The following is a 67,973-nucleotide window of genomic DNA, read 5'->3' as shown; positions in this document are numbered from 1 at the left end:
AGAAAGAAAGAAAGAAAGAAAGAAAGAAAGAAAGAAAGAAAGAAAGAAAGAAAGAAAGAAAAAATAAGAGAAAGAAAGAAAGAAAGAGAAAAATAAGAGAAAATAAGAGAAAGAAAGAGAAAATAAGAAAGAAACCAAATTTGATTTTTCTGGTGGTTCCTTTGCTCTGGAACTCCTCTGAGCTCTTTGAGAGGCTGCACGAAGCCTCAAGCTCTGCCTTAAACCCCAAGGGCAGAAATTAGGGACACAAAACCCGCTTAGAGGGCCCTGAGCCCACAGGAAATCTCCTCTTGGAAGGGTTTAACGGGGCCAAGCTGATTTAGGAGCCCTGATGAACACAGATGTGCTCAGGAATAAATGGGAATTTGGGGAATGGTGCCACCACTTCCCCCATCCTGGGGGGACCAGGGGAACCTGCCCGGTGGGGCTGGCTCATCCTCATCATCCTCATCATCATCAGTGCCTAATGAGCACAGTTAGCCCCTAATGGTTAATTAATAGCCCTGGTTATTAGAGCTGTTCTGGGCTAGGCTGCAGCAGAGCTCCTGCTCCAACCCAGTGACTCAGGGCTGGAGGATTCCATCCCAAAATTCCTTAGGCTGAGGGAAACCAGCCCTGATCCCAGCTGGGATGGCCAAGCTCAGCTCAGTGAAATAAATTTTATTTTAATTTTTATTTTTAATTTATTAATTTTTAAATTTTAAAGTAAATATATTTATTAATTTAATTTAATTAATTATCTTTAATTTTTATTTTTAATTTATTAATTTTAAAAAAATTAATAATTCATTTATTCCTTTAACTTTTAATAATTTTTATTTTTATTTATTAGAAATTAATTTTAATTTAAAAACAATTTTATTTCTTAATATATTTTAAAAATTAATGTGTTTTAATTTTTAATTTAGTAAAATTATTTTTTAAATTTAAAAATAATTTTATTTCTTAATTTCATTTAATTTTTAATTAATTATTTTCACATTATTAAATTTGGTTTTTCTGGCCATTTTTGCACATGGGGGATGTTTCCCACCAGGATGGTTTTGCTGGATTCACATTTTTTTGCTTCATTCCCATTTTTTCCTGCTGATCCACGTGCCCAGGTGTTCAGAGCTCTGGATGTTTATCCAGCCTCTTCCAGGGGCCTCTGGAATATCCAAAATATCCAACCCCCTGCCACTGCAGCCTGTGCTGGGCTCTCCCAGGCCTCTCTCATTTGTGGTGCTGACTTCAGGGAAAAAAAAGGAAAAAAATAAATAGGAAAAAAAATAGGAAAAACCCCCAGTCCTCAGACTTTAATCCTTGGGTTTATTTCAAAGCTTACAAAGGCAAATCTGGTTTGTGGTGAGAGATTTGCCTGATTTCTTCTGCTCTGGGCATGAATGGGGCGGCAGATGGGGAGGGGAGGATTTGGGGACCCTTGGCTGTGTCTGCTCTCAAACCTGAGCCTGCCCTGGGCACGAAATGGGGTCAGGAGCTCTGAATTTCCCTTTTCAGTAATTTCCAAATTTCCATTTTCCTTCCCCTTATTCCTGTCTCATTCCCAATTCCTGTTCACAGCCCTGGGTGGGAAATCCCTCGTGCAGAGCAGGAATAAAACCAGAGCAGGAATAAAACCAGCTGCAGGCTGCAAGCAAAAGACCTCAAAAAAAAATCCTATTACAGCCCAGAATCCCGGGAAATACTGGGAATTTTGAGACCTGGAGGTGCTTGAAAACCTCAGGCCATCCCCACTTTTAGGAGTACAAGTGGGTGATGCTGCCCCTTGCTCAGGATAATTTTCCAGAGGGACAGCAAGTCCAGAATAATTTTCCAGAGGGACAGGAAAGGGTCAGCAAGTCCAGGATAATTTTCCAGAGGGACAGGAAAGGGTCAGCAAGTCCAGGATAATTTTCCAGAGGGACAGGACCCCAAGGATCAGTAATCCAGGATAATTTTCTAGTGGGACAGAAAAGGGTCAGCAATTCATGGATAATTTTCCAGAGGGATTCCTCATCCCAGCTGCTCCCAGCACTTCTGTTGAAAATATCTAAAATAAACTTCTGGACACCCATGAAGAGTTTAACAAAATAAAACCAAACCCTTCTGTCACACATAGTAATAAAACCAAAAACACAAATGAAAAATAACAGATTGAGACTGAATGTAAGGAAACCTTTTCCATCTCTAAAACAACCATTCCCCAAAAAAACCCTACAACCTCCAACCTTAAAAATCCACAAAACCCAACCAGGCAAAACCCTAAACAACCTGATCCGGTCTCACAACTCCACCTCAAACAACAAACCCCACTACAAACCTCCCACCCCACCGTGCCAGTTCCCCCCTCCCGTGTTGATCTGGAGATGCCAGGTGAGCACCTGGGGAGCAGAGGGCGTTTTCCTCCCCATCAGAGCAGAGCTGTGGCTTCAGGTCCTCCCCCAGGACCTCAGGGTTGGTTTGGAACCGGGGGAGGTTGGTTTGGAGCCATCCTGGAGCTCTGGTGGGGAATATCCACCCGAGATCCCAGCCCTGCCTCCATAGGAGCTCTCCCATGGATGATCAAAGCCCAGAGCTCACCCTCCCACTGCTCTCTTGCTCGGGGCCAGTTTCAGCAGGAGCTCTCTGGGCTTGTGGTGGCTTCCAGGTGCTCCTGCATCTCCCACAGCATCAGCGTTTCTCCTCTCCCTCCCTCTGGCCTGGCTGGCAGCACCTGGAGGCTCCGTGTGCTGCTCCAGCCCTGCCTGCCCTGTCTTGTCCTGGCCGGTTCCTGGTGTGGGACACGGCCCTGGTGCCACCTCCTCCTGCATCCCGTTCTTCCTCCAGCCTGGAGTGGGGCTGGGAGGTCCCAGGTGTCCCCTGCCACCTCCTCAGGTGGGGTGGGGGTGGCACGGTCACCTCTTGTGTTTTGCAGGGACACCTGGAACCTTCTTCAGAAGGTTCAGGAGGTTCAGGGGGTGGCACTGTCACCCCTCATCTCCTCCAGGGGACACCTGGAACCTTCTCCCTTCTTCAGAAGGTTCAGGAAGTTCAGAAGGTTCAGGGGGTGGCACTGTCACCTCTCATGTCCTCCAAGGGACACCTGGAACATTCTTCAGGAGGTTCAGAACGTTCGGGAGGTTCAGGGGGTGGCACTGTCACCCCTCATCTCCTCCTGTGTCCCTATCCCTGTGTCCCTGTCCCTATCCCGGTCCCGTCCCTCTGTCTCTGTGTCTCTGTCCTGTTGCTCTATCCCTGTCCCTGTATCCTTATATCCCTGTGTCCCTGTCCCGTCCCTCTGTCCCTGTGCCTATTCCTCTGTCACTCTGTCCCTCCGTCCCTGTGTCCCTATCCCTATCCCTCTGTCCCTATCCCTGTGCCCCTCTGTCCCCATCCTGTCCCACTGTCCTTGTGTCCCTGTCCTGTCCCTGTCCCGGTCCTGTCCCTCTGTCCTTGTGTCCCTGTCCTGTCTCTGTGTTCCTGTCCCGCCCCTCTGTCCCTGTCCCTCTGTCCTTGTGTCCCTGTCCTGTCCCTCTGTCCCTGTCCCCCCCCAGGTCCCCCCAATCCTCCCCCGGTAACCGCCCCCCCCTCCACCCCCTCGCGCTGTGACGTCACCGCGCTGAGCTCAGCCGCTATTACCATGCCGCTCATTTGCATTCCCTCATTTGCATGCGGCGCGGCCAATGGAACGCCGCGGCCGCGCCGTGACGTCGCGCGCGAGCCGCCCTATATAAACCGCGCGCGGTGCCAGCGGCCGCCAGTCCGAGCGTCGCGGAGCCGTCGAGGAGAAGGTCGCGGGTGTCGCCGCGTCCCTGCCGGGATGAGCCACCGCCACAGCCAGCGCCGCGGCCCCCGGGCCGACATGGTGCCCGAGATCGCCGCCGCCGTGGGCTTCGTGTCCGGCCTGCTGCGGACGCGGGGCTGCGTCAGCGAGCAGCAGCTACAGGTCTTCAGCGCGGCGCTGCGGGAGGCGCTCACAGGTGAGCTCGGGGCGAGGGCGGTGACAGAGCCCGCTGGAGGCCGGGCTCTTCTGGTGGCCCTCGGGGCCAGGGGCACACTGGAGTGCCCTCTCTGTGCTCCTTTCAGGACCTGGCGGCCCTTCGAGTGCCCCCCAGGGTGCTGCGAGGACCTGGTGTCCCTTTCGAGTGCCCTCTGTGCTCTTTCCAGGAGCTGCTGTCCCTACCGACTGTCCCCCGTTGTTGCTCCGAGGACCTGGTGTCCCTCCCGTCTTGGTCCCGGGACCGGGTGTCCCCTCCCGAATGGCCCCCGTGTTCCTTCCAGGACCTGCTGTCCCTCCTTGGTGCCCCCGGTGTCCCCTCCCGGGACCGGGTGTCCCCTCCCGGGACCGGGTGTCCCCTCCCGAGTGGCCCCCGTGTCCCCTCCAGGACCAGGTGTCCCCTCCGGGGTGCCCTCCGTGCTCCTTCTGAGACCTGATGTCCCCTCTCGTGTCGCTCCCGAGACGTGGTGTCCCCTCCCGAGTGGCCCCCGTGTCCCTTCTACGACCTGGTGTCCCCTCGGGGATGCTCTCCGGGGCGCCCCCGGTGTCCCCTCCGTGTCGCTCCCGGGACCGGGTGTCCCCTCCCGAGTGCCCCCCTTGTCCCCTCCGGGCCCGGGTGTCCCGTCGGGGACTCCCCCCGTGTTCCTTCCAGGACCCAATGTCCCCCTCCTATGTCCTCTCCAGGACCGGGTGTCCCCTCGGGTCGGGCACCCCTCGGGGCTGTCCCGTGCCATTCTCGCTGCCGTCTGTCCCTTTGTGTCCCTTTGTCCCTTTGTGTCCGGCTGTCCCTTGCGGGGCGGTGCAGACCCCACAGCTGCTCCCGGTGATGCCCCCGCTGATTGCCGGTCCCTGCCGTGCCCGTGCCGGTGTCACCGCCCCTGGCACTCCCTGGGCGGTGCGGGGGTCCCTCCCTCCCGGCCAGGGCTGTTATCAGCCCCGGGAGGGGTGGCCGGGCTGTGATAAGGGGCAGCACAGGGCTGAGCTGTGGGATGGGGCAGCTTTGGGGTGCCCTATCTGCCCCCAGCACCCCCCAGCCCCTGGCATTGTCCTGCGGGGCTTTTTGGGATGGAAGAGAAGCATTTGGGGTGGGCAGAGGGCTGGGGGTGCTTCCCTATCCCTGCCCGCCCTTGGAAAAGGGATTTGGGTACCAAACTTTGGGTACAGAACTTTTGGCCCGGTTTAATTCCTGCTCTGCCCGGTTCCTTTTGTGCTCCCAGCGTTCAGGGAGGCTCTGCCCGGGTGTTTGTTGGGATTTGGCTTTTAAACCCTGAATTTAGTGGGAGCTAAAGGCTCTAAACCCCACCTGCCTGTTGGGAAGGAGCACTACAAACAGCGCTGGTTCCCTGAGAAACCCCTCAAAGGATCTTCTTTAGGATTTCACCTTCAAACCCTGAATTTAAGGGTTTAAAGGTGAAATAAGGGCTCTAAACCCCACCTGCCTGATGGGAAGGAGCACTGCAGACACCACTGCAAAACCCTTCAAAGGGCTTTCTTTAGGATTTGGCCTGTAAACCCCAAATTTAGTGGTGGCTAAAGGCTCTAAACCCCACCTGCCTGTGGGACACCCCTGGTCATTTCCCAGAGCACTAAAAACACCACTGAGAAAAAAGGGCTTTTCTTTAGGATTTCACCTTTAAACCCCAAATTTAGTGGTATCCAAGTGCCCTAAACTCCACCTCCTTTCGGGATGTCCTTTCTCACATCTCTTTTTCCCTCTGTAGAGCACTACAAACACCACTGAAAAAAAAGGGTTTTCTTTAGGATTTCACCTTTAAACCCCAAATTTAGTGGTATCCAAGTGCCCTAAACTCCACCTCCTTTCGGGATGTCCTTTCTCACATCTGTTTTTTCCCTCCGTAGAGCACTACAAATGCAATTTTAAAAAAAAGGGTTTTCTTTAGGATTTCACCTTTAAACCCCAAATTCAGTGGCAGCTAAAGGCTCTAAACCCCATCTGCTTTTGGAATATCCCTGCTCACAGCTGTTTTTCTTTTCCCAGATCACCACAGACATCATTGAGTAAAAAGGGTTTTCTTTAGGATTTCACCTTTAAACCCCAAATTCAGTGGCAGCTAAAGGCTCTAAACCCCACCTCCTTTTGGAATATCCCTGCTCACAGCTGTTTTTCCCTCCCCAGAGCACTACAGACACCACTGGTTCCCCGAGAAACCCTCCAAAGGCTCCGGCTACCGCTGCATCCGCATCAACCAGAGGATGGACCCTCTGCTGAGCCGTGCAGCGGGGCAGGGGGGGCTGGCAGTGCCCCAGCTCTTGCAGCTGCTGCCCCGCGAGCTCACGCTCTGGGTGGATCCCTACGAGGTCTCCTACAGGATCGGCGAGGACGGCTCCATCTGTGTCCTCTACCAGGCCGCCAAACCCCCCAGCCCCTACGGAGGGATGCTCACCTGCAAGAACCAGATGATGCTGGGCCGTAGCAGCCCTTCCAAAAACTACATCATGACTGTCTCCAGTTGAAAAAAAGAGAAAAAAAAAATCCCAAAAAAAGAAAAAAAAACAAACAAAAAAAAACAACCCACAAAACACGACAAAAAGAAAAAAAAAATTTTTTTTCTCCTCCTTGTCCTTACACTGCCAAGACACAGGCTACTGTAATGCCTCAAGCTGAGGATCTATTTTTAAGATGAAGAGCTATTTATATTTTTTAAAAAAAACCTCCAGAAAATCCAAAATTAAAATTTCGGGCGCCGCTCTGAGCCGAGGCGACGCCCCAGGTGCCTTTTCTAAAGCTGTTGCAAGCTTGTGAGTTTCTCTTTTTTTTGTATTATTATCGTTGTTATTGTGAAGCTGAAATCTGCCTGATGATGATTTTGGGGCTGGCTTTGTTCACCTTGGGATGAGGGGGTGAGGCCAGTTTGGGCAGTGTGGCTGCATTGTCACCTTGTCACCGCCCTGTTGTCACCTTGGCTGCTGCTGCTGCACCTCCAGGTGGAGATTTGGGGCCTGGATTTGGTGTCACCTCAGGGCTGGGGAGATTGGGATGGCCCTGCTGGACGTGCTGCAGCTCTGCCCTGCCCTATTGGGGACACTGGGGACATTGGGGTCACTCTCCTGGACGTGCTGCAGCTCTGCCCTATTGGGGACATTGGGGTCACCCTCCTGGACGTGCTGCAGCTCTGCTGTGCCCCATTGGGTGACATTGGGGACATTGGGGTCACCCTCCTGGACATGCTGCAGCTCTGCCCTGCCCTCTCCCAGCCCTGGAAGGGCTCACCTGGTACGTGGAGCAAGGCAGAGACACCAGGGAGTGTCCCCAGGGTGACCCTGGTGGCACTGAGGGGACATTCCTGCTGCTGCCACCACCCCAGACCAGGTGCCTTTTCTAAAGCTGTTGCAAGCTTGTGAGTTTCTCTTTTTTTAATTATTATTGTGAAGCTGAAATCTGCCTAATTTAGTGTTGGATGATGATTTTGGGGCTGGCTTTGTTCACCTGGGGCATGAGGGGGTGAAGCCAGTTTTGGGCAGTGTGGCAGCCATGTCACCTTGTCACCACCCTGCTTGTTGTCACCTCTGCTGTTGCTGCTGCATCTCCAGGTGGAGATTTGGGGCCTGGATTTGGTGTCACCTCAGGGCTGGGGACATTGGGGTGGCCCTGCTGGACGTGCTGCAGCTCTGCCCTGCCCTATTGGGGACACTGGGGACATTGGGGTCACCCTCCTGGACGTGCTGCAGCTCTGCCCTGCCCCATTGGGTGACATTGGGGACATTGGGGTCACCCTCCTGCATGTGCTGCAGCTCTGCCCTGCCCCGTTGGGGACATTGGGGTCACCCTCCTGTACGTGCTGCAGCTCTGCCCTATTGGGGACATTGGGGTCACCCTCCTGGACGTGCTGCAGCTCTGCCCTGCCCTGTCCCAACCCCTGGAAGGGCTCACCTGGGACGTGGAGCAAGGCAGAGACACCAGGGGGTGTCCCCAGGGTGACCCTGGTGGCACTGAGGGGACATTCCTGCTGCTGCCACCACCCCAGACCAGGTGCCTTTTCTAAAGCTGTTGCAAGCTTGTGATTTTCTCTTTTTTTAATTATTATTGTGAAGCTGAAATCTGCCTAATTTAGTGTTGGATGATGATTTTGGGGCTGGCTTTGTTCACCTGGGGCATGAGGGGGTGAAGCCAGTTTTGGGCAGTGTGGCAGCCATGTCACCTTGTCACCACCTCTGCTGTTGCTGCTGCATCTCCAGGTGTTGGATTTGGGGCCTGGATTTGGTGTCACCTCAGGGCTGGGGACATTGGGATGGCCCTGCTGGATGTGCTGCAGCTCTGCCCTGCCCTATTGGGGACATTGGGGTCACCCTCCTGGACATGCTGCAGCTCTGCTGTGCCCCATTGGGTGACATTGGGGTCACCCTCCTGGACGTGCTGCAGCTCTGCCCTGTTGGGTGACACTGGGGACATTGGGGTCACCCTCCTGGACGTGCTGCAGCCCTGCCCTGCCCTGTCCCAGCCCTGGAAGGGCTCACCTGGGACGTGGAGCAAGGCAGAGACGCCTGGGGGTGTCCCCAGGGTGACCCTGGTGGCACTGAGGGGACATTCCTGCTGCTGCCACCACCCTGGACCTGTGGATTTTCTGCTCCCAGGGGCCCAGCCCTGCCCTGGTGGCCTCTCTGTGTCCCCTCTGTGTCCTTGTGTCCCCATCCTGACGCTGCCACCTCCTCCTTGTGTCCTTCCTCTCCTCGTCCTGCACGGGTTGATGTGTGGCACCCCCTTTTTGCTGCCTTTTCTCCTCAAATCTGGATTTTTGGGGGCTCTCCCTGCTCTCTGTGGATGTTTTGGGGTCCTGATGTTGCTGTTTGAAGCCACAGCACTTCCCTGCCCCCTTGGAAAAGGGATTTGGGTCCCCTCTCTTTGGTACAAAACTTTTTACACAATTTTGAATTCCTGCTCTGCCCAATCCTTTGGCATTCAGGGAGGCTCTGCCCGGGTGGTTTTTGGGATTTGGCCTTGAAACCCCAAATTTATTGGCAGCTAAAGGCCCTAAACCCCACCTTGATTTTGGAAGGAGCTACAAACACTTCTGAGAACCTTAAAAGGGTTTTCTTTAGGATTTCACCTTTAAACTCTGAATTTAGTGGGAGCTAAAGGCCCTAAACCCCACCTGGATGCTGGGAAGGAACTACCAACACCACTAAGAAACCTTTAAAAGGGTTTTCTTTAGGATTTCGCCTTTAAATCCCAATTTTTTGGTGTTATATTATTTTATATATTTTATAATATATTTTTATTGACACCTAAAGCTCCTAAACCTCATTTGATGCTGGGAATGAGCATCTTAACAAATACCTTAAAAGGGTTTTTTGTTTTAAGGATTTCACTTTAAATCCCAAATTTAGTGGCACCTAAAGATCCTAAACCCCACCTTGCTTTTGGCAAGGAGCCTTTCCTGTGAAATCCCAAATCCTCTCCCCTTTCCCCACCCCCTGGACCTCCCCAAGGGATAAAATCTGGGCCTTGGTTGTTGCAAAACTTCCTGGATTTTTTTCTCTTCCCCTTTTCCCGACGTGGCAAACCCGGAGCTGTTCTCAGCCAGCCCCCGGTGATTCAAATTCTCAGATATTTGTGCAATCCATTTCCAAATCCTGCCTGCTCTGGGAATGCGTTAAATCATCCAGCTCAGCAACCCAGCCCTGCCTTCTAAAATTCAGATTTTTTTATTTTTGCAAGTTCAGAACTGGAAAGTCAACCTCAGTTCTCAACTATTTGTATTTTTATTTAAATGTCAGGTTGGTTGTGCCTGAGATCAGAGCAGAGTCTGGGGTTGCATCACTTCTCTTCCCCCTTCTAAAATTCAGATTTTTGGGTTTTTTCGCAAGTCCAAAATTGGAAAATCAACCTCAATTCTCAACTATTTATATATTTTTTATGGAAATATCAGGTTGTTTGTGCTTGAGATCAGAGCAGAGTCTGGATTCTAAAATTCAGATTTTTTTTTTTTTTTTTTTGCAAGTCCAAAATTTAAAAATCAGCCTGGATTCTCAAATATTTTTATTTAAATATCAGTTTGTTTGTGCCTGAGATCACAGCAGAGTCTGGGGTTGCATCATTGCCTCTTCACTCGATTTTTCTCCCCCTTCTAAAATTCAGATTTTATTTTCTTTTGCAAGTTCAGAACTGGAAAATCAACCTAAACTCTCAACTATTTATATATATTTTTTAATGGAAATATCAGTTTGTTTGTGCCTGAGATCAGAGTCTGGAGTTGCATCACTTCTCTCCCATTTCTAAAATTCAGATTTTTGGATTTTTTTTTTCAAGTCCAAAATTGAAAAATCAACCTGAATTCTCAACTATTTATATATTTTTATGGAAATATCAGGTTGTTTGTGCTCGGGGAGATCACAGCAGAGTCTGGGGTTGCATCACTTCTTTTCCCCCTTCTAAAATTCAGATTTTTGGGTTTTTTTTCAAGTCCAAAATTGAAAAATCAACCTAAACTCTCAAATATTTATATTTTTTATGGGAATATCGGTTTGTTTGTGCTCGGGGAGGCCAGAGCAGCGTCTGGGCTTGCATCACTTCCCTCTTCACTGGAATTTCTCACGTCAGCAGAGCAGGAAGGAAGCCCTGGGGGGGATTTTCGCTTGTGCAAGAGCTGAGTAACCTCACCCACACTCCAAAAACCCAAAAAAACCCAAATTATTTCCCAGTAAAACACATCCCAGTGCTTTGATTCTGGGGGATTCCTCACTTTGAGCTGCCACATGAGGAGCCTCAAAATTTGATTTATTTTCCCTTCCCTCTCCCCAGTGAAATTTTCCATGGGAGAAATTTTTATTTTTTTTTTTTTCCAGAAAATTCTTTTCCAAAGGATTTTTCTTTCCCAGAACAGCCTCGTGCTCCTCACCCTGCCTCATCTCCAAGGCTGATTTTTTTTTTAAATTTCCAATTTAAAATAAGCTTCAAAACCAACCCAATTTGGGGTTTAGAACCCACTCCTGTCTGGTGCTGGTGCCACACAAAGCTGGGAATTGTGAATTCCTGAGCTCTCGGTGCCTTTGGCCTCCAGGCCTGCTGTGGATTTTGACAAAATGACTTTTGAGGGGGTTTCTGTCATTAATTATTATTATTATTATTATTATTATATTTTAATTTGTATTTTTAACTGAGCTGGACTGTTGAACAGGACCTGCTTCTTGTTTCTGTGGGTTATTTTGTTGGGGTTTTTTTTTTGTTTGGTTTTTTGTGGGTTTTTAAAATTTTTCTTTTAATTTTCTTTTTATTTTATTTTTATTTTATTTTTATTTTATTTTTATTTTATTTTTATTTTATTTTTGGGGGGGCGGTTGTGGGGTTTTTTTGGTTTTTTGGGTTTTTTTGGGTTTATTTGCTAGTTTTTTTATTTTTTGTTTAGGGTTTTTTTTTATTTTTTTGCTGCTTTTGAGGGGGTTGTTTTGGGGTTTTTGTTGGTTTTGGGGGTGGGGTTTAAACCTCCCCAGCCCCTTTGGTTGTTCATCTGGGCTGTCACTCCCAGATCCCTCGGAAATTATGGGATTGGGGCTCCCTAAATCCCGTCCTCAACCCCTTTGCTTGTTCCATCTGGACCATTCTCTCGGATCCCTCTGAAATTATGGGATTTGGGCCCCCTAGAACCTCCCCAACCCCTTTCCTTGTTCCATCTGGCCCGTCATTCCCAGATCCCTGTGAAGTTATGGGATTTGGCCTCCCTAAAACCTCCCCAGCCCCTTTGATTGCTCATCTGGGCTGTCATTCCCAGATCCCTCGGAAATTATGGGATTGGGGCTCCCTAGAACCTCTCCAACCCCTTTCCTTGTTCCATCTGGACCATTCTCTCGGATCCCTCTGAAATTGTGGGATTTGGGCTCCTTAAAACCCTTTGGTTGCTCATCTGGACTATTACTCCAAAATCTCCCTGAAATTATGGGATTGGGGCTCCCTAGAACCTCTCCAACCCCTTTCATCGCTCCCTCTGGACTGTTATTCCCACATCCCTCTGAAATTATGGGATTTAGGTTCCCAAGAACTTCCCCAATCCTACAACCCCCCCTGGTGCCCCTGGGAGGGTTTGGATCTCTGGGATGGGGTTTGGGGCGTTGGGATGAGGATGTGATGGGGGTGTGAATGTCCCTGGGATGGGAAAGGGGTATCCCAAAGGATTGGAGTTTGGGATTTGGGGAGTTTGGGATTTGGGGAGTTTGAGATTTGGGATCTTCCTGGCTGGAGCTGGGGGCTGAGCCGAGCCAGGAATTGGGGTATTTTTTGGAATCCCAAATCCTGCATCCCATCCTGGTGCCCCTGGGAGGGTTTGGATCTCTGGGATGGGGTTTGGGGCGTTGGGATGAGGATGTGATGAGGGTGTGAATGTCCCTGTGCCGCCCTGGGATGGAGTTTGGGATTTTGAGATTCGGGATCTTCCTGCTTGGCTTGTCCTTAGCCGGAGCTTTGGGGCTGCCCTGACCAGGAATTTGGGGGGTTTTTTTTGGAATCCCAACTCCTTCATCCCACAGAATCCTGCAGCCTCTGCTTCCCTGGGGAAGGCACTTTCTGTTCCCCTCCGTGTGAAATTCTGTAAAAATTCCTTTTTTTCCCTTATTTTTCAACCATCCCCCAGCCGAGCTCTTGAAAATCCTCACGACCAAAGCCAGGAGGGTCCAGAAAAAAAAAACCCCTAAAAAACCCCGGTGGTGCCTCCGTCCCTCCCCACTCCCGCTGAGCCTTTTCCATGGAGATTTTTCCCGGGGAAAGCTCCGTGCCATGCCCGGAGCAGCCGCTAGACGGCAATTCCAGCCTGGATTCCGGCTGGAAATCCATCCCGGAGAGGAGGAGAAGCGCTGGCTGCAGGCACTGGAAAGGTTTTATTGATGGCTTTGGGGTTTACACTTCATGCTGGTGCAATTATGGGATTCATTTGGGTTTTTTTTTTAATGGGGTTTTTTTAAAAATGATCTTTGCATGCAGGAACGACGCAGAGGGCCGGGGTGACCCCCAAAGCTCAGCTGCCCCTTCAATCCTCAAACTCGACCGCCTGAGCTGGGGAATTTGGGATTTTTAGGGAATTCCAACGTGGCTCTGTGATTGGTTTTGGGGTTTTAATTGGGGTATCTGGGCTCAGGGAGGGGCAGCTGGGGGTGACGACTCCAGGGGTGACAGCACCAGGATTTTCCCCGTCCTGCCCTGATCCAGGGGTTTGGGAGGAAGATTTGGGACCCCTCTGTTGCTCAGGGGGTTTCCCTCTGACCCCCCCAGGGTGGGTTTCTCTCCTTTAGGGTTTTCTCCCTGTTAATTCTGGAGCAGGCTGATGGAAAAGGGGGGAAGAAAGGAACGGGAGGGATGGATTTGCTCCTCATCAGCCCACACTGAGGGATCCTCCAGCCTGGAGATCTTTAACCCTTCACTCCTGCAGCTCCCAACCCCTTGGGTGCTCCTCCCAGGGCGTTCAGACCAGATTTGGGATCGGGATTGGGATTTCCCCATGGAAAAAGGGTCTGATCCCCACGGAAGGATTTCCCCATGGAAAAAGGGTCTGATCCCCATGGGAATTCCCCATGGAAAAAGGGTCTGATCCCCCTTGGATCTCCCCATGGAACAAGGGTCTGGTGCCCATGGAAAGATGCTCCTTCCAGGGGATTCAGATCCAGATTTGGGATTGGGATTTCCCCATGGAAAAAGGGTCTGATCCTCATGGAATTTCCCCATGGAAAAAGGGTCTGATCCTCATGGGGTTTCCCCATGGAAAAAGGGTCTGATCCCCATGGGATTTCCCCATGGAAAAAGGGTCTGATCCCCATGGAAAGATGCTCCTTCCAGGGGATTCAGATCCAGATTTGGGATTGGGCTTTCCCCATGGAAAAAGGGTCTGATCCCTCTGTAAGGAAGCTCCTCCCAGGGGGTTCAGGCCCAGATTTGGGATCGGGATTGGGATTTCCCCCTGTCCAAGGTGGGATGATCCCCACCCCTGCCACGTCCCACCCCAGCCTGGGGCAGGAGGTGCCCATGGCCCCTTTGTGGGGTGCCTGTGGCGGGGTCAGAGCCGGGATCTGAGTGCAAAAAGCGACGATTTTGGGAAAACCGGGAGCGCGCCGCCATTGCGCCGCGAGTCGGGCGGAGAAGCAGGGACAAGGGAATTCCCTGGGTGTGGGTGGGTAGGGGGACACAAGTCCTGAGGGGAAGGGGGGCTCAGCTGTCAGATCTCGATGACGGTGGCGCGGCGCAGGCACAGCGGCGCGTCCGGGGGCACCGCGTTGCGTTTGATGGCGTTGCCGTCCAGCCGCAGCACCTGCAGCCGCGAGTAGTTCACCACGTCCACCACGGAGCAGAAGCTGCTGATGGAGAACTCTGCGGGGGAGAGGAGCTGGTGAGGCCTCAGGGTTTGGGGGTTTTGGGGGTTTTTTTTTGGGGTTCTGCGGTGGTTTAGGGTGTGGGTTTGGGGTTGGTGTTACGGCGGGGTGAGCGCTGTTCACGGAGATAAAATAATTCCTGCTCTAGTGGGGACTGAGGAGAAATGATCCAAATTTCTGGGCCAAGAGCAGAAACAACGTGGGCTGGAGAGGGAAAAACAAGAAGGATGGGACTGCATAACCTAAAGCTGTAGCTGGACAATTGACTGCAATATCCAATATGCAGCAGAACTTATAAAAGTGAGAGACCTCGTGAGCAATCGTGCAATTTGTGCTATTTTGGGTTCATCTTGGATTCATTTTGTGACCATTTTGGGTTCATTTTGTGACCATTTTTGGGTCCATTTTGGGTTCATTTTGTGACCATTTTGGTTCACCTTGTGTGCAGCCCTGGCTGGGCTCTTGTGCTGCCCAAGGTGGATCCATGGAGGAGATCCTTTTAATAAATCCCTGCTTTATTCTTTAGCTCTGTCTGGCCTCTGTTCCAGCTCAGCCTTCTCTGTGGAGCTGAATCCCCCACAACCTTCCCCAAAGTGGATTTTTAGTAGAAAATTCTCTGTTCTGAGGGATCCACCTCTGAGATCTGCTTTGTGTTGAGGCAGGCGGGGGGGGGGGGGGGGAAATGGGAGCAGCCCAAATTCTCTGATTTTTCACGTGAATTTGGACTCAGCCCCTCAAGCTAAAAGAGTTCCTGGTGCTCCTGGCCGCAGCCAGGAGGGTTTGGAATCTTCCCTGCCCAGCCGGGATGGGAGCGCTCGGAGGGTGGAGTCGGACAGGAAACTTTGCTTTCCATCAGCATTTGCTTTTCCAGCCTTTTTTTTTGGCGGCTTCCTGCGCTGCAGCCTCCATGTCCTGACCCCTCTGGCCACTGTGGGACCCCCGAGCAACGTGTCCAGGAGCGGGGATGTCCCTGTCCCCATCCCAGCCACCCCCTCTGCGCTCCTCCGCACAGGGAAATTCCAGCCCAGCCCAGCGCAGGAAGCGGGAGATGGAACAAACTCCCAAATAAATTTTTTTGGGTTTTTTTTTTTTTTTTTCCGCGCAGGATTTGAGCCTAGAGGGCAGCAGAGCTCCAGGCCGGGCTGCTGCTGGAAAAGGCAGCGGGATGCTGGGGGGGAGCGCTGGGATTTGGGGGCTGCACCCATAGAGGGGACCCTGGGTGCGGCGGAGGGGCAGGACCGCGGTCCGGATGCTCCAAAGGGCTTTGAGCAGCATCCCCGATTTTGGGGGGGCTGTGAAGGTCAGCAGGACCCGCAGAGGAGGAGGAGGAGGAGGAGGAGGAGGAGGAGCCGGCGGTGGCTCCGCGGCGTTTGTGGGCAGACGGCGGCAGCTCCGGTTTGGAAAGCAAACATTTGGGAATCTGTTCCCGTGTCTGTGCTGCTGGCAGCTCCCCGCTGCGGGGTTCTGTGTTTTCCCTGCAACAGCTGATGGCTGCACTGGCACCTTCCCATTCCCATTCCATTCCCGTTCCCATCCCCATTTCTCATCCCCATTTCCATTCCATCCCCATCCCATTCCCATTCCTATCCTGTTCCCATTCTATTTCCCATCCCCATTTCCCATCCCAATTCTCATTCCCATCCCCATTTCCCATCCCATCCCAATTCCCATTCCTATCCCCATTTCCCATTCCCAATCCCATCCCCATTCCCATTTCCCATCCCATCCCATCCCATCCCATCCCCGCCCTCAGGTCCTGGCAGGTCAGGGGAGCAGGGTTGGTTTTTCCCGGCAGCTTTTGCTCGGGGTTGGGTTTTTCCCAGCCTGTTTTTTATAAAGAGCAGCCCCAGAACAATCCTGGGTTCCCTTGGTTTGTTTGTGTTGGGAGCGGAGGCGGCGCCGGGGCCGCCGGGGGAAGGACAGAGCCCTCAGCTGGGGCTGGGACACGCAGGGACTCTGGGGACACAGGGGCTGTGCTGGCCCTGGGCAATGTCCCTGTGCTGGCATTCCCCAGGGTGCTCCATGTCCCCAGAGTGGCTTTGGGGACCCCCCCCCCCAGCTCTGCCCACTGCTGTGACCCCTCCTGACCCCACAGACCCCACCCCAGCTGGTTCATGCCCTGCTTTCCACCATCTCCAACCCCAGGGGATGCTCAGGCTCCTGGGAAACCCCAAAATCCAGCGCAGGGATCCCACAGGAACCCTCCAGGCTGGGACAGCACATCTCCCACCCCCTCCGTGCTCAGGAACCCTCAGGAGCCCCAAATTCCTGCTCAAATCACCCTCCAGGTGTTCCTGTAGGTTTCCAGGTGGTTCCTCTGGGTTTCCCACCTTCCCAGGTGGTTCCTGTGGGTTCCCCACCACCCCAGGTGGTTCCTGTGGGTTCCTCACCCCCTTTTCCCCATCCCTGCTCACCGTCGATCTGGTTCCCCTGCAGGTAGAGGTTCTCCAGGTTGGTGTTGACCCGCGGGATCTTCTGCAGCCGGTTGTAGGAGAGGTCCAGCTCCAGGATGCTGCTGCTGTTGAAGGTGTTGCTGGAGAGCCCTTGGTTGGTCAGGCTGTTGTGGGACATCCTCACGTAGAGCAGCCTGGGGGACACCTGGAAATACTCGTCGGGGATGGCGTTGATGTAGTTGTACTCCAGATAGAGCTGCTCCAGCGACGCCGGCAGCCCGTCGGGGACCTTCCTGAGGTTGTTGTAGCTCAGGTCGGCCAGGATCAGCGACTTGAGCCCCTTGAGGGACGCGCCCATCTCGAAGATGAAGTTGTGGCTGAGGTAGAGCGCCGTGAGGTTCTCCAGCCCCTCCAGAGCGTTGGGAGGCACCTTGGAGATCTGGTTGTAGGAGAGGTGGAGCTCCCGCAGCGAGCGCGGCAGCGGGCTGGGCAGCCTGGTCAGGTTGTTGTTGTTCATGTAGAGCCTCTCCAACCTCTGCAGCTTCCCAAAAACCCTTTTCCCCATCTTCTCGCTGCTGATCTGGTTGTTGTGCAGCGCCAGCCACTCCAGCTCGGTGGCGTTGTCGAAGGCGCCCTCCTGGATGGAGGTGATGAGATTGTTCTGGAAATACACGTACTTCATCCGCGAGGGCACGAAGGGCAGGTAGCGCAGGTTGCGCGTGTCGCAGTACATGGCCGACGAGAAGTTGGGGGGACAGTCACACTCTTGGGGACACCGCCAGGGCGCCGCCTGCTGCGGCTCGGGCTCGGGCTCGGGCTCCGTGTCGGTGGCAGAGGGGTAGGAGTAGGCGTACGCGGGGCTCTCCTCCTCGTAGTAGGGAACGTAGTTGTAGGAGGAGGCGCGGGACTGCCGCAGGTAGTACTGGAGCCACGCCAGGTCCTCCTCCTCGTTGTACTGGCCCAGGGAGGACACGCAGAGCCCGGCCAGGATGAGGATGAGGGTGGTGGCCCGAGGCATGGCGCTGGAGGGACCTGAGACGGGGCAAAGAGGTGGGAGGATGAGATGGGGAGGAAGGCAGGGCTGGGGGAGCAGGAGAGGAGGGAATCCTGCCCCAAGATCCCCGGCTGTGGATACTTCCGGGTGGAGTTGTGTGATCATCCCAATTTTCACCTTGGAGAAAATTCCGGCCGTGGTGGGAATTTTGGGAGGAACCGGTGGAGATTTGGGAAGAAAACTCCCTCCCAGTGGAGATTTGGGAGGAACCTTCATTCCTAGTGGAGATTTGGGAAAAACCTCCATCCCAGTGGGGATCTGGGAGGAATCGCTGTTCCTGGTGGAGATTTGGGACAAACCAGAGGAGATTTGGGAGCAATCTCCATCCCAGTGGAGATTTGGGAGAAACCTCCCACCCTGGAGGAGATTTGAGAGAAACGTCCACCCCAGAGGAAGTCTGGGAGAAACCAGTAGAGATTTGAGAGAAACCTCCCACCCTGGAGGAGATTTGGGAGGAATCTCCATCCCAGTGGAGACGTGCTGGTGAGATCCTGATTTCTGGCTAATTCCATTCCAGTTCCTGGGCAGAGAACAGAGCCTGGGGATTTGTGTGGGGTCACACGAGGTGCCCGGGGTTGGCTCTGCATGGGAGGGAGGAGAAGGAATTTGGATCCCCTTGGAGAAGGGGTTTGAATTCTCTGGCTGAGAGTGGAATCTGCCAGATCAGGGTGATTCTGGGAGCCTGAGGAGCCTTTTGAAGGAGCTCGAGGCATCTTTTGAAGGAGCTATTTATGCTCCGCTCGCTGGTGACAGGAATCGCTGTGGGTTTCATCCAGCTCTCCCTTCCCCCACAGAAACGCAGGATGCAGATCCTGGTAAACAAATCCTGCCTGGTTTTGGAGCTGAAACCTCTCCCAAGCTCCCATTTCCCCAGGCACAGAAAGGGGCAGCACCCTCGGTGTGACCAGGGAGAGGGGACAACACCTGGTGATGATCCAGAGGAGAGCAGGGAATGAGGCAAACCCGTCCCTGATCCCCTCGGCCTCCTCCTGCCATGGCCAGGTGGAGCTGCAGCGGGAGGATTCCAGCTCTGGAGCCATCCAGCCTCCTCATCCCGGGATAAATGAGCGCACGGGGCTGCTCCTGCAGCCAGGCAGTTTGAAATCCCTCCAGGAATTTGGCTGCTGGGAGCGGGAGAGGATCCTACGTGGCTGGGAGGGTGTCACTGCCAGCTCTGCTCCAGCAGGGACCAGCAGGGGACAGGAGGGACCAACAGGGACCAACAGGGACCAACAGGGACAAGAGGGACCAACAGGGACCAGCAGGGACATCAGGGACCAGTAAGGACCAGCAGAGACCAGCAGGGACCAACAGGGACAGGAGGGACCAACAGGGACCAGCAGGGACATCAGGAATCAGCAGGGACATCAGGGACCAACAGGGACCAGGAGGGACCAACAGGGACCAGCAGGGACATCAGGAATCAGCAGGGACATCAGGGACCAGCAGGGACCAGTAGGAGCCAGCAGGGACATCAGGGACATCAGGGACCAGCAGGGACCAGCAGAGACCAGCAGGGATGAGCAGGGACATCAGGAACCAGTAGGGACCAGCAGGGACTAACAGGGACAAGAGGGACCAATAGAGACCAGCAGGGACATCAGGAACCATCAGGGACCAGTAGGGACCAGCAGAGACCAGTAGGGACTAACAGGGACCAGTAAGGGCAACAGGGACCAGCAAGGACCAGTAGGAACCAGCAGGGACCAGTAGGAACCAGCAGGGACATCAGGGACCAGTGTCCCCTTTTTTGCGGTGCCAGGGGTGGCCCTGAGGTCACCTGGTGACCCCTGTCCATGTCCCCAGGCTGCAGCAGGGAGGGGACACCCAGCCTGGCACTCACAGAGGGCACAGAGTGCCCTGCCCTGCCAACGGGAAAAGAGAGGGGCTGGGTTTGTCCTTTGTTCCCTGCTCTGTGTGCTCGGGACGGGATCCTGGGGGCGCTGAGTGCCACGGGGAGCTTGGCAGGGGCAGAGGAGCTCCTCCTCCTCCTCCTCCTCTTCCTCCTCCTCCTCCTGCTGCTCCAGGGCTCTGTGCCTGCTCTCATACCAGAGCCTGCAGCTTCTCCACCCTCTTGGCAGCCCCTTCTTGGGGGCCCCTTTGGGGCAAAACCCCATCCCTGGAGGGAAAACCCCATCCCCGGAGGACAAAAAAACATCTCTGGGGGCAAAACCCCATCCCTGGGGGCAAAACCCCCCATACCTGGGGGCAGAACCATAGACATGGGGGCAAAACCCCCATCCCTGGGGGGAAAACCCCATCTCTGGTGTCTCCTCACCTTTCCCAGTGCCCCCCTTCACCCCTCTGGTGACCCCAAAATGTGTCACCAGCACTCCCCGCTGTCCCCTCGTTGTTTGTGGGGTTTTCTCCCCTCCCTGAGGCTTCACCCCCAGGTTTGGGGTGGGACCTGGCCCTGAGGTCCTTGTCCCCTCCTGGTGTCCCTGTCCTGTGCCAGGGGCTGCAACGGGGTCAGCTCCTTGTGCCAAGGGTTTGGGGCCATCCATGGGGCCATGGAACCTGGGATGGGATGGGATCCATGGGGTGGGATGGGATGGAATGGGATCCATAGGATGGGATGGGATCCATGGGATGGGATGGGATGGAATCCAGGGGATCCATGGGATGGGATGGGATGGGATGGGATCCATGGGATGGGATGGGATCCATGGGATGGGATAGAATGGGATGGGATGGGATCCATGGGATAGGATGGGATGGAATCCAGGGGATCGATGGGATGGGATGGGATGGGATTCTTGGGATGGGATGGGATCCATGGGATGGTATCCAGGGGATCCATGGGATGGGATGGGGGGCTCTGCCCAGCCTGGACAGACATCAGGGAAGGTGTCCAGATCCCAGAGAAGTGGGCACGGAGATGGCAGAGGAACGGGAGGGGAGATGGGTGGGATGGGAGAGGAGCAGCAGGAAAAGAGGGAAGGGAGAAGGACATCAGGAAAAGTGATCAGGAGGAGAGATGGGCATCATGAGAAGTGGGCAGGAGAGAGGAGCAGCAGGAGAAGTGGGCAGCAGGAGAGATGGGCAGGAGAGAGAGGGGCAGCACGGAAAGTGAGTGGGAAGGGAGATGGCATCAGGAGAAGTGGGCAGGAGAGAGAAGCAGCAGGAGAATTGGGCAGCAGGAGAGGTGGGCACCGGGAGAAGTGGGTGGGAAGGGAGATGGGCACCAGCAGAAGCGGGCAGGAGGGGAAGTGCCTCTCCATCACCTCCATCTCCCCAGCCGTGCCACCCCTGGCGCTGCCACGCGCAGCCGGGGCGCAGCAACAGAGATCAGGCTTCCAAAATAAATTAAAAAAAAAAACCAAAATAAAAAATTAAAAAAAAATAAAAAAAAAACACCTTAAAAACCTGTCTAAAAAAGGCCGAGCTGGACTCACCGAGCTGCTCCTCTCCTCCTGTGCAAAGGCTGCTGCGGGCTGTGCCGTGGCACCGGCAGCATGGGAGGGGGGGGAGGCTCCCGAGCCGCAGCGCCCGTGCCCGCCCCGGATCCCGAATCTTGCGCTGGCACGGCCCGGGCTCGGCGGGGATTCCGCGATTTTTTGGGGGGATTTTTTTTTTTTTTGGGGGATTTTTTTCAGGGAGTGACCTCCCCGCCGCAGCTTTGCAGGAGAGACTGGCGAGCCCCTGGTGCTGCCTGGCGTTATAAATAACCTGCGATTCCTTTCCTCCCTCTCCCTCCTCTCCCTCCTCTCTCTCTCTCTCTCTCTCTCTCCAGCCTTTTCTCTCAGGAGTGTTGGCACTTTCCAGGCTCCCTCTGCTTAACGATTTAGCGGGGTTGGGATGTTGTTTTTCAGGGCTCTCCTGCGTTTCTCATCAGGGAGCTGCGAGGAGGCCTCTGGCCAGGTTAGGGAATGTCAGGTTTTGGGGATGCTGGGGGGAAAAACGAGGAATTTTTCCCTGAATTTTTTTTTACACTACCAGGAGGGGAATGTCAGGTTAGGGAATGTTGGGTTTCGGGGGTGCTGGGGGGAAAAACGAGGAATTTTCCCTGAATTTTTTTACACTTCCAGGAGGGGAGATGTGGGCCCTGCTCCGAGTGCTCCCCAGGAAGCCTCAGTTTGTGCAGTGCTGCCGTTAAATATTTGGGATAAACATTTCCATGGACGATAAGGCAGCAGCATCCAAAGTAAATAAATTCCCCAGCAAAGGGGCCACTGTGACAGCGGGAATTCGTCTTCGGATTTGGCAGCCTGGGGTTGCCAAGCTGGCATTTCTGCAGGCTGGGAAAATCCACATGGGACTGGGGGGGGTCTCATCCATCCCACCAGGATTTGGGGTCTCATCCATCCCCTGGGATTTGGGATCTCAGCCACCCCTCAAGACTGGGGTCTCATCCATCCCCCAGAGATTTGGGGTCTCTTCCATCTGCTGGGGTTTGGGATCTCATCCATTCCACCAGGAGCTGGGATCTCATCCATTCCCGGGATTTGGGATGTCATCCATTCTCCCAGGATTCAGGATCTCATCCATCCCCTGGGATCTGGGAGTTTCATCCATCCCCCGGGATTCGGGGTCTCATCCATCCCCTGGGATCTGGGGTCTCATTCACCCCGCAGGATTTGGGATTTAATCCATCCCCAGGATTTGGGATCTCATCCATCCCCTCGAGGCTCAGCCAGGGTGGTTATGGGGGGATGATAAGAACAGGGAGCGTGTCCTGAGAGTCATCCACGCTTGGGAAGAGATTTTGGGGCTCATCCCAGCGCTCCTGGGGGGTCCTGCAGAGCTGTCCCAGCCCTGTCCCCATCCTGAGGCTCTTCCCGGCTTCTCCAAGCAGGGAAAGGGAAAAGGAAAGGGAAAGGGGAAGGGGAAGGGGAAGGGGAAGGGAAGGGAAGGGAAGGGAAGGGAAGGGAAGGGAAGGGAAGGGAAGGGAAGGGAAGGGAAGGGAAGGGAAGGGAAGGGAAGGGAAGGGAAGGGAAGGGAAGGGAAGGGAAGGAGGAGCCCGGAGCTCCCGGATCCTCCCGGCAGCCTGGAATTATTTAGCGGAGCTCAGCAGGTGCCAGCTCCCCCCCGGGCTCCGTTCCTCCTTGTTTTCCATAGGAAATTCCCAGCCAAAACATCCTCCCGGGGAGGGGGGAGCCCTGCGGGGATCCTGAGGAGGAGGAGGAGCAGCAGCAGCAGCGATGTGAGCGGAGTTCGGTGGCCGGGCTTGGAGGGACACGCTGTACAGCAGGGACTCGGCCAGAAATCCCTAAAATTTGGGATGGGAAATGTGCCTGGAAAGCACAGCCCGTCTGCAGGCAGGGAGGATGTGGAGAAAGTGGGAAAAGAGGGCAGGGAAAGGGAGGAAAACCCCAGGGAAGGGAAGTGGGGAGGGTTTTTAATCCCCTCTGAGCCTTGTGGTGGCAGCTGGAGCAGGAATCTTCCTCCTCTTCCTCATTTGCCTCCTCTTTCTCTTCTTCATCTTCCTCTTCTTCCTCTCTCCAGGTACTTCTCATTGGTTCATCCATGCAGGGAACCCTCATTTTCTTCATCTTCCTTCTCCTCCTTCTCTTTCTCCTTTTCCTCATTTTCCTCCTCTTCCTCCTCTTCCTTCTCTTCCTCATCTTCCTTCTCTTCCTTCTCTCTCTCCTCTTCCTCTTTTTCCTCTTCCTTCTCTTCCACCTCTTCCTCATTTCCCTTCTCTTTGTCCTCTTCTTCATCTTCCTCTTCTTCCTCTCTCCAGGTACCTCTCATTGCTCCATCCATGCAGGGAGCTCTCATTTTCCTCCTCTTCCTCCTCTTCTTCATCTTCCTCCTCTCCCTCCTCTCCCTCCTCCTCCTCCCGCAGCTCCAGGCACTCCCTGGCGGCAGAGCTCTGCTCTCTGTGGGGCCCCCTGGAATTCCTGGTGCCCGGGGAAGGTCCCGATGGGTTCCCATCACCCCGGGCCTGAGGGAACCCTGAGGGATTCCAGGATCCCTCTGGGGTGGAGGCCCCACATCTGCCCAACAACCGCAGGGACGGGAAGGTCAGCAGGGAGAGCTGATCCAGCCCTGCCCCGACCTCCCCGCTCACCCCGAGCCTCCCTTTTCCCTTTTCCCTTCCCAGCCGCGCATTCTTCAGCCCAAACAACATTCTTGGAGCGAGATTTGAGGGAATCTGGAGGGACTCGGTCACCCGGAGACGGAGCAACAGCCGAGCGAGCTGCTGGAAACTCTGAGCGGGGCTGAGCCGGCCCTGCTGGATGCTCCCGGAGCTCCTGGAGCCACCAGGATTCCATGGGAGCTGCTCCGCAGCTTCCCCGGCATGGGGCGAGCCGAGGGAGGGGCAGCAAATCCCAAATCCTGCATTGTCCCTTCCTGTCCCAGGCTGGGAAAGGCTGGGAGATACTGGGGCAGTGTTTTCTCCCATCCCACCCCAATTCCAGGCTTGGAATCTCACGTGGTTCCTGCCTGGTGTCTCTGGGTCTGTGGGTTGCTGTGGGGTGGGCTCAGTCCTGACAGTTCCCAGCCCCACGGAATCCTCACAGCCCATCCCGAACTCACAGCCCCATGGAATCCTTTCACCCCATCCCAAACTCTGAGCCCTATAAAATGTCCTCACAGCCCATCCCAAACTCCCAGCCCCATGGAATCCTTTCACCCCATCCCAGACCCCCAACCCCATGGAATCCTTGTAGCCCATCTGGATTCCCAGCCCATGGAATCCTTTCCCTCCAGCCCATCCCAAACCCCCAGCCCCACAGAAAATCCTCACAGCCCATCCCAAAATCCCAGCCCCATGGAAACCTTTCACCTCATCCCAAACTCCAGCCCTATAGAGCATCCTCCAGCCCATCCCAAACTCCAGCCCTATGGAATCCTCACACAAATCCCAAACTCCCAGCCCCACAGAATGTCCTTGTAGCCCATCCCAGATTCACAGCCCCACGGAATCCTATCCTCACACCCCATCCCAAACCCCCGGCCCCCCAGAAGTGCCTCTGGGTCCCCTCTGGCCTCAGACTGAGGGCTCCATCCCCTTCCCTACAAACCCCAAGCGCTGAATTCCCAGACCCCTAAATCCCAAATTCCCTAATTGCCTCCGGGAGGGGCTGCCTGGGCACAAGGAGGCTCCGAGCTCCTCACAGCCACTGGAAAAAAAGGGCTTGGAAAAGGTTAAAGGATTCATTCGGAGCAGGGCTGGAAACTCTGAAGCGTTTCCTCATCCCGACGTTCCCTCCTGTCCCTGGACTGCTCTGACACCTCCATGGACACGCGGCCAAACACATCTGGGAGGGCTGGGCTGGCCGGGGATCCACTGGGATCAGCAGCTCTGGGGTATTTGGGGTCAATCCTTCAGCCCCACAGAGCTGGGAGAGGCTGGAGCAGCTCTGGGGTATTTGGGATCATTCCCTGGGCCCCACAGAGCTGGGAGGATGCCTGGGGTGTTCCCATTCTTGAATCCCAAATCCCTGTTTTCCAAGGCCTGCAGAGTTTCCATTTAAATCCCTATAGGACAAATAAATCCCTATGGGAGAAATAAATCCCTATAGGAGAAATAAAATCCCTATAGGACAAATAAAATCCCTCTAGAACAATTAAATCCATCTAGGAAAAATAAATCCCTATAAGACAAATAAAATCCCTGTAGGAGAAATAAAATCCCCATAGGACAAATAAAATCTCTATAAACCAAACATAAATCCCTGTAGGACAAATAAAATCTCTATAGGAGAATTAAAATCCCTATAGAACAAACATAAATCCCTATAGGACAAATGAAATCCCTCTAGAACAATTAAATCCATCTAGGAAAAATAAATCCATATCAGACAAATAAAATCCCTGTAGGACAAATAAAATCCCTGTAAGAGAAATAAATCCACATAAGACAGAAAAAAATCCCTGCAGGACAAATGTAAATCCGTATAGGGCAAACATAAATCCATGCAGGATGAATTAATTCCATATAGAAGTTAATTAATTCTGAGCTGCCCTTCCTGGACCCCTCATGATCCCCCTGGCTCGGGAAGGTCACGGCCCCGAGCTGCCCTCCCTGTTTGTGTCTGCAAAACATCCCAAATATGAACCAAAAAACCCAAACAAAAAAAGCAAAAAAAACATAAAGGGAAAAGAGCAACATCAGCTGCCTGGGAAAGCCATCAGCGTTCCTGCCTGCTCCTGCCACCTGGCATCCCCAAAAAATTCCCCAAAAATTCCCAAAAATTTCCAATCCTGGAGCCGTGCCCAGGCACCTCTGCCCTCCCTGCCCTGCTCCAGCTCCTCCTGAGCTGCTAAACTCCTCAGGGAGAAAGGCAGAGCGTTTGGGGGAGTTTTTTTTTAAGATGGAAAAGAAAAAATAAATTGGGGAAAAAAAAAATAAACGAAACTCGTCGGAGATAAACAGGAGGAAGGAGCGGGGCGTGGGCGGCGCTGCTGCTCTGCAGCTGAACCGAGGAGCTGGGGGGGAATGGGGGGTCCTGGCAGCGATTCTGGGGACAAGAGGAGCCCCTGGGGGGAGGTGGCACAAGGGGGATGTGTCCCCTGGGATTTGGGGTCCCTCTGTGCTCCCCTGTCCCCCTTGGAGGGTGGGAGCTGGCATTTTTAGGATCATTCCCAGGAGCCCATGGAGCTGGGAAAGGCTGGAATTGGGGTCTGTGGGCAACCCCAGCTGGGACAGGGGTGGGCTCTGGGATATTTGGGATCGTTCCCTGGGCCCCACAGAGCTGGGAGAGGCTGGAGCAGGGTCCATGGCAGCCGCAGCTGGGCTGGGATGGGAGCTGGGATATTTGGGATCGTTCCCTGGGCCCCAGGGAGTTGGGGAAGGATGGATCAGGGTCTGTGTCAGCCACAGCTCGGCTGGGGATGGGTATTGGGATATTTGGGATCATTCCCTGGGCTCTGGGGAGTTGGGAGAGGCTGGAGCAGCTCTGGGATATTTGGGATCATTCCCTGGGCCCCATGGGATCATTCCCTGGCTCTATAGAGCTGGGAGAGGCTGGATTTGGGGTCCATGGGCAGCCACAGCTGGGTTTGGGGTGGATATTGGGGTTTGTGGGATCATTCCCTCATTCCCTGAGCCCTGTGGATCTGGGAGAGGCAGGAGCAGGGTCCATGAGCAGCCACAGCTGGGCTGGGGATGGGAGTTGGGATATTTGGGATCATTCCCTGGGTCCATTGAGCTGGGAGAGGCTGGACCAGGGTCCATGGGTGGCCACAGCTGGGTTGGGATGGATATTTGGGATATTTGGGATCATTCCCTGCACCCTGTGGAACTGGGATGGGCTTCAGGGGCTCCATGGTCAGCCACAGCCAGGATGGGGATGGGTACTGGATATTTGGGATCATTCCTTCGTTCCCTGGACCCCAGGGAGTTGGGAGAGGCTGGAGCAGCTCTGGGATGTGTGGGATCATTCCCTGAGCCCCATGGGATCATTCCCTCATTCCCTGGGCCCTGTAGAGGCTGGACTGGGGCTCCCTGGGCAGCCCCAGCCTGGCTGGTGATGGGTATTGGGATATTTGGGGTCATTCCCTGGGCCCCACAGAGCTGGGAGAGGCAGGAGCAGCTCTGGGATATTTGGGGTCATTCCCTGGGCCCCACAGAGCTGGGAGAGGCAGGAGCAGCTCTGGGATATTCGGGATCGTTCCCTGGGCTCCGAGGAGTCGGGGAAGGCTGGGTCGGGGTCCGTGGCAGCCGCTCGGGGCCGGGGGCGGCGCGGGTGCCGCAGATGCCGGGCGGGGCTGGCGGCCCCAGCAATAACGAGCGATGATCAAAGCGGCTCCTTCCCGACAGCCCTGGATGCGATGATCGGAAATCTCCCGGCTGCTGCTGCCGGCGGGGGGGGAAAACAACGCCCGGTGCTCCCGGCAGAGCCTCTGCAGCTCCGGGAGGGGATCTGGGGGCTCGGAGGGGGCGTCAGAGCTCGGGGCCGGGCAGGGCTCACGGGGCATCCCTGCCGAGGTGAAAGAGGGAACTGAGGAGCTGGAGCTGCTCGGGAGATGGAGCGGGAGAGGAGGGGGCGATGGGGCAGCGGCCGGGCCGGGCCAGCCCCTCCTGCACTGCCCGGGGCTGTCCCAGGGCCGGGTCACCTCTGCTTCTGTCACGGGGTGGGGACATTGCGCAGCGCAGCCCGCTGTCCCCTGCCCAATCCCACTGTCCCCTGTCCATCCCCTGCCCCATTTCTTGTCCCCTGACCATCCCGCTGTCCCCTGAATGAGCTGTCCCCTGCTCATTCCCCGTCCCCTCCCCATCCCGCTGTCCCCTGCCCCATTTCTTGTTCCCCGCTCATCCCACCGTCCCCTGCCCATCCTGCAGTCCCCTGCCCCATTCCCTGTCCCATTTCTTGTCCCCTGTCCCATTCCCTGTCAACTGCCCCATTTCTTGTCCCCTGCTCCATCCCTCTGTCCCCACCCCAGCCCCTCTGTCCCTTGCCCCCTCCCTTGTCCCCACCCCATCCTGCTGTCCCCTCCCTATTCCTCTGTCCCCTTCCCCATTCCCTGTCCCCTGTTCATCCCACCATCCCCTGCCCCATTCCTTGTCCCCTGTCCATCCCTCTGTCCCCACCCCGCTGTCCCCATCCCGCTGTCCCCGTCCTGCTGTCCCCATCCCGCTGTCCCCATCCCGCTGTCCCCATCCCGCTGTCCCCTGTCCATCCCTCTGTCCCCACCCCGCTGTCCCCATCCCTCTGTCCCCGTCCTGCTGTCCCCATCCCGCTGTCCCCATCCCTCTGTCCCCATCCCTCTGTCCCCATCCCGCTGTCCCCATCCCGCTGTCCCCTGTCCATCCCTCTGTCCCCACCCCGCTGTCCCCATCCCGCTGTCCCCTGTCCCTCAGCCAGGGGCTGGCCGAGCTCCTCTCCCTCATCCCGGCCCGATTCCCGGGGAGGAGCCGCGCCCCGCTCCCGCTTCCATCAATTCCTTTAATTTCCCCTGGATTTCCTCCTCTCCAGGGCTGCGTGCGCCGGATCGGAGCGGGGACAGCTCCCAGGCGTCCCCAGGCAGTCGCCGCTGCCTCCTGCTGCCCTCGGGGGCTGCGAGAAGCCGCTTTTGGGGCTCAGCTCCCCCTCCTGCCCCGCTCCGAGGGATCACGCAGGAATCCACGGCAAACCCCAGCGCGCAGCCCCATCCTGACAGAAACATCTGGAAAAACCATTCTCTCCCCCAAAACAGCTGCAACAACGCGGCCTCGACCCCTCCACCTGCTCGGGGTTTGCTCCTCGGCTCCATCCCAGCGCCCAGAGCCCCCCCGGGGGTGTCTCCCCCCTTTCCCCCTCTCCATCCCTCCCTCTGGAATTGCACAATGGAACACTTTGTGTCTCCCTGGCTCCCGGGCTCGGTTTTATCTCTCCCTTCAAAGCCGGAGGGAAACCTCGGAGCCAGACACGCGGCCCCAGCTGCGCCGGGAATGCGGGAAGGGCTGAACCGGGGCCGTGGCTCTGGATTTGGGATGCTCTGAGCGCTCCCTTTGCCATCCCAGGAACGTGGGAAGGGCTGATCCTGGATTTGGGACGCTCTGAACGCTCCCTTTGCCATCCCAGGGAATGAAGGAGCGGCTGATCCTGGATTTGGGACGCTGTGATGTGGGAAAGACTGATCCTGGATTTGGGATGCTCTCTGAGCCCTCCCTTTGCTGTCTCTCCTCTGTCACAGCCCCGTGACAACCCCGAGGTGTGAAAAGCCTGGAAATGTTCCTAAAATTCCCGTCCTGGCTGCTTTTCTCCTCCTGGAAAGCCGAGCTAAGGGAAGGGGGTGCCCAAATCGTGGCCAACCCCACCACGGGGCTCAGCTCTGCGGACCCCCAGGAGCAACCACAGGGAAAAGCGCTCATGATCCCGGGATTTCCATCATTCCCGAGGGAATTCGGGAGCTCCCGCTGCTCCCTGCCGGCTCCGCGGGGAGGGATCGGGACCGCTCCCCTGCTGATGTGGAAGCTCTGGGTCTGCTCGGCTCCCCAGGTTCTCCTGCCGGGAGGAGGCAGCGGAGGCCGCTCCTCTTTCTCCTCCCTCTCTTTCTCCCTCTCCAGGCTCCGATATTCCCGATTTTCCAGCCGGGAACGTGCGGCTCCGCGCTGATTCGGGCTGCGAGGAACAGCGCAGCTCGTCCCGAATCCTCCCAATCCCAAAGCGCTTTTTTCCAACAATTCTCCTCTTCCAGCGGCTCTCTGACCTTTTCATCAATAAATCAGCCGCGTTATTGGAGGGATGAATAATTCACCATCACACCCAGCCCCGCGCTCGGCTGCAGGATTTAATTAATCCTCTCACGGAACGCCCCCGAGGGCTGCGCAGGGATGGGGATGGATGGGGATGATTCCAGCGATGCTCCAGGAGCATCCCAGCCCCGCTGACGGCTCCGGGGTATTCCAGAAACTCATCCCGCTCATTCCCTCTGGAGATATTTTATTTTTTTTCCCCCCCCTCCGGGTGCTTTAAAGGAGGGAAAATTCCCCTTTGCTGCGGAGCTGCCTGAGGAGAGCCCCGCGGGATCCTCTCCCCGAGCTTTCCCTCTGGGAAATAACAGCGGATTTTTGATTTTTTCCCGACCTTTTCCAGCCGCGGCTGCTCAATAACGGCAGATCCTGGGTAAATGTCTCCATCCAGGTGTGTTTAGCAGGGAGCCAGGAGCAAACTCCTGCCCTGCTGGTGTGGGACACCCCCAGGTGTCGGATTGGGAATCGCCCCCCAAAATCCTGGCAGGATTTCGGGTCCTCCTCCCGCGGCCACTCGGGAGGGCTGGGAATGGTTTGTCCTTGGGTTTGTTCTCCATAAAAGTTTCACCCCTGGATGGCGCCAGGGATGATCCCGTGGGGCGGGGGGGGGGGGCTCCCCTCACTCTCTGGGGGTTTTCCAGAATTTTCCTCGGCTCTGCCCCCCGAATCCATGAGGAAATGGAAAGGGAAAGCCGCGGAGGCGCGGGGTTAATTAGCGAGCAGCCCAAACGAGGTCTGGTACTAATTACACACCCCCGGGCAGGGGAGCAGCTGCGCAGCGACGTGGCCGCGCATGGGGGGCCCCCCTGTCACCCATGGGTGCGAGGGGACCCCCGGGCACCCCAATCCCAGCTCTGCCAGGGCCCTGCAGGATTTGGGGAGCAGCGGACACCAGGGTGGGGCCCCCCAGCCGTGTCCCCCCTCTCCCAGCAGGGACGTCCCGTGGGATTTTGGGGTGGGAGAAAGAATCCCAGGATGGTTTCTCTTGGAAAACACCCCCGAGGTCGTTAGGAAGGGATGTGGGGCTGATCCCGCTGATCCAGGGGAAGCTTTAAAGCTTTTCCCGCTCCCAGCAGCCCCCGGAGCCGCCCCGGTCGCCGCCTCTCCCCCCTCCCCGAGCGGGGCAGGGAATGTGCTGGAAAATCTCCGCGTTTCCTGCAGCTCCCGAGGCGCGAATGTTGCCCTTGGCCGCGGCTGAAGGGGCTTTTTGTCGGGAAAGCGGCTGCGGGAATGATTTGGAATCTCCTTCCAAAGCTTTCTCCTCCTGCCCCTCCTTCTCCCAGCTTTTCCCAAAAGCGATCCCGGGGGATTTGCGATGCTGGAGCATCACCGGGACAACCCAAAAAACCCAAATCCCCGAGCTCCCAGCTTTTATCCAGCCTTTCCCCCCCATCCCCGAGCTCCATCCTCGCTCCTTCCCAGCCCTCCCAATCAAACACTTCCGAGCGAGGCTGTTCAGGAGCTCCACAGCTCCAGAAATCCCAGCAGGTCGCCTCTGAGGAGAACTTTCAAAGGCTTTCTCCGCTCTCAGAGCTGCTGGAGCTCCCGGGTGGATGCAGGAACGCGGGGATGGGCGCAGGGATGACAAAGGCGCGGCACAGCCCAGGTTTTTAGGGAATTCCAGGCCGAGATTCCAGCTCCCAGCCCCTCCTGTGTGGCTGGAGCCCAGGTGCAGCTCCCAGGGACAGCCAGGACAGGGCTGGACAATGGAAACCTCCCCTGAGTGCATTTCTCACTCCGGCTTTGGGTTCCACAGCTCTGGGAGGAGTTTGATTCCTGCCCCAGCTTTCCCTGCTGGGCTGTGTCCATGCCCATTCCCAATCCCGCAGGAAACCATGGAATCCTGGAGGGGTTTCCAAGAGCTCCAGGCGGGCACGGAATTGCTCCTTCTTGGAAATGTCAGGGCAGCTGGGTGGGGAGCATCAGGGGTTTTCATTGGAGATGGATCTGCTGATGTGGCTCACCCATCTGTCCATCTGTCCGTCCATCCATCCATGGATTCCATCCATGGATTCCATCCATGGATTCCATCCATCCATCCATCCATCCATCCATCCATCCATCCATCCATCCATCCATCCATCCATCCATCCATCCATCCATCTATCCATGGATTCCATCCATCCATCCATGGATCCCTCCCTCCCTCTCCCCCAGCACCCCCTGCCACCCCACAGGGGTGAATCCCTGTGGAGATCTTTGGGATATTCCTGTGGGATCAGGGCATGGCTGATCGTCCCTATGGGATCCCATTGGGATCAGGGCATGGCCAGATCATCCTTATGGGATATTCCTGTGGGATCAAGGCATGGCCGATCACTCCTATGGGATATTCCTGTGGGATCAGGGCATGGAGGATCATTCCTGTGGGATATTCCTGTGGGATCAGGGCATGGCTGATCATTCCTGTGGGATATTCCTGTGGGATCAGGGCATGGCTGAGGGCAGCGTGGCCCTGCAGCCCCTGGCAGTGTTGGGGCTGCTGGCGAGACAGCGCTGGACGGCTCCGCGTTTTTCCAGGCCCGTGTCCCGCTCTGTGTTCCTTCCATGTGTTTTGGTTTCCTATTAAAGCAGTGCTGCCTCGTTTCCTCCCAGAAAAACATGGATTCCTCCAGCCCCAGCAAAGCCCGGGGCTGGAACCCACCCAGGGGGCACCTGCTGCCTTCTGCCCCTGCCCTTCCCTCTCCCAGCCCCTCTGGGGGACTCTGGATCCAGAAGGAGAAGGATGATTTCCATCCACAATTCCATCCCCAGATTTCCATCCATCCGGGCTGCTGGTGCCTCCCCTTCCCTTCCAGAACTTTCCCTGTTCCGGGCCGGCTTGGATGGATTTTTAAGGAACAGGAACCAGCGGCGCTTTTCCAGCTGCTCCATCCCCTCCACCGCTCTGGGGGCTGCAGGAAAGGCTCGGGAGCATCCCCAGGCAGGAGGGATCGGCCCTGGGAGCGTCTGGAAGTGGAGCTGTGGATGCCTCGGGGATGAAAACACTTCCTGCGCCTCCACCTCCACCTGACATTTGGGAACAGCCGAGCCGCGCTCTGGGAGCTCTCCAGATTCCTTTCGCTGGAGCGTCACGGGGACAGGGAGGGAGGAGGAGGAGGAGGGAGGGAGGGAGGAGGAGGTGTCGGGGCAGCAGCAGCTCCAGGACAGCCTGGACAGGAGCCGGGCCCTGCTGTTCTCCTGGGAACCGGGTGTTCATCCCCACAACCGGGTGTGCATCCCCAAAACAGGGCGTTCATCCCCAAAACCAGGTGTTTATCCCCAAAACCGGGTATGCATCCCCAAAACCGGGTATGCATCCCCAAAACCGGGTGTGCATCCCCAGAACAGGGTGTTCATCCCCAAAACCAGGTGTTCATCCCCAAAACCAGGTGTTTATCCCCAAAACCAGGTGTTCATCCCCAGAATTGGATGTTTATCCCCAGAACTGGGTGTTCATCCCCAGAATTGAGTTTTTATCCCCAGAACAGGGTGTTTATCCCCAAGAACCAGGTGTTCACCCCCAGAACCGGGTGTTTATCCCCAAAACCAGAAGTTCATCCCTAGAACAGGGTGCTCACCCCCAGAACTGGGTGTTCAAGCCCAGAATTGGGTGTTTATTCCCAGAAACTTGGTGTTCATCCCCAGAGCTGGGTTTTTATCTTCAGAACCAGTTGTTCATCCCTAGAACGAGGTGTCCGCCCCCAGAACCGGGTGTTTCCCTTGGGAAGGGAAAAAGAAAGGGAAAATGAGGCAGGTGCAGGTGGCTTTGTCACCTTGCCGAGGTTTCCTTGGAGCCTGAGGGCCACCAGAGAGAATCCCCAAGGGATGGGGCTCAGGAATGCAGGGAGCTGGGAAGGGGACATGGCTGAGGCTGGGGACATCCAAGGAAAGGCGCCTCACGCCCCTGACCCCGAGATTCCCAGGGGTGGGATGAGCAGCACCTGAGGGAAATCCATGGGAGAGACCAAACACCCCGAGCTGCTCCAACTCAGCTCCTTTGGGATGGAAATTTCCACCTTCAGCTGAAATTCCTGCCAAATTCCAAGCCTGGGGGAAGTGGTGATGACCCAGGGCAGGTCTTCGCCCTGGGTGGGAGCATTTTTGGGATTTGGGGACACCTGGGACTTCAGGGAGTGGCTCCAGGTGAGATCTGAGTTTTGCCTGAAGGGCATCTTCAGTGTTGTGCTTTCTGTAAGCTACAAGAAGGTAAAATTTGGTGGGTGATTGGTCGATGATTTGTCATCATGGTTTGTATTTTTGTTTGGTTATTTTGGGGGGTTATTTCTGGGGTTAATTCTATGTTTGGGGGTGGTTGTGGAGTGATGATGATGGTTGATTGTTGGTTTTGATATTAGGAAATATAGAGGAAGGTTAATTGAAAGTGTACTGATGACAAGTGATTTGGATAAAGTAGAGATAAATGGTTTCATTATTTGACCAAAAAAAAAAAAGTCAAGATAAAAACAATGGATGCATAAAATGGAATTTAAACACTAGTTCCTAGTAAGTGATAAAATAATTAATATGTCTGGCAACCAATCATTTTAGCCAAGCTGGGGGTCCGTGGGGTGGGATTTGCTGTGGGAATCTCCATGTGAGGATTTTCAGGGCTCTGAAAGCCCAGGAGGATGGAAAGGGCAGGTCTGGGGGTGGCCTGCAGGACCAGCTGTTTACTGGGCTTGGGGAACGAGGGAGGAAATAACACAAAGCCCTGGGAGGATCTGCAAATTCCAGAGAGGACAGCGGGGTGAGACAAATCCACAGGAAGCACAAAAGGTCCAGAAGTTGGGAAAATGAGAACCAAATCCATCTGGAATGAACCCTGGAACAGCCACAGAGCCGACACAGGTGCCCTTTTTTGGGAAGGGGCTCCGTCAGCTCTAATCCCAGCTTCTCCAAGGATTTTGGCAGCTCCTGGGGCTGTTTTGGGACGGCCTCTGCCCAAACCCGGTGCTGGCAGGAGCCCCCTGAGCTGACCCTGGTTCCTGGCCACAGCCTGACTGTCCCGGGGGTGCCAGCTGGGATTGCAATTCCCGGGATAAAAACGTTCCCAGCCCAGCCCCGGGGCCAGGGAGGCACCTCAGGGGTGGAGGGTGGGTGACAGTCCCCTGTCCTCAATGGTTGTTACTGTCCTGGGGTGCAAAGGGGTGGGAAATAGGGGTGAAAACCATGGAATTCAACAGCTGGAATCTGGAGGCTGGAACCTGCTCCCTGCTGGGCAAACCCAAATTAATTTGGTTTTTTTTTGGGATGAGGAGCCTGTCCCCTTCTCCCCTGACCCTTTTCCTGTGCCCCACAAACCCCAGTGGGGTTCAGCACTTCCCTCCCCAGTCCCTGCAGGATCAGATGTGGGAATTCCCTGGAAAAAAAAAAAAAAAAAACAAAAAAAACAAAAAAACCAAAAAACCAACAACATTTCCTTGGCCATCCCAGCCCATCCCCGGGGCCAGGGAGGCACCTCAGGGGTGGAGGGTGGGTCACAGTCCCCTATCCTGGGTTGTTGTCTCTGGGGTGCAAAGGGGTGGGAAATAGGGGTAAAAACCATGGAATTCAACAGCTGCAGCTCTTGGTGGAATTTGGAGGCCAGAATCCTCTCCCTGCTGGGAAAACCTCAATTAATTTGGGGTTTTTTTTGGGATGAGAAACCTTTCCCCTCCTCCCCTGACCCTTTTCCTGCACCCCACAAATCCCAGTGGGGTTCAGCACTTCCCTCCCCAGTCCCTGCAGGATCAGATGTGGGAATTCCCTGGAATTCCCTGAGGAGCTGGGGGTGCTGGGATGCTCCAAAGGGGTCCCTGGAGCACCCCAAACCCTCTGGGCACTTCCAGGGCAGCGTCCCCTGGCGTGGGGTGGCCGAGGGTCAGCAGGGAAGGTTTAAAGGTGGAAATGGGGAAGGTTTAAGTGAACTCCCGAAGATTAAATTTGGGTTAATTGGGCCTTAATGGCTCTGCCACAAATTCCTCCTGGGAGCGCTCCCAGAGCTCCCTTGCTAATTAAACAACCTAATGAAGGGATTTGATTAAAGGCAGCGAAGTCCTCGTGGCTGCCCCGGTGCCTTGTAGGAACCTGGGAATAAAACCTGGGAATAAAACCTGGGAATACAGCCCGGGAATGCTGATTCCTCAGGGGCCAAAGTGCTTTAAACGCTGATTTTGCCGTGATTAATTGCCCTGGTCGCTGTTTGTCACCTGTGGGGACAGCCTGGCCCCTGCCCTGCTCGCCAAGGGCTGGGAATCAGGGACAGGCACGGAGATCAGGGGTTCTGTGGTTTTGTGGGGAATAAATCCAGGTTCTTTTCCTCCAGGAATGCCGCAGTCCCGGGCTGGAGCAGGGAGCAGGGAGAGATGGATGTCCTGGGAAGGGCAGGAACCAGAACCGAGGAGGCTCCAGCCTCGGCTCCCTTGTGCGGGGGGGAGCTGGAGGAGCAGCGGCAATTAACGGCAGTAATTAAAATAATTAAAGCCATCGATACCGAGGGTGTTGAGAAGAAGGGGGAGAGGAGGGTCCGGGCTGAGCGGGGGGAGCCGCGTGGGCAGCGGGGGGAGCGGGAGGAGCGCGGTGACCTCGGCGGGGACAGCGAGCGGCGATTCCCGAGCTCCGCCCGGGCCGGCTCTGAGTCAGCCCCGGGGCCGGGATGGGTGGAGGGAGCCGGGAGGGCGGAGATGTGAGGATGGGGGATGTGGGGATGCAGGAATCCTGCTCCAGGCTCAGGGATCCTGCTCCAGGCTCAGGGATCCTGCTCCAGGCTCAGGGGTCCCATTCCAGGCTCAAAGATCCCATTCCAAGCTCAGGAATTGTGCTCCAGGTTTAGGAATCCTGCTCCAGGCTCAGAAATCCTTTTCCAGGCTCAGGAATCCCATCCCAGGCTCAGGGATCCCATCCCAGACTTGGGGATCCCATTCCAGGCTCAGGGATCCTCCTCCAGGTTTAGGAATCCTGCTCCAGGCTCAGGAATCCTTTTCCAGGCTCATGGATCCCATTCCAGGCTCAGGGATCCCTCTCCATGCTCAGGGATCCCTTTCCATGCTCAGGGATCCTGCTCCAGACTCAGGGATGCTCAGGGATGCATGGGGATGCCAGGGAAGAAGGGATGGATATTTGGGATGCCTGGAATCTGCATGAAATTCCTCCTCCTCCTCCTCCCTGTGGATCCCTGCGCCGGGATAACCAAAGCACCACCGAGCCCGAGCTGAATTCCCAAATCCCAGCGCCTCTGGAGCGCTTTGTGGCCGGGTCAGCTTTGCCCCAGCCCCTTCCCCAGGCCATTCCCGGCTGCTTTAGGGCTGGGGAGGCGGTCAGGGATGGGTTCCCCCTCCCCATCTCCGCTCCCCGCGGCCCCAAAGCCGCCGCGTGAGGCGCGATCCGCTCGTTACATCCCGGAATTCTTTTCCCTTTCGCTCATTCCCAGCTCCAGAGCTTTTTTCCCGGAGCCAAGCCCTTGTCCCGGGCTCCCGGTGACGCCGTCCCGGCCCTCGGGATGCGGTTCTGGCGTGCGGGGGCTGCCGGAGGGGCCGGGTGGAGCTCGGGGGAAGCTGAGCGCGATTTTCCAGCCTGGCACCGCCCGGAACGCCCGGCAGAGCCCCGGGAAGGGCGGCACGGCCTCTCCCCACCGCATCCTGTGGGAATGGCGCCGTCCCGAACTGCAAGACATCCTTCTGGGGGATCCCTTCCCTTCCCTTCCCTTCCCTTCCCTTCCCTTCCCTTCCCTTCCCTTCCCTTCCCTTCCCTTCCCTTCCCTTCCCTTCCCTTCCCTTCCCTTCCCTTCCCTTCCCTTCCCTTCCCTTCCCTTCCCTTCCCTTCCCTTCCCTTCCCTTCCCTTCCCTTCCCTTCCCTTCCCTTCCCTTCCCTTCCCTTCCCTTCCCTTCCCTTCCCTTCCCTTCCCTTCCCTTCCCTTCCCTTCCCTTCCCTTCCCTTCCCTTCCCTTCCCTTCCCTTCCCTTCCCTTCCCTTCCCTTCCTCCTGCTCTTCCCCCCCCCCCCCCCTTTCCCTTTCTGAAATTCTTTTTCTTTTTTTTAGCTCTCCAAAGGGAATTTTGAAGATCTGGCCCTCAGAAAGATCCAGAAATCCCCTGGGTTTGTGGCACCGAGTGGAAGTTCAGCTTGGGACAGGGATAACACCAGGAATCCTCTCCCTGGAGCCAAATCAACATTTTAAACCCAATATTCCTGAGAAACCCAGGTTGGGATGTGGGGAAGGTGAGCCTGGTTTGGGGACAGCCCTTTGCTCTGGAAAATTCCCTTTCCTGAATCTCCTGGGGCTGGGATTGAGAGCTCCTGACACTTCCAGGACTGGGATCCACAACTCCTCGTGTCCTGTGGTGTCTCCAAGGCTGGGATTGGCAATTCCTGGTGTCCCCAGGGCTGGGATTGGCAATTCCTGGTGCTCCCAGTAGTTTATCCATGCAGGAAATCCATGAAAATCAGTTCCTGGGGAAGGGACTGCCGCACCTGACAGGAGCCACTGGGACCATGGTCCATGAGGGGTTTGGGATGGATGGAGAGCATGGAGGGGATGGAGAGGATGAAGATGGAGAGGATGAAGATGGGGAGGATGAAGGCTCTCCCTGTTTCCCAGCTGGAATAGTGGAGTCACAGTTGTGATGGGAACTCCCTGCTCCCACCCTGCCCTTGAACTCTGAGCTTGGCATAGCCAGAGTGACCATGGAATGTCCAGAGGGACCAGGACATGGCCAGAGTGACCATGGAATGACCAGAGGGACCAGGCAATGGTCAGAGCAATCAGAACATGACCAGAGTGACCAAGGAATGGCTGAAATTACCAGGAAATGGTCACAGTGACCAGGGAATGGTCACAGTGACCAGAACATGGCCAGAGTGACCAGGGAATGGTCACAGTGACCAGGGAATGGACAGAGTGACCAGGGAATGGTCACAGTGACCAGGGAATGGACAGAGTGACCAGAACATGGCCAGAGTGACCAGGGAATGGACAGAGTGACCAGGGAATGGTCACAGTGACCAGGGAATGGACAGAGTGACCAGAACATGGCCAGCGTGACCAGGGAATGGACAGAGTGACCAGGGAATGGTCACAGTGACCAGGGAATGGACAGAGTGACCAGAACATGGCCAGAGTGACCAGGGAATGGTCACAGTGACCAGAACATGGCCAGAGTGACCAGGGAATGGTCACAGTGACCAGGGAATGGACAGAGTGACCAGGGAATGGTCACAGTGACCAGGGAATGGTCACAGTGACCAGAACATGGCCAGAGTGACCAGAACATGGCCAGAGTGACCAGGGAATGGACAGAGTGACCAGTGCTCCAACCTCCCCATTCCTGGTGGGACACACTGGGATCCACCAGGACCCAAACTCCTCCGTGTCCCCCCATTCCCATCTCTGTCCCTCGTGCTGTGCTTGGTCCCCTTGGCCGTTCCCTCTGTCCTGGCCCTGTCCCCTGGCATTCCCAAGCTCTGGACATTCCCTTTCCCACCTCTGCCGCACCCAAGATGGCTTTGGCCCCAAATCCCTGTGGTACAAACCAGGAAAAAGGGGATCAACCACCAGGATGGCTGAAAATCCACATCAGAACCACCAGAACCGTGATGTCCCCAAGGCTGGGGACACACAGCCCCCCTTTCCCTGCAAGAGCAGGGCTGGATTTTACTCCAGACATGGAAAAAACGGTGCCCAGAGCCACGTCCGAGGGCTGAAAAATGTCAAAGGGCGCCTTTGAAGGTGGATCCGAAACTTGGCCGCGGCGGGGAGAGAATTCCTGCAGGGAGAAAATTCAACAAACAACGTCCCCTGGCCGAGAGCAGCGCTCGCCGTCGCCACCAGAGCGGCGGGGAGGGGTCGCTGCCACCCGAATTTGGAGCTTTCCCGGGCTGGGAGCGGCTCCGGAGGTCGGGCAGGGCAGGGAGGAGCTCTGGGATGTGGCACCTTTGCACGGCTGGCATCGCTTTAGTGCCAGGAACTGCCCCTTTGGCGCCTCAATTTCTCCATTTCCATGCCTGGCTGAGCAGCTGTGAATTAAAGGGAAAAAAAGAAAAAAAAATTAAAAAAATTTAAAAAACCAAACCAAAACAACCAAAAAAACCCCCAAAAAAACCCCCCCAAAAAACCAAACCAAACCAAACCAAACCAAACAGAAAAAACAACAACAAAAAAAACCCAAAAAAATCCAACCCCCCCCCCCCCAAAAAACCAAAAAAACCAAACCAAACCAAAGATAACCCCCCCAATGGAACATGTCCCCGTGGATTTGGGGATTTTTTGATTTTTGGACCGGTTTTGAAAGGAATTAGCATCAAATTCCAGCAGCATCTCCTTTCAAACAGCATCTCCTTTCCTTATTGATCCTGGTCCTTTTCCAGCTGGCAAACTCGAGCCTCCATCCCGACTTTTTGTTTAAACGGGCTGGAATTCCTCTGTGGGTCCTCTCGATGCCTTTTCCTGGCTCCCTCCCCATCTACCTGCTGGATTTCAGGCTTGGGATCGTCCTGCTCCGTCCCTCGGCAAGGAGCAATGCCCAGGTTTTGGGGCAAAAGGAAAAGCCCCGTGTTGGGGATAAATACATTTAAGGCAAAAGGGGCGGTGCAGAGAGGGGGGAATTTGGGGAAAAGCTCCGGTTCCGGCTGCCAGCCCGGTGTGGAAGGGCAGGAGCAGCCCCTCCTGGGTGGCTGCCAGCCCCTGGCACGGTCGGGGTTGGGATTTCGAGGAGCCAGAGCAGCTCGGGTTTCACGGTCCTGCTGCGGATGGAGACGGGGGGGACGGTGGAGAGGGAGGGAGGAGACCCCAGACCCCAAATCGTGGGGATTTCGGATCGGGATGGCGGTGGGAGGGCGATTCCCAGGGCTGGGGGGCTGCTCTGCCCCCTTGGATCCCACATTCCTGAGATTCCGGGGCAGGGATGGATCTGGGATAGCGATTCCCGGGGCTGGGGGGCTGCTCTGCCCCCATGGATCCCAAATCCCAAAGATTCTGGGACAGGGATGGGTGTGGGATGGCGATTCCTGGGGCTGGGGGGCTCCTGTGCCCCCCTGAATCCCACATCCCGGCGATTCCGGGGTTGGGATGGATCTGGGATGGCGATTCCTGGGGCTGGGGCGGTGCTCTGCCCCCATGGATCCCAAATCCCGGCGATTCCGGGTCAGGGATGGATCTGGGATGGCGATTCCTGGGGCTGGGGCGGTGCTCTGCCCTCATGGATCCCAAATCCCGGCGATTCCGGGATTGGGATGGATCTGGGATGGCGATTCCTGGGGCTGGGAGCTGCTGTGCCCACCCAGGACCCCTCGGAGCTCTGAACACGCAACAGGTCCCGAGTTCCTCCGAGCCCCTCGTGGACAAAAATGTCCCTTTTGGAGCAGAAACGTCCCCCCCGAGCCCTCCTGGCCGTGTCCCCTCGGTGCGTTTCTGTTTTCCAGCGGGCAGGGACACTCAGCTGGTGCCACCTCTGTGTCACCCCCACCCTGTCCTCACCAAGTGCCACCAGGATTTAAACCAAAGCTCCTCCTCGGCTGGCAGCAAAGCAACCCCTGCGCCCCATTTCCCAGGCTCCGTCTGCCCCGAGGGGCCGGGAATTCGGGGTGTGGGGACAGCCGGGTGTCCCTGCGGGTGGCGACAGGGGACAGCAGCCACCCCTCCGCAAACCTCCAGCCCGCTCCTGGGAAAGCGGAGCCGGCGGCGAGGGCAGGGCTTATTCCGTGATTAATTAGCTTTGTTTTGAAACAAGGAGCTGCCTCCGCAGCAGCAGCAGCAGCAGCAGGAGGAAGAGAAGGAGGAGGAGGAGGAGGAGGAGGAATTGTTGCCGTGCGCCGAGCCCGCCGCTCTCGGCTGCCAGAGAAAGACGTGATTGTTGTCAGCGTGCCTCGCTGCAGCCCTCCCAGTGCTCCCAGCCCTCCCAGTGCTCCCAGCCCTCCCTCCCAGCCCTCCGCCCCCCGCTCTCCCTCCGCTCCCAGCCACAAAACCCCCGCGCCCGGCCGGGCTCGCCCGTGGCGGAGCCGAGAGGAGGAGGAGGAGGAGGAGGAGGAGGAGGAGGAGGAGGTGGTGGTGGAGGAGGAGGAGGAGGGAGAGAGAAGCCAGAGAGAAACTTGTCTTGGGGATTAATAGGAGGCAGGAGGAGGGAGAGGTGCACACAGGTAAGCTCTGGGCAGGTGTTTCCCCCCCAGGCTCTTCTCACCTTGCCTGAGCCTCCCAGCCAGGACTCCACGATGCTCCTGCCCTCTCCGGCCTCCCTCCCATCCCCACAAACATCTGCTCTCCCTCCTTTCCCCCCTCTCCTCTTGGTTCCTCTGTCCTGCAGCGCTCTGGAGTCTTTGTTCTCTCTCTGCTCCGCTTCCAGGAGTTTCTGGGGTGGACGAGGGGGGGATTTGGGGGCTCTGGGGTCACAGGGAAGCCCGGGGGCTGTGACAGCGCTGCGGCCACTGCCAGGGGCTTTTGGGGGGACACGAGGTGCCCTTTGTGTGTCCCCCACACCCCAAAGCCCAGCACGTTCGGCTCTGCAGCCAAACTGGGGGCGCTGGGGGCCGGAACTGGGGGAACTGGGAGGGCTGCACAGCCCAGGGCAATCCCTGCCCTGGAAGCAGGAGGGAAAACAAGCGAGGAAAGGGAGAGGCTGAGGGGAGGAGGGACCCCTCCAGAGCCAGGAACGCCACCAGGAGCCTCCGGGGACATCGGGGCACCTCGTCCTGGGTTTGGGGGGGCTCTGGGGGGCTGCTCCCATGGAGCGGGAGCAGGGAATTTCGGACTGAGCCAGAGCGGGGTGGGAGCGAGCAGCCCCACAGCTCCAACGGGTGTTTTCTGCCCAAAATGTAGGTGGTAAAGCCTTTCTTTCCCGCCTGGATCGCACCGAACATTCCCAGGGAATGTAATCCCGCTTTTCCTGCCCGGAGCCAGCTCAGCTCCAGGTGGGAGGGGAGGCGCAGCCCCCTCCCCGCGGGGGTCGCGTTCGGAGCCGGCTCTTTGTCCCCGCTCCGCCAGCAGGAACAGGCGGGAAACGATGTTCGATGTTCGCCGAAATCCTGGGGGAAAAAAACCGGAGATTTGTTACTTGGAAGAGGCTGATCCCAATCCTGCCCTTGCCCGCCGGCTGGAGAGGTTTGGGGAAAAGCAGCTCCAAAGCAAAACATGGGAATTTATCCCCGCGGTGTGCGGCATGTGAGGGCTTAGAAACATCCTGGGGGTCCTGGCATCCTGCAATCCTGGGATTCTGGGATCCTGGGATTTTGGGATTCTGGGATCCTGGGACTTTGGGATTCTGGGATTCTGGGACTTTGGGATTCTGGGATTCTGCGATCCTGGGATCCTGGGATCTGCAGTCCTGGGATCCTGTGATCATGGGATCCTGGGATAACGGGATTCTAGGATCCTGGAATTTTGGGATTTTGGGTTTCTGCAGTCCTGGGATCCTGCAGTCCTAGGATTCTGCAATCCTTGGGATTCTGGGATCCTGCAATCCTTGGGATCCTGGGATCATGGGATCCTGCTATCCTGGCCGTACCTCATGTGGAGCCCAGGGCATCCCAGTGCCCTTTCCTGGCACAGCCAGAATGCGGGAATCGTGTCCCTGCTCCCCGGGGAATGAGGGATCAGCGCTTCCAGCCCGGGAAGAGATCAAAGCGCAGCCGTGGGAGGTTTCCCCTGCCCTTGGAAGAGGCTGGGGAGGAGGGAATGAGGCGTTGGAGCCGCTTCCCAGCCTGAGGGAGAAGCGGAACGAGGCGAGGCGGCTGCTTGGGGGGCGAGCGGGGCGTGCGTGGGGTCCGGGCCGGCGGCGCTTTGGCAGCCGGGATCCGCTTTTGTCCCTGTCCAGCCATTCCCACTGCGTGTGGCAGCGGGATCCGAGCCGGGAGTGACGCTGGGAAGGGTTGGGACACGCAGGGAGGGAGAAATTGCTGAGACCGAGAGAGCAGCGGGAAGGTGGGAGCAGAGGACAGGATGGGCCTTTGGGGAGGATCCTGGAGACACTGGGGACCTGGGAGCAAAGGATGGGATGAGCGTTTGGGGAGGATCCCAGGGTCTGTGGGGACCCGGGAGCAGGGGATGGGATGAATCTTTGGGAAGCATCCCGGGGTCTGTGGGGATCTGGGAGAAGAGGATGGGATGAGCTTTGGGAAGGATCCCAGGAACTCTGGGGACCCGGGAGCAAAGGACGGGATGATCCCGGGGTCTCTGGGGACCCTCCTGGCAGGAGCCCCGCGCTGTTGTCGCCGTGTCCTGGCTGAGCTGTGGCAAGTGTCACCCGCCCCAGCAAGGACACAGCGCCATCCCAGCGGGAACGGGGCAGGACTGAGTGTCCTGGCGGGTGTCACCCATCCCTGCATGGACACAGCGGGAACGCGGCAGGACCCAGCCCCAGCTCCAGCCCGGCTCCGCTGCTCGCTGGGAAAGGGCTGGGAAAGGGCGAGAACCGCGGGGTTGTTGCATCAGGGCTGCGCTTCCCAAGGGACCCCGGTGATGCCCGGGTGACAGCCTGGCTGCCCTGGCCCTTTTTCCACGATTCCCAGCGCTCCAGAGGCACTGGATGACGAGCTCCGTGCTGGGCCAGGCTCTCGCAGAGACACGAGCGGTGCTGGACGCGAGGGAAGCCAAGGAAGGAGCTTTGCCCGATCCTTGTGGTTATTTTTATCTCGTTCTGCTCCGACATTCCCGTTCCCAGGCTGGAAGGGGCTTTTCCCCCTCCAGGGCTGATGGGAATTGCGGGAATGTGCGAGAGGAGCTAACAACGAGCTGGAAAGGGGCCCTGCTCCACTCATCCAGGCTTTTCCTGCCTCTCCCAGAGTTTAAATTCCCTTTATCCCTCTGCGGGAGCGGGATCTTGGGCAAATACCGGGATCCAGCTGCTCCCTCTCCCCTCACCGCTGCAGGAGGCACCCGAGGGACATGGCGGGGACTTGGCCCGTGGCAAATCCCCCTCGGTGACCTTTGCACGGCTCCCTCTCGCCCCGGGGTGGCGGCTTCTCCCTGCCCTTGGCGCCCGTCCCATCCCGGGGCTGGCAGCCAGCGCCGCTGGGAGCTGGGGGTTACTGGGATGCAGGGAAGAGAAACTATGTGCAGAGCAAACCCCAGTGGCATTCGGGGCTGGAATTTCCAGCTGTTGCACCGCTTTTTTTTTTAAATTTTTTTTTTTGTCCATTGTAACCGGGATGGCTGAGGAAGCAGCTGCCTCCTTCTGGGAAAAACCCCGGGATCTGTTGGGTGCCTTGGCCTTGCAGAGCGAGGAGGTGTCAGCACTGGTTTTATCCATGAATTGAGCCTTTTTTCCACGCCAGACCGTCGGTTTCCTGAATTCCTCCGTTGCTCCATGACTTAACTTTGTTCCAGTGGCGCGGATTCCTTGTGGGCAGCTGGAATGGAGCTGTCCCATAGGCTGGCAGGGCAGGGGCTGTGCTGGGGCTCGGGTTGGAGTAGGGGTGGGATTTGGGAATTCTGCTCCTGGAATTCATGCCAGTAAATCCAACTGGGTGGAGAACAGATTTCCAGCTTTTCCTGGGAGAGCTGGCTTGGAATCTTCCAGCAATTGTGATGTTGTGGTGGCCTCGGGCTCGTTGAATCCCTGGGGTTTTTTTTGGGAATGTCGCTGCTTTCCTGCAGTTTGCTTGGAACAAAAAAAAAAGTGGGTCCTGCTTTCCCCAGGCAGGCTGGGGCCCAGCACCCCAGGGGAAGGGTGGTGGCAGTGTCACAGGGCTGGGACAGTCCCCACAGGGTGGGTAAAAGGGGTGGTGTCACCCTCCCACCACTGCCCGTCCGTGCCTACAGAATTCCACAGGATGTTGTCACTCTCCAGCCAGAATTCCTGGCCTGGCTGGCTGCTCCTGCTCTGTGCTGAGTCCCCAAACGTCTGGGATGTCAAATCACCAGCAGGGTGACAGCACTGCCCCGTCCCCCACCCTGCTGGGGCATTGCTGGGTGGCCTGAGCGGATCCAACACCTGGATCACAGTGTGGAATATTGTGTCCTGGATGGAAGAGCAGCTCCCAGCTGGAATGGTCACCTCCCAGCTGGAATGGTCACCTCCCAGCTGCTCCCTCCCCTCTGCGCTGGGCCAAGCTCTGACCTCAGCCCCCGCTGCTCCCTTGGGTGCTTGTGGGGGTTAAAATCCAGGTTCTGGAGCAGAGGAAAAACCCCATGGAAAGCTCTGAGACAGCACAGAGTGAGATCCGTGTGGTGTGGCCGGGGAAGGAGCGGGATGCTGCCAGAATGGGAAGGGCACTGCACAAACAGCCCATCCCTGCCATGGATTTTCCCATTTTCCTGTCACCAAACGCGGAATGCAGGGACAGGATCACATCCATCCCCGAGCAGGACCTGCTGCAGCTTTGCTGGGCTCAGGATCCGGCAGCTCTGGGCTCTGCTGGCTCCTTCCCTGCTCCTCCCTTCCCCCAGCGAGATGCCAGAGCCCTGATGGAAAGCAGCCGGCCCGGGAGGCGTGCGGGGTTAACCGGAGCCAGATGGGAGCCGGCAGGAACAGGCTGGGCCTGCAGGAGGGGCGAAAACAGGATCTTTTCCTGGAGAAAGTCAATTCCTTGGAGCCCCAGGAAAGCGTGGGATGGCTCCAAAGGGAGCTGGGGCTGGCAGAGGTGGCCCTGGAAGAGGATGGGCCAGAGGGTCCCTGCGGTTCCCGGGTTGGGTGGGGGGTTTTGTCCCTTCAGGGATGATGGAAATTGGGGGTTCTGGGTATGAGGAGAGCTGGCAATGGGCTGGAAGGGGAGGATGGGCAGCCCACCCCACTCTGCTGTGCTGGATGTGCTGGATTTCCCCCCAAAATTGGCACCGGCAGCTCCAGCACCTCCAAAGGCTTCTCCCATCTCAGCCGCACTTTCCCTTCCTCCTCTGGTTTCCCTCATTTTCCTCCCTCTCCTCTGTCTCCCTGCTCCTTCCCGCCCTCCCTCTGCCTTGCTCTGGCGATGAATCCCCCTGGGAAGAGCCTGGTGAGCCCCCAGGGTGCATTGCCAGGAATCCCACCCCGATCCCAGCCTGCTCCGGCGGTGGGAACACCCAAACCCCACCTGCACGGAGCCTCTCTGCTGGATCCCTCCCCTCTCCGAGGCAGCAGCTGGAGAATTCCCAGGAAATCCGGCAAGGATGAGCAGGGGCTGCTGTTCCAGGCAGCAGCAGGGATGGTTCAGGGTGAGCAGGAGCCAGGGAGGAGGGAGAGGTGGCCAGGGATGATGTCCAGGAGAAACTTCCTGGCTTGGAGCACACAGACCTCACCTGATCCCTCCCAGTCTCCCGCTGTGACTCGTCCCAAATCAGCAGCGGGGCTGGATGGGTTCTGTGGGCAGCACAGGGAGCTGTGGATCCAAACCCCTGTGCTGTTCCAGCCTTGGGAGTGCCCTTTGCATCCCAGGGCTGGCAGAGGGGCTGCTCCTCGCCCCGAGTCACCCATCTCTGCTGCCCTGTTCACCTCTGCACCTCTGCCGTGTTCCTGGCGCTTTTCCAGAGCCAATTTCCTGTGGAATCATTGATTTGCTGCCCCAAGTGCCAAATGAAACCAAATCCATCCAGGAGTCTGAAGGGCTGATCCATCCTTTGGGAAGAGAGGATGGAAGTGGCCTCTGGGGAGGGCCCAGGTGCTGCGGGGTGGGAAAATGAAACAAAAACCCAAATTAAAAAAAAAAAAAAGGCAAACAACAACAACAACAACATTCCCCATGGACAAGAGGGATCCCATGGATAATGGTGAATGAGAGAAGGATCCCATGGATAATGGTGAGGCAGGGAGAGGAATTCCATGGACAGTGGTGAATGAGAGAGGGATCCCATGGATAATGGTGAGCTAGAGAGATCCCATGGATAATGAATGAGATAGGAATTAATGTAAAATAATGAGTGAGAGAGGAATTCCATGCATAATGGTCAATGAGAGGGATCCTATGGATAACGGGTGAGCCAGAGGGATCCTATGGATAGTGATGAATGAGACAGGAATTCCATGGATAGTGGTGGGGAAGGGAGAAGAATTCCATGGATAATGGTGAATGAGAGGAATTCCATGGATAATGATGAGCCAGGGAGAGGAATTCCATGGACAGCAGTGAGCCAGGGACAGGGAGATCAGCGACTCCTGCTCTGGGGAAGGGTTGGATTGGAAGACAACTCCCGATAGGAAGGGGAGATGAACGCAGGCAGCAGAGACAAGGGATAAAGCCCTGAGGGATAAACCCCTGTGTGCCACCGCGGGGAGGTGACAACCCCTCAACCAACCCCTCCCCAGCCTGTGACCGTGTTCACAGGGGTCCCAGGATGAGGGAAGAGATGAGGATCTGACTCCATGTTTCAGGAGGCTTGATTTATTATTTTATGATATATATTACATTAAAATTATACTAAAAGAATAGAAGAAAGGATTTCATCACAAGGCTGGCTAAGAATAGAAAAGGAAAGAATGAATAACAAAGGCTTGTGGCTCAGACTCTCTGTCTGAGTCAGCTGGACTGTGATTGGCCATTAATTAGAAACAACCACATGAGACCAATCCCAGATGCACCTGTTGCATTCCACAGCAGCAGATAACCATTGGTTACATTTTGTTCCTGAGGCCTCTCAGCTTCTCGGGAGGAAAAATCCTAAGGAAAGGATTTTCCACAAAAGATGCCTGTGACACCCAACCCCTCTGCTCGTGTCCCTGCAGGAAAACACCCGGACCATGAGGGCGGCCCTGGCGTTCCTCCTCCCGCTGGCGCTGGCGCTGGTGGCGAGCGGGCAGCGCCGCAAACCCCCCCGCAGACCCACCCGGCCTCCCCTGCCCTTCGAGGAGCCCGTGGAGCCCACGGAGCTGCCCCCTCCCCTCCCTCCGGGCCCTCCGTCCGTGTTCCCCGACTGCCCTCGGGAGTGCTACTGCCCGCCCGACTTCCCCTCGGCGCTGTACTGCGACAGCCGCAACCTGCGCACGGTGCCGCTGATCCCGGCGCGCATCCACTACCTGTACCTGCAGAACAACTTCATCGCCGACCTGCCCGAGGAGTCCTTCCGCAACGCCACCGGCCTCAAGTGGGTCAACCTGGACAACAACCGCATCCGCAAGGTGGACAGGAAGGTGCTGGAGAAGCTGGAGAACCTCATCTTCCTCTACATGGAGAGGAACCAGCTGAAGGAGGTGCCCGCCTTCCTGCCGCCCAACCTGGAGCAGCTGAGGCTCAGCAGGAATCAGATCTCCAAGATCCCCGCTGGGGTCTTCAACAAGCTGGAGAACCTGGTGCTGCTGGACCTGCACCACAACAAGCTGAGCGACGGCGTCTTCAACAAGAACACCTTCAAGGGGCTCAAGAACCTCATGCAGCTCAACCTGGCGCACAACATCCTGAGGAAGATGCCCCCCGGCGTGCCCAGCGCCATCCACCAGCTCTTCCTGGACAGGAACAACATTGAGGACATCCCCAGTGATTATTTCAAGGAGTTTCCCAACCTGGCTTTCATCCGGCTCAACTACAACCAGATCTCGGATAAGGGGCTGCCCAAAAATTCCTTCAACCTCACCAACCTGCTGGTGCTGCACCTGGCCCACAACAAGCTCACCAACGTGCCCTTCATCAGCCCCAAGCTGGAGCACCTCTACCTGAACAACAACTCCATCGAGAGTGAGTGCCACGGGTTTTTTTTTGGGGGAGAAAAACCTTGGAAAAGTAATTTCTCACCTGGTGGGATGTGATCGCTTCAAAGGGGTGGGATGAGGTGGGAGCTGCAGGGATGGAGGGGGGATCTGGGTGGAAGGGGAGGAGCAGAGTGAATCCCCCCTGGTGCTGCAGGACTTTTCCCAGCTGTGTTCTGTGGAGCTGCCTGCCCTTGGAAAGGCTCTTCCCCTGGCAGAATCAGGATATTTAACAAGGAGAGTCTGGGCACAGGTTTTAGGGACAGATGCCAAACACACAGCTCGGAATGGTGAGGGAACATCCCAGAGAGGGGAAGGAACAGGGAGAACAAGGCTGCCATGGAGGCAGAGCAGCCAGGGCTGTCCCACACCATCCCAGGGAAATCCAGCTGCAATTCCACGGCAGAGGAGCCTGGGAAGTGCGGAAACAGAGCGGGCACAGAGGAGGAGACAGAATCCCACTGCATTCCCATTCAGCTTTCCAGTGCCTAAAGGGGCTCCAGGAGAGCTGGAGATGGATTTGGGATGAGGGATGGAGGAACAGGGCACAGGGGATTGCTTCCCAGAGGGCAGGGATGGATGGGATATTGGGAAGGAATTCTTCTCCGGGAGAGAGGTGAGGAGATGGGATGGAATTCCCAGAGAAGCTGTGGCTGCCCCATCCCTGGAAGAGTCCAAGGCCAGGCTGGATGGGGCTTGGAGCAGCCTGGGGTAGTGGAAGGTGCCCCTGGGTGATCTTTATGGTCCCTTCCAACCCAAACCATCCCAGCATTCCAGGATTCCTGGTCTCCCCAGATGTTTCTGCTGTTGGAGCGCCAGGACCCTGCTGCGATCTCATCTGGCTCCAGCGCTCCTTAATCTGAATTTTAATCAAACACCCCCAAATCTGAGCCAGGAGGGGACCTTGTGGTGCAGGTGGTGACCCCTGCTGCCTTCCCACACCCCCAGCATCCAAGTCCTGCTGGCGTTTTCCATGGAGAGAAATCCAGTGCCCGCCCTGACCCAGCTTTTCCTCTTTTCCTGTTTTCCCTGGTTTTTCGAAGGTTCCCATCCCTGGAGCTGGGTGCTGACATCACAATCCCGGGGTTTATTTTCCATGAGGAACGCCCCTGGGCCGGGCAGGGACAGGTGGAATCCCACAGGGGGGCAGCGAGCCGGGTGCTGGCGTTATCTCCGGTGTGACAGGGCTGGAGCGGGACTCCTGGATGGTTTTTTTGGGAAGCTCGGGGCCGGCTCGGCAGGTTCCGGGGGCGGGGTGGTCCCTTCTGTCTCCCGAATGCCGCCGCATCCCGAGCTGTGCTCCCGAGGAACGTGACCTACTTCGCTCCTCATCAAAAGCCACATTTTCCATCTGGCTGGGGCTTTGAACAGCCTGGGATTGTCCCTTTTGGCGGCAAAACAACCCCAGTTTGGGGTTCAATAGCAAGGGGGGGTTCAAAAATCCCTGTCCTCATTCCCTTCTCCCAAACCTGCATCCCACTCTTCCTCTTTTCCATATTCCCTTCTCCCTAACCCTCATCCAACTGGTCCTCCTGCCCACATTCCCTTTTCCCTAACCCAAATCCCACTGCTCCTCTGCTCCACATTCCCCTATCCCTAACCTGTATCCCACTGCTCCTCATGTCCACGTTCCCTTTTCCCAAACCTGCATCCCACTCTTCCATTTCTCCACATTCCCTTTTCCCTAACCCCCATCCCGTTCTTCCTCCTGCCCACATTCCCCTTTCCCTGACCTGAATCCCACTGCTCCTCCTCTCCACATTCCCTTTTCCCTAACCCACTGCTCTTCCTGTCCTCATTCCCTTTTCCCAAACCTGTATCCCACTCTTCTACTTCTCCACATTCCCTCTTCCCTAACCCACATCCTGCTTGTCCTCATGTCCCTTCCCTTTTCCCTAACCCTCATCCCACTCTTCCACTTCTCCACATTCCCCTTTCCCTAACCCACATCCCTCTGTTCCTCCTCTCCACATTCCTCTTTTCCCTAACCCACATCCCTCTGTTCCTCCTCTCCACATTCCCCTTTTCCCTAACCCACATCCCTCTGTTCCTCCTCTCCACATTCCCCTTTTCCCTAACCCACATCCCTCTGTTCCTCCTCTCCACATTCCCCTTTTCCCTACCCCTCACCCCTGTGTGTCCCCTGTCCCCGCAGAAATCAACGGCACGCAGATCTGCCCCACCTCGCTGATGTCCATCCAGGATTTCTCTCCCTCGGACCTGGACAGCGTCCCCCGGCTGCGCTACCTGCGGCTGGACGGGAACCTGCTGAAGCCGCCCATCCCTCTGGACCTGATGCTGTGTTTCCGCCTGCTGCAGTCCGTGGTGTTTTAGCCCTGCCCCGCCTCTCCCAGGCCCGGCTTTGCTCGGACTTTTCAGACACGTGGGACCCTCTCTCCTCCCTCTCCCCCCGCTCACTGCCCGCCTCCATCCCTCTTCCCGTTCCCCCCTTCTCCTGCCCTGCGGGGACGCCGGTGGCTCCTTGGGGACCGCTCTCCGCCGTGTCCCAGTGTCACCCCCGGTCACAGCTCGCTGTCCTTGTCCCCCGGTTCTGTCTCTCCCTTGGTGCCCCGCAGGGTTTGGGGTCGGTCCGGATGGAGCCGCTGGGCTCGGGGCGTGGCCAGCACCGGGAACCATTCCCGGTGGGTTTTGGAGCTGGGATGGGATGAACTGGAGCTGAGGGTGGTGGGATCCGTGGAATTGCAGGGAGGATGGACAACCAGGCCATGCCAGGGGATGGGGACACTCCTGTCACCCTTCTGGAGAGCTCTGGCTCCACATTTCTCCAGAGGAGGAGGATCTAAATCCCTCCTGGAGCTGTGGATGTGCGGGGATGGAGCAGGGAGGGGGTCCTGCCCCTGTGTGGGGGGGGGCACCTTCCCACCCCCCCTGGGCAGGGGCAGACCCTGCCTGGCTTCAAATCCCCATCCCAGCACTGGCCCATGGGGCCACAGCCCCATCCCAACATCCCACATCCACACCCATGGGGCCACAGCCCCATCCCAACATCCCACATCCACACCCATGGGGCCACAGCCCCATCCCAACATCCCACATCCACACCCGTGGGGCCACAGCCCCATCCCAACATCCCACATCCACACCCATGGGGCCACAGCCCCATCCCAACATCCTGCATCCACATCCATGGGGCCACAGCCCCATTCCAGTGTCCTACATCCTTCCCTCTAAAATCTGGGATCAAGGGCCATATCCATGGGGCCACAGCCTCATCCCAAAATTCTGAATCCTTCCCTCTAAGCTGGAGGGATACAGGGCCACATAAATGGGGCCCCATCCCAACATCCTGCATCATTCCCTGTAAAATCTTCGTATGTAGAACCACGTCCATGAGGACACAGCCCCATCCCAACCTCCTGAATCCTTCCCTGTAAAATCTGGGATCAAGGGCCACATCCATGGGGTCACAACCCCGTCCCAAAACCCTGCATCATTCCCTGTAAAATCAGATCTGTGGGGTCACAGCCCCATCCCAAAACCCTGCACCCTTCCCTCTGAGATCAGAGGCTCCAGGGCCACATCCACGGCTCAGTTTCTCTCTGGAGCCAATCACACATGGCTGGGCTTTGCCTTTTTTTTTTTTTTTTAATTAGAAATAAAAGGAAGGGAGAAGAAAAGGGAAGAATCATCCTTTGGAAGGGCTATTTTTTATCCCTGCTCTTCCCCATCCCCACATGTATCGCTTTCCCCCCCCGATAGCTGTACCTGCATTTATTGGGTGTCCGGGTTTAGGGGGGATTATTCTCTTCTTTTCTTCCTGAGTCTCAGGATTTGGATTTAAAGGCCGAGCATTAGAGAGGAAAAAAAAAAAAAAATCAAAATCCAACTGCAATGAGCATTAAATAAACCAAAGAAAGCTCCTTTGTGCCCAGCCAGCAGAACTGACCCTTCCCAGGACGGCCACGGACGGGCACCGTGTCCTCCTCCCTGCAGCTGGCACAGGGATGCTCCCCTTTTGCCATTAATTAAAACCTCCTGCTAATTAAGGAGGGTTTTCCCTGACGATAAAATCTCCTTTGCAGCTCTCCCTGCAGTTGGGTGGGGACAGGTTTCAGCCCTAAACCCGGACGGAGCCCCCCTGGATTTATATATATTTATATCTGATGTGTATATAGACTGGTAGAATGTACAGATATTCCCAAAGCCACCTGCACCTCCCAACCTGGCAATTTTATGGGATTCTCACTCCCACTCCCTGCAGCAGTGGAAATAAAATCATTCACAAGGGATCCTGAGCCTCTCCCTGGTCCATGCTCACCTTCCTCAGGTGCTGCTTCATCCAAAATTTCCTTGCATGGGGATCACTCTCCCAGTGGTTTTGGGGTTTTGGGGGGGTTTGGGGTTTTGGCTGGAGTGATGCTGAATTTGGGAAGGAATTCTTGGCTGGGATGGAATTCCCAGAGAATCCCTGGATTCCAAAGGGGGACCAGCCTGGGCTGTGGAAGGTGTCCCTGCCCATGGGATGGGATTTGATCCCAAACCTTGAACCCAAATCATGGGATGGGATTTGATCCCAAATCCTTGAACCCTGAATCCTTCCCTGTAAAATCTGGGATGCAGGGGCACATCTGTGGGATAACAGCGCCATCCCAAAATCCTGCACTTTTCCCTGTAAAATCTGAGGATTCAGGGATACATCCATGGGATTACAGCCCCAATCCCAAAATCCTGAATCCTTCCCGGTAAAATATGAGGATTCAGGGATCCATCCATGGGGTCACAGCCCTATCCCAAAATCCTGCTCCTTTCCCTCTAAAATCTGGGATTAAGAGCCACATCTATGGGGTCACATCCCATTCCAAGCATCCTGAATCCTTCCCTGTAAAATCTGAGGATGCAGGGACACATCTGTGGAGCCACAGCTCCATCCCAGCATCCTGAATCCTTCCCTGTAAAATCTGAGGATGCAGGGACACATCTGTGGAGCCACATCCCCATCCCAGCATCCTGAATCCTTCCCTGTAAAATCTGAGGATTCAGGGCCCCTTCCATGGGGTCCCAGCCCGGCAGCAGCAGCGGGATCGGCTCGGGCTGTCCCCACACGAGCGGGGTGGGCAGTGGCAGCGGCTCCTCCTCCTCCTCTTCTTCCTCCTCCTCCTCCTCCTCCTGCGCGGCCCCTGCGCCGCTGCCGCTGCCCCCCGCGAATGCCGAGCGGAGCGGGGGAAGGTGTGAGGGCCCGGGGGTGCCGAGCGGGTTTGTGCGCGTTCGTGGCGTGCAGAGCGCGCACGCACCCTCCTCCCCCTGCGATCCCCCTGTTTTATAACCCCGCTGCGAATCCCCCACTGCCAGGGCGGGTTCGGGGCCATCTCCCCACCGTACCCCAATGAGGGGAGCAGTGCTGAGCCCCCCCTGCACCCACAGCGGCTTCCCCTCCCCAAAAAACCCCAAATCCACCCCAGAGAGTGAAGGTTTGGGATGCTGAACTCCCCCTGCACCCACAGCGGCTTCCCCTCCCCAAAAAACCCCAAATCCACCCCAGGGAGTGAAGGTTTGGGATGCTGAATTCCCCCTGCACCCACAGCAGCTTTCCCTCCCCAAAAAACCCCAAATCCACCCCAGAGAGTGAAGGTTTGGGATGCTGAACTCCCCCTGCACCCACAGCAGCTTTCCCTCCCCAAAAAACCCCAAATCCACCCCAGGGAGTGAAGGTTTGGGATGCTGAACTCCCCCTGCACCCACAGCGGCTTTCCCTCTCCAAAAAACCCCAAAACCGCCCCAGGGATTGAAGGTCTGGGGTGCTGAACTCCCCCCCGCTGCCTTTGGGATCCTTTATCTATGGCGACCCCACTGCCCAGGGGGATCCCCCTGTCCCGGGGACCCCTTCACCCCCAGGGACCCCTTCACCTCTGGAGATCCCTTCATTGTTGGGGACTTCTTCACACCTGGGGACCCCACTGCCCTTTGGGACCCTTCATCTTTTGGGACCCTTCACTCTTGGGGACTCCTTCACCCTCTGGGACCCCTTCACCCTTTGGGACCCTTCACCCTTGGGGATTTCTTCACCTCTGGGGACCCCAATGAACTTTGGGACCCTTCATCTTTGGGACCCTTCATCTTTGGGACCCTTCATCTTCGGGGACCCCTTCACCCTTTGGGACCCTCCCGGACCCCACTTCCCAGTGTACCCTGAGCCAGCCCCCCCCTTTTCCCACCCCCCACCCCCAATCTGTCACATCGGCTCCGTCCCTTTGCCCACCGAGCCGCCTAATGAGCGGCTTAATGAAGATTAGCGGCCGCGTCGTGCTGAGAGGGGCCGGGGCCGTCCTGGCGGGGGCTGGGGGGCTGCGGGTGCCCACGGGGGGCTGGGGGGGCTGCGGGGGTGTCCCCGAGCAGATGGGTGCTCCGGAAGGGTGGGTGGGTGCGTGGGGGGCGATGCGCCGCTGGCGACGGGAACATTTTCGCGGCCGTGGGTGGGTGCGTGGGCACGAGGCTGCCCAGGAGGGGCTGCCGCGCTCGCCCTGCCCCTCCTGGGGTGTGCCAGCCCCGCGGTGACATCCCCCAGGGACACAGGGGGGCGTGGGGGGTTTCACACCCTGCCCCAATGAGGGGAGCAGTGCTGAGCCCCCTCCCTGCGCCCACAGCGGCTCCTCCTGCCCAAAAAACCAAAAATCCACCCCAAAGAGTGAAGGTTGGGGGTGCTGAGCCCCCTCCCTGCACCCACAGCAGCTCCTCCTGCCCAAAAAACCAAAAAACCAAAAATCCACCCCAAAGAGTGAAGGTTGGGGGTGCTGAGCCCCCTCCCTGTACCCACAGCAGCTCCTCCTGCCCAAAAAACCAAAAAACCAAAAATCCACCCCAAAGAGTGAAGGTTGGGGGTGCTGAGCCCCCTCCCTGCACCCACAGCGGCTCCTCCTGACCGAAAAACCAAAAAACCAAAAAAACACCCCAGAGAGTGAAGGTTTGGGGTGCTGATCCCCCTCCCTGCACCCACACTGGTTCCCCCTCCTCAAAAACCCCAAAACCACCCCAAAGAGCGAAGGTTTGGGGTGCTGAGCCCCCCCTGCACCCACACCAGCTTCCCTCCTCAAAAAACCCCAGAGAGTGAAGGTTTGGGGTGCTGCACCCCCGGGAGGGGCACAGGGCTGGGTGAGCTCAGTGTCCCCATCCATCGCTGCCAGGGGGGGTCTCTGCAGCCCCCCCAAACCCTGGGCCGGTCACTGGGGTCCCCCCGGTGCTTTGGGGCATCCCGGGGATCCCTCTCTGGTGGCACCTCCTGGCTCTGTGCCCGACACCGCGCCGTGGTGCCCCGGGGACACCCGGGAGGTGTCACCGCTCCTGCCCTGGGCCGTGTCCCCACCGCCCCTGGGGACACCCGGGAGGTGTCACCGCTCGTTCCCCTCCAATCCCGCCCCTCTCAGCCCCTCTCAGCTCGGGCTGCTGGAGCGCAGCCACCTCCGGGCTGGTGGCCTTGGGGACAATGTAAGGACCCAGCAGGGGACAGCGGGTTTGATTGGCCGCGTCCTGCCTGTCCCCTCGGCCAGACCCCCGAGCAGCCCCTTCCTCCTCCTCCTCCTCCTCCTCCTCCTCCTCCTCCTCTCCGCGCCTCAAAAGCCCTTCCCCAGCCCCTGCAGCCCAGGGGGCTCCACGCCGAGGAGGAGGAGGAGGAGGAGGAGGAGGAGGAGGAAGGACAGGGGGTACGTCCGTCCGAGCTGGGGCAGCTGGAGGATGCGAGGGTTTGGGGCGGGGGGGGTACAGGGGGCTCAGAGCACCGGGAAAGGGCAGATCTGGGGGAAAACAGCAGGAATTTGGGAGCAGCATCCTCAGGATGGAGTGAAAAAAACTCCGGGCTGGGTGGTGGATTTGGGATTTGGGATTTGGGATTTGGGATTTGGAGTTTGGAATTTCGAGTTTGGGATTTGGGATTTGGAACTTGGAACTTGGAATTTGGAATTGGAATTTGGGATTTGGGATTTGGAATTTGGAGTTTGGAATTTGGAGTATGAGTTTGGAATTTGGGATTTGGGATTTGGGAGAGGCTGGAGGGGGTCGGGACCCTCACCCTGCTCTGCCATGGATGTCCCACGGGAGGGAATTCTCTTTTGGGAATGGCGCCTGGAGGGTTTGGATGTGGGGCTGGGGGATGTCCCCGAGCTGTCACACGGATCCCGTGGCCTCCGGCCCTCCAGGATGATGGAAAAGCAGATTTAGATCGGGATTGAGACCTGGATGTGGGAGCAGAAGTGGGGAGCAGCAGCTCCGGGGCTCCTGGGGCTGGTCCCCCTCCGCTGCTGGGCTTGTTGGGCCAGGGGCCGGTTCCACCCATCCCTACGAGCACCGCGACCCCCTCACCACCCCCGAGCCCCTCCGCACCCCCCGGCGCTGGGAAAGCCGGGCAGCCCCGGCAGCCCCGCGGGGCCTCTCCTGCACAGCCGAGCGTGAAATGCGCTGAAAAGGGTCAGGAATGTCCCCTCTGTCTGTCCCTCCCGCGGCTGTCTGTCCCCGCCACCCCGGGGCTGGGGCTGCCTGTCCCTGCCGGGGTTTGGGGGCTGTCTGTCCCCACCACGCTGAGGTTTGAGTCTGTCTGTCCCTCCTGGGGCTGTCTGTCCCCTCTGGGTTTGGGTCTGTCCATCCCCTCCCAGGGCTGTCTGTCCCCACAGGGTTTGGGGGCTGTCTGTCCCCTCTGGGTTTGAGTCTGTCTGTCTCTCCCGGGGCTGTCTGTCCCCTCCACCCCGAGGTTTGGTGCTGCCTGTCCCCCCAGGTTTTGGGGCCTGTCTGTCCCCTCTGGGTTTGGGGCTGTCTGTCCCCTCCCGGGGCTGTCTGTCCCCTCTGGGTTTGTGTCTGTCTGTCCCCACAGGGTTTGGGGCCTGTCTGTCCCCTCTGGGTTTGGGGCTGTCTGTCCCCCCAGGGTTTGGGGCTGTCTGTCCCCTCTGGGTTTGGGGCCGCCTGTCCCCCCACCCCGGGGCTGGCCCCACACCCAGACCTTGGTGACACCCCAGGTGCTGTGACCCCGGCCAGGTGCAGGATGTGTCCCCTGGGCTGGCTGGGGGTGGCCACCCTGTGCCTGGGGACGCTTTGGGCTGTGCCAGCCAAGGACAGGAGGAAGGTGGAGAAGCCCAAGGCTGAGCTGAGCCTCCTTGAAAACCTGGATTTGGAAAACTACGACGTGACCTTGGAGAGCTACGGGGACATCCTGGACCTGAGCAACTACGAGGAGCTCTACGACTACGGGGACCTTGTCCCCAAGGTGAGGGGGACACAGGAGAGCCCCTGGCTGCATCCTGGGACGGGGATTTGGTGCCAGGGACGGATGTGGCACCGCAGGAGCAGCAGCCCTGGCAGCTCTCCCGGGGCTGGGGAAGGTTTTACCCGAGCCAAACCCCTGCCAGCTCTTGGATGTGAGGATTCCTTCATCCCTCTGGGCCTGGAGGGCTGTGGGGTTCCTTAGAGAGCTTGGAGAGGTTTCCAAGAAGGAATCAATGATCCCAACCCAGTGCCACCCACCCCAGAGGGGACAAATCACCCACAGCTCACACCCAGCCGTGCTTGCAGATCGAGGTTGGCACTTTGGCTCCTCGCCCCAAGGACCCCAAAACCCTCCCAGAGCTGGCTGAAACCACGGCTGGAACCCCAAATCTGCAGCCCCCAAGCAGTGCAGGCCCCGTGCCCCCGGCGCCCATCCCCAGGCAGGGTGAGTTGTGCTCCCTTGGGATGCGTCCCCACGTCGCACAGGTGGAGTTTTGGGGGGGAAAAAATGGAATTCTGGTGCTGCCAGCAGCTCTTTGCAGGGTTCTGGGCTTGAGTCTGCTCACAGGAGGGCTGCAGAGAGAGAAATTGCTGGGAAAAAATGAACTCCAGCAAAGCAGTGACGCTTTAATGAGCAGAGGCTTTGTGACAGTGGCAATTAGATTAGTGACAATTAAAATCCTGCAGCGAGGATAAATATCTTTATCCCTTTTCTGTCACTCCAGGCTGGGAAAAATTAGGAGGGAGGAGAAAGGAAATTGGTGCTGAGCTGCTCTGAACCCCCCTGGAAGGGGTTTGGGAACCTCGGGGGAGAGGAGGGGGTTCAGGTGTGGGGGGTGGGCTCGGTTTTACCCCTCCTGCCCCCCGTGCTGGGGCCTTGGGGGCAGCTGGGACAGATTTTTTCTTGATTCAAAAGAATTTTCTTGAGTTTTGCCTCCTCCAGTGGGAAAATTAAAGGGGCCGGGAGAGCTTTGGGTATAAAAAGCTGAATCTGGGGGCTTTAATCTCCCTTCCTCCTGCAGGAGGGGTTTGATCCTGGGCACTTCATTTATTTATGGGTTTCTGGCCCTTCCCTGGATGATGCGGGGCTGTGACAGCTCTGGGTGTCACCAGCTCTGCGTCCCCATGGCAGGGTGGGCACATCCCACTGTTCTGGGGTCTTTTATGGGGTCAGGGAGCTGCGACATCTCTGGGTGTCACAGGCCTCATATCCCCACAGCTGGGTGGGCTCCTCCTGCTGTTCTGGGGTATTTTATGGGGTCGGGGGGCTGTGACAGCTCTGGGTGTCACAAACTTTGTGTCCCCACAGCCGAGTGGGCTCCTCCTTCTGTTCTGGGGTATTTTATGGGGTTGGGAAACTGTGATAGCTCCGTGTGCCACAGATCCATGTCCCCACAGTGGGGTGTGCTCCTTACGCTGTTCTGGGGTATTTTATGGGGGCAGGGGGCTCTGGGTGTCACAGATCCATGTCCCCAGGGCGGGGTGGGCTCCTCCCGCTGCTCTGGGGTATTTTATGGGGTCAGGGAGCTGTGACAGCTCCGTGTGTCACAGATCCATGTCCCCATGGCGGGACGAGCTCCTCCCGCTTCTCTGGGGTATTTTATGGGGTCAGTGCTTGTTCCCAGGGCTGCCCAGCTGCCTGCTGTGCCTGTGCCTGGGCAGCTCGGTGTACTGCGACGACGCGGGGCTGGAGCAGATCCCGGCGCTGCCCCCGGACACCGCGTACCTGTACGCCCGCTTCAACCGCATCGGGGCCGTGCGCGCCGCCGACTTCCGCGGCCTCGGTATGTCGGGGTCACCAACAGGAAAATCCCACCTCTCCAACGACGCTGGGCAAACCAACAGTCCATCAAATTTCTTTTCCCCTGTAAAAGAATGCAAAACAATCAGTTATTTACAGAAAGCGCATGAGGAAGTTTGTTACAAGAATGTAAGCATTAGAAAATCTTAAAAAGTCAGGGCGGCAGAGAATAAACCACGCTGGCTTTGTCCCTGTCCTCCTCCTGCCCTCAGAGAAGCTGAAGCGCATCGACCTGAGCAGCAATTCCATCTCGCGGGTGGACGCGGACGCGTTCCGGGGGCTGCCCAGCCTGCAGGAGCTGCTGCTGCCCGAGAACCTCCTGACGGCGCTGCCCGAGCTGCCCCGCAGCCTCGTGCGCCTGGACGCGCGCCTGAACCGCATCCCCAGCGCCGGGCTGCACCCCGAGGCCTTCCGGGTGCGCCCCGCGCCTGGGGGGCCCTGCCCGACACGGGGGGACAGGGGGGTGGAGGGAGGGGAGAAGGGGGTGAACTCCAGGGGGGTCAGATCCTGGGGGGTCAGCTCCAGGGGGTTCATCTTAAGGGGTTCATCTCTAGGGGGTTCATGTTTAGGGGGTTCATCTTTAGGAGGTTAGTTGGTTCATCTCTTGGGTGTTCATCTCTTGGAGGTTCATCCCTAGGTGGCTCATTGGTTTATCTATTGGTGGTTCATCTCTAGGGGGTTCATGTTTAGGGGGTTCATCTTTAGGAGGTTCGTTGGTTCATCTCTATTGGGGTTCATCTCTTGGGGGTTTATCTTTAGGGGGTTCATCTCTTAGGGGTTCATCTCCAGGGGGTTCATTGGTTCATCTCCTGAGAGTTCATCTCTTGGAGGTTCATCTCTAGGTGGCTCATTGGTTTATCTATTGGTGGTTCATCTCTAGGGGGTTCATCTCTTGGGGGTTCATTGGTTTTTCTCTTGGGGGTTCATCTTTATGGGGTTCATCTTTAGGAGGTTCATTGGTTCATCTCTTGGTGGGGTCATCTCTATTGGGGTTCATCTCTAGGAGTTCATCTCTTGGGGGTTCATTGGTTCATCTCTTGGGGGTTCATCCTTAGGGAGTTCATCTCTATGGGTGTTCATCTTTAGGAGGTTCATTGGTTCATCTCTTGGGGGTTCATCTCTAGGGGTTCATCTGAAGGGGTTCATCTTTAGGAGGTTCATTGGTTCATCTCTAGGGGTTCATCCCTACCGGGGTTCACCTCTGCCCTCTCCCCGCAGGACCTGAAGCAGCTGCAGTTCCTCCATCTCTCCGATAACCAGCTGGATTTTATCCCAGTGCCCCTTCCCGAGAGCCTGCGCTCCCTGCACCTCCAGGTGGGATGGGGTTTGCCCAAGTTTAGCAGATCCCACCTCTTCCTCCCCCTTCTCCTCCTCCTTCTCCTCCTCTTCATTGTCTTGCTCCCAGTCCTTGTTCTTGTTCTGGTCCTGGTTCTGGTTCTGGTCTTCCTCCTTATCCTCATTATCCTGATCCTGGTCCTGGTCCTATTCCTAGTCCTTTTCCTAGTCCTGATCCTGGTCCTGGTCCTGGACTGGTTCCGGTCCTCCTCCTCATCCTTACTGTCCTGGTCCTTTTCCTGGTTCTGGTCCTGGACTGGTTCTGATCTGCCTCCTCCTCATCCTTGCTGTCCTTTTCCTGGCCCTGGTCCTGGTCCTTTCTCTGGTCCTGGTCCTGGTCCTTTTTCTGGTCCTTTTCCTTTTCCTGGCCCTGGTCCCGGTCCCGGTTCTGGTCCTGGTCCTCCTGCCCCTCCTCTCCTGCTCCCTATGACCCGGCTGTGCCCGTGTCCTGTCCCCGCAGAACAACAACATCCAGACGATGCACGAGGACACGTTCTGCGACAGCCAGGAGCAGGGCCAGATCCGCCGGGCGCTCGAGGACATCCGCCTGGACGGGAACCCCATCAACCTCAGCCTCTTCCCCAACGCCTTCTCCTGCCTGCCCCGCCTGCCCACCGGCCGCTTCTCCTGAGCCCCCACAGCTGTGAGTGCAGGAAAGGGTTCCCAGGTCCCGTCACAGAGCGCTCAGACCCTGCTGCTCCATGGAAAATGTGATTAAAGTGGAAGTGTTCCACCCCAGGGTGAGCTTGGTGCTGGGGCAAACACGTAAAATAAAAATAAAATGAAATAAAGATTTGAAAATGCATTCAAAGCATTTGACAGTGAGAGCAGCTGGGAGCCCTCACCCAGCCCCAGCCCAGCAGTTTTTGCTTGGATTTGCAAAGATGGGGTTTCCCTGTGTCCCGTTTCTTCCTCCATTCCCTCCAGAGCCTCAGGGAGATCCTGAGGTCCTGAGGTCCTGAGGTCCTGAGATCCTGGTCAGGGTGTCCTGGCCAGGGACCAGGAGCTGCATTGCCCCCGGGAGGTGACACTTTGGCCACCTCAGGTGTGATCTGTCCCTGGTGCAGCTCCAGGGGAGTGTGGCACATCCAGGTGTGACCTGGGCACAGCTGGACTGTCCCCGTGAGCTCCCAAAGAGGGTAAAACCCAAAATCCCAGCACAGGGCAACTGGAATCTTCCACCCCCTCATCCCAGACCCGCTGCAGTCCTGGCAACAGGAACTGGGAGATGTCCTGGAACTGGATTTGGGAGAGCATCCCTGGATTTGGGATGGTGTCCATGGATTTAGGATGGTATCCATGGATTTGGGGTAATATAAAAGGATTTGGGAAAGTATCTATGGATTTGGGATGGCGTCCATGGATTTGGGACAGTATCCATGTGTTTGGGAGGGGAATCCCTGGATTTGGGATGGTATAAATGGATTTGGGACGTTATCCATGGATTTAGGATGGCATCCATGGATTTAGGATGGCGTCCCTGGATTTGGGAAGGTATCCATGGATTTGGGATAGTATAAATGTACTTGTAGTATAAATCCCTGTAGTTGGGATGGCATCCGTGGATTTGGGACAGTATCATTGGGTTTGGACAGTATCCATGAATTTGGAACTGCAGAGAGCCCAGGAGCTCCCTGAGCCCACCAGTCCCACCAGGATCTCCCTGGGCTGGAGCTGAAATCCCCGGGCCCATCCCGGTTTTCCGCAGCCAGTGGGGCCTGCCCAGCGCTGTGGGATATTTTCCACACCATGGATTCATCCCTTATATTTTTATCCACGTGTAAGGAGCACGGCGAGGGGGATGACACATCCCTGGAGAATCCAGAGCCCTGAACTGAAACCACGGAGCTCAGCCCACATCCTCAGAGCCCGGGGAGGCATCCGAAGGCGGCTGGAGAAAACCTGGGAAGTGGATCCAGCTCCTCATCCACGGGGACGCTGGCATGGTGTGGGCACCTCCTCTCGCCCCTTTTCCGTGCAAAACCCAGCCCAGGCGTGGATTGTTGACCCAAAATCCTTGGGAAACGGGAATTTGGAGTTGTTTTATGCAGAATCGCAGGATTTGTTGCCGCTGCTGTTGTGTCAACAGCCTACGGATCTGCTGCCTCCTCATCCTCCCCCATCCCACCCACCCTTCCAACACCTTCCCACCAGCCTCTATCCTGCTGATCCCATGGGATGGAGCTCCCAGCGCCCCCCTCCCCAAATCCAGCCCCACCTCTGCCCCTGCAGAGCTCTGGAAAAGGTGGAACCCCCCCCCCCGTCCCATCCTGTCCCCCCCTGTCCCGTCCTGTCCCCTCCTGTCCCCTCCTGTCCCTTCCTCCCCGGGACTCAGGGGACCCTAAAGCCACCCAAGGCAAGACAACGCCGCTAAATCTCGACCCTCCTGTGGAAAATCCCGCTCAGAGCTGCTCATTTCTTTTGGAAAAGTTGGGATTTCTGCAGTTGGGGCTCCAGCAGGAGGGAATTGGCCGGATTTTCCCCACCGGTCCCTTCGCGCTGGTCCCGCTAGAGGGCAAAGGCAGCGCCGGGAATGTCGGACCTTCCCTTGGAACCGCGTTCTCTCCCGCCTGGAGCCTTCGGGGATCCCGGGAATGCCCGCCGGGATCGGGAGCAGCCCGGGAATGATGCGGGGAAGGGCTCGGAGGAGCTGCAGGGGCTGGGCTGCGCAGGAGGGTGAGGGCAGTGAGGGGATGGCGCCCGGATTTACAGAAATCCCAAATTTCCGAGAGCAATGAGGGGCTCTGGGGGGCTCTGCTGCGGAGAGCTGAGGCTCAGCCTTGGGTGACTTTTGCGTCCCTGTCACCACCAGGGAAGAGGGGCCAGGATGGGGCAGGAGGGACCCTGGAGAGGCCGAGCTGGGGCTCTTTTGGAGCTCAATTATTGATTATTGGGGCAGTTATTGATCACGCCCCCGTGTCCTCGCTGGGAACCGCCACCCCCTCCTGCCACTCGGGACTGTCCCCAAGGCAGGGACTGTCCCCAGGCGCTGTTGGAGCTCCGGGATCCTGTCCTGGAGCAGCCAGGAGGGCACAAGAGCCCTTCCCGGGGCTGCCATCGGGGCTCGGCATCCCTGTCCTCCCCTCCATCGCTGCTGCCTCGCCCGGAGAGCATTTCCGTGCGGATTCCTGGCTCTGCCTCCCTCGTCCCTTGTCGCTGTGCCGCTCAAGGTCACCTTCCCTCGGCGGGGCTGGGCTGTCACACATTGATCGCTCGGCTCTGGCAGCGCCGGCTCGCAGAGCCCCCGCCAGCTCAGCATCCTGCGGCTGCTCCAGATGGCCCCCGCCCCCTCCTCTCCTCCTCCTCCTCCTCCTCCTCCTCCTCCTCCTCCTCCTCCTCCTCCTCCTCCTCCTCCTCCTCCGTGCTGCCCTCCCCGCTCCGCTCCGAGCCCCGAAACAGCGACAGAATTTGGGGAGTTCTCCAAATGTCCCCGCAGAGCAGGAGCCGCTCCCTCGCTGCCCCTGCGGGAGGTGGCACCAGCGCGGGCCGTGCCTGGGGCTGTGGGGGGAGCTGGGACTGCGTGTGACATCCCTGAGGGACAGCGTGTGACACCCCTGAGGGACGTGTGTGACATCCCTGAGGGACAGCGTGTGACACCCCTGAGGGCTGTGTGTGACAGCCCTGGGGGACTGAGTGTGACATCCTTGGGGACTGTGTGTGACACCCCTGAGGGCTGTGTGTGACATCCTTGGGGACTGTGTGTGACACCCCTGGGGGACTGAGTGTGACATCCCTGAGGGCTGTGTGTGACACCCCTGAGGGCTGTGTGTGACATCCTTGGGGACTGAGTGTGACACCCCTGGGGGACAGCGTGTGACACCCCTGGGGTCTCTGTGTGTGACATCCCTGAGGGACTGTGTGTGACACCCTTGGCTGACAGCGTGTGACACCCCTGAGGGATTGTGTGTGACATCCTTGGGGACTGAGTGTGACACCCCTGGGGGACAGCGTGTGACACCCCTGGGGTCTCTGTGTGTGACACCCCTGGGGGACTGCATGTGACATCCCTGGGGGCACAGCCTGTGACATCCCTGAGGGACTGTGTGTGACACCCTTGGCGGACAGCGTGTGACACTCCTGGGGTCTGCGTGTGACATCCCTGGGGACACAGGGACTCTGTGTGACATCCCTGGGGTACTGCATGTGACACCCCCGGGGGACTCTGTGTGACACTCCTGAGGGACAGCGTGCGACATCCCTGGGGACCCTGTGTGTGTCCAGGAGTTCCCTCCATCCCTTCAGCAGTTTCCATCTCCAGCTCCACATTCCCAACTCCCTCTCCCTTCTCCTCACCCAAATTTCCTCTCCTTTTCCCCACCAGGAGGGGCCCGGTGTCCTTTGGCCACCACGTGGGGACAGAGCCGTCCCCTGGTGTCCCCTTGCAGCTCAGGGATGTGGAACTGCAATCACGGAAGGACCATGGGACTTTTCAGCCTCCTGGGCCCTGGAAAAGCTGGGAAGATCCCCCAGAATGACCAAAACCTCATTTTCCTGCCCCAATCCCAATGGGGTCATTGCTGGAGTCATTAATTCTGCCCCAGGATTAACAAATTATTCTGATTATTAGTGGTGCTGCTCCAATTCTGGGCTTTTCCCCCCTTTTTTTCCCCAGAAAATCCCAGAGCTGGGATTGATTAGGTTGGAGCAGGGGATGAAAGGGACACCCATGAATTATCCCTGAGGTGTGGACAGCTCTGGGGTCCCTCCAGGGAAATTCAACAATGGGAATGGGAACGTGATGGGGGGAACAGCCTGAGCTTTTCTTCTCCCCATTTTCCCCTTCACCACTGGAAAAACAACAACAACAAAAAAAAAAAAAAACAAAAAAACCAACAAAACAAAAAAAAAAAAAAAAAAAAAAAGGAGGAGGAAAAAACCCAGCAAAACGCAGCAACAAACACATCCCTTGTTTTTTTCCACATCCCCCTCCCCCTCGAATTGTATAAAAATAATCCGTAAAAATTCCGATTTCTCCGGCTCAGCCCCCTCCCTGCTGCATTCCCAAGGGACTGGGGGTTCCTGCAGCATCCCGGGGCTTTCCTGCCTTTCTCTGGGATCGGGATCCCGTGCCCCGAGCGGCTCGGGGTGGGAGATGTGATTGCCACACTGCTATTTTTAGCAGCCACGCGTTAGGTGCTGTCAACAGGAGCCCTGACAAAGCCTGGGAAAAGCTCCGGGATGGGAAGTGTGAATTGCCGGGAATGTGGGAACGGCTCCGAGGGGCCAAAGGGGGGTCTGGGGGCTGGGGTGGGATGGGGGTGCCCAGGATGGGGAGGTGGTGGCAGCCAGGAGTGGCAGCGTCACCTCCTTGGAGGGTGACAGCAGCGTGCCCCCCCAGAATGGGAATGGTCTCCCACCCAAGGGCTCCTGGAGAAGGGAAAATTCCCTCCAGGCCCAATCCCAGGGGATCATCTCCCCTCTGGGCATGGAAAAGCGACAGAATGGAGGAAAACTCCAGCGGGAGCGGCTCTTCCATGCCTCAAACCCAGATTTTCCAAGGATCTCGTCCAGCATCCTGATGGGCACGAGGCTCTCCCCACTGGCAATTCAATGTTCCCCATTTTTGTTTGTGGGTTTTTTTTTAAAATTTTGACCTAAATCTGAGCTCTTCCAAGCGGGATTTGGGGTGGGTTTTTTTTTGGGGGGGGGATGCTGTGATCAGGAGGGGTTTGGGGAGGTGAGGATGAGGATGAGGATGAGGATGAGGATGAGGATGAGGATGAGGATGAGGATGGGGATGGGGATGGGGATGAGGATGAGGATGAGGATGGGGATGGGGATGAGGATGGGGATGAGGATGAGGATGAGGATGAAGATGAGGATGAGGATGGGGATGAGGATGAGGATGGGGATGGGGATGAGGATGAGGATGGGGATGAGGGTGGGAGGAAGGGAGCTCTGATTGATCGAGGATGAGGAGGGAGGAGGGGAGCTCTGATTGATTTTAAAATAACCACGCCAAGCCTGGATCTTCCCCGGCTGTGGGATGTGGAAAACCTGGAGAGGGGGAAGAGAGAAACAGCTCTGAGTGCAAGCATCGCTAATTTATGATCAGAGAAATGTTGGAGCTGCAGGATTGCAGGGAAAGGACCCGGCTGAGCTGAGGAGGAAGCCAGGGTGTTCTCCAGGGCTCGGGAAAAGCTTCCCCACAGGGAAAACCGGGAATGCAGAGCACGCTTAGCCCAAATTGCTGCTCAAGGAAACTGAAATTATTTCCCTGCCCTGGTGCTTCCGGCTGCTGTTTTCTGGTCCTGCTCGTT

General features: G+C 57.0%; 4 protein-coding genes across 4 annotated transcripts; 3 read left to right on the top strand and 1 right to left on the bottom strand.

Moving 5' to 3' along the window:
• Positions 1-3,732: 3,732 nt before the first annotated feature.
• On the top strand, positions 3,733-7,358 carry BTG2 (BTG anti-proliferation factor 2). Its single transcript, XM_036398622.2, has 2 exons — positions 3,733-3,938; positions 6,093-7,358. The coding sequence occupies exons 1-2, from the start codon at positions 3,779-3,781 to the stop codon at positions 6,428-6,430; spliced, it is 498 nt and encodes a 165-aa protein (XP_036254515.1). The 5' UTR covers positions 3,733-3,778; the 3' UTR covers positions 6,431-7,358.
• Positions 7,359-12,762: 5,404 nt separating this feature from the next.
• Positions 12,763-21,357, bottom strand: FMOD (fibromodulin). The gene is made up of 3 exons (XM_036398506.1): positions 21,106-21,357; positions 16,678-17,688; positions 12,763-14,261 (listed from the first exon to the last, which is right to left on the bottom strand). The coding sequence occupies exons 2-3, from the start codon at positions 17,672-17,674 to the stop codon at positions 14,110-14,112; spliced, it is 1,149 nt and encodes a 382-aa protein (XP_036254399.1). The 5' UTR covers positions 17,675-17,688; positions 21,106-21,357; the 3' UTR covers positions 12,763-14,109.
• Positions 21,358-41,863: 20,506 nt separating this feature from the next.
• PRELP (proline and arginine rich end leucine rich repeat protein) lies at positions 41,864-53,623 on the top strand. The gene is made up of 3 exons (XM_036398580.2): positions 41,864-41,925; positions 48,417-49,362; positions 51,529-53,623. The coding sequence occupies exons 2-3, from the start codon at positions 48,432-48,434 to the stop codon at positions 51,705-51,707; spliced, it is 1,110 nt and encodes a 369-aa protein (XP_036254473.1). The 5' UTR covers positions 41,864-41,925; positions 48,417-48,431; the 3' UTR covers positions 51,708-53,623.
• Positions 53,624-58,341: 4,718 nt separating this feature from the next.
• On the top strand, positions 58,342-62,511 carry OPTC (opticin). Its single transcript, XM_036398490.1, has 6 exons — positions 58,342-58,578; positions 58,884-59,022; positions 60,203-60,361; positions 60,591-60,793; positions 61,597-61,692; positions 62,174-62,511. The coding sequence occupies exons 1-6, from the start codon at positions 58,357-58,359 to the stop codon at positions 62,342-62,344; spliced, it is 990 nt and encodes a 329-aa protein (XP_036254383.1). The 5' UTR covers positions 58,342-58,356; the 3' UTR covers positions 62,345-62,511.
• Positions 62,512-67,973: the final 5,462 nt, after the last annotated feature.

The sequence above is a fragment of the Molothrus ater genome, chromosome 25 (assembly GCF_012460135.2).
Source record: "Molothrus ater isolate BHLD 08-10-18 breed brown headed cowbird chromosome 25, BPBGC_Mater_1.1, whole genome shotgun sequence".
Classification (NCBI taxonomy): domain Eukaryota; kingdom Metazoa; phylum Chordata; class Aves; order Passeriformes; family Icteridae; genus Molothrus; species Molothrus ater.
The sequence above is the reverse complement of the archived record's forward strand: the minus strand, read 5'-3'. Positions and strand labels throughout refer to the sequence as shown.

What these genes read in the sequence shown, in the direction of transcription:
- FMOD (XM_036398506.1), bottom strand. Translation starts at nt 17,674, where the DNA reads ATGCCTCGGGCCACCACCCTCATCCTCATCCTGGCCGGGCTCTGCGTG. An exon ending in GCAGGGGAACCAGATCGACG is followed by an intron (nt 14,262 to 16,677) that starts GTGAGCAGGGAT and finishes TCTCCCCCGCAG; the next exon opens with AGTTCTCCATCAGCAGCTTC.
- BTG2 (XM_036398622.2), top strand. Translation starts at nt 3,779, where the DNA reads ATGAGCCACCGCCACAGCCAGCGCCGCGGCCCCCGGGCCGACATGGTG. An exon ending in GCTGCGGGAGGCGCTCACAG is followed by an intron (nt 3,939 to 6,092) that starts GTGAGCTCGGGG and finishes TTCCCTCCCCAG; the next exon opens with AGCACTACAGACACCACTGG.
- PRELP (XM_036398580.2), top strand. Translation starts at nt 48,432, where the DNA reads ATGAGGGCGGCCCTGGCGTTCCTCCTCCCGCTGGCGCTGGCGCTGGTG. An exon ending in GAACAACAACTCCATCGAGA is followed by an intron (nt 49,363 to 51,528) that starts GTGAGTGCCACG and finishes CTGTCCCCGCAG; the next exon opens with AAATCAACGGCACGCAGATC.
- OPTC (XM_036398490.1), top strand. Translation starts at nt 58,357, where the DNA reads ATGTGTCCCCTGGGCTGGCTGGGGGTGGCCACCCTGTGCCTGGGGACG. An exon ending in GGCGCCCATCCCCAGGCAGG is followed by an intron (nt 59,023 to 60,202) that starts GTGAGTTGTGCT and finishes GCTTGTTCCCAG; the next exon opens with GGCTGCCCAGCTGCCTGCTG. An exon ending in TGCGCTCCCTGCACCTCCAG is followed by an intron (nt 61,693 to 62,173) that starts GTGGGATGGGGT and finishes CTGTCCCCGCAG; the next exon opens with AACAACAACATCCAGACGAT.